General features: G+C 39.9%; 1 protein-coding gene across 1 annotated transcript; it reads left to right on the forward strand.

Annotated features, from left to right (window-relative positions):
- The first annotated feature begins 8658 nt into the window (after positions 1–8658).
- LOC147640831 (uncharacterized) lies at positions 8659–21519 on the forward strand. Its single transcript, XM_086811037.1, has 3 exons — positions 8659–8851; positions 8936–9266; positions 21461–21519. Exons 1-3 carry the CDS (start codon positions 8765–8767, stop codon positions 21517–21519), a joined length of 477 nt encoding a protein of 158 aa, XP_086667163.1. The 5' UTR covers positions 8659–8764.
- The last annotated feature ends 50570 nt before the right edge of the window (positions 21520–72089 follow it).

Consider the following 72089-nt stretch of genomic DNA (forward strand, 5'->3'; position numbering starts at 1 on the left):
GATGTTCTAGTGAATTTAGTTTAAGAGAACCATAAGTACTAATTGTAGAGCCAATAGAACTATTGTGACAACTTGAACTGTGCGCCACAACCATCCGACCAAACCCATCGCTGGCCACATGTGATCTCACAATCTCGTAAAAAATGGTCACAGAGACAAAAAACACCATATTAGTGAATTTGGGAATTTCCCAATTCCCATTTTTGAATACTTAAAAAAGGAGACATGGATAACATGTTTGTAAGTTTCTCAAAACCCTATCATATGACCTATCGTTGGAAAGCGCTTGAAAAATGGAATCTAAAGAGCTATAAAGCGCTCATTTTGGATTAGTGGTGTTCAAGTTATGGTTAATCCAAACTTTTGACCAGGTGTCCCAAACTTGTGGGAAATTCCCATATTCCCCAATATGGTGTTAAAAACAGTGCTGCAAAAAATGTGCATCATGTGAACGATCATCATTGATATAGAAATGATACTGTCGAATAATCACATGGGCATCGCGCGGATACTCGCTATCCCATCTACATGGGCCTCTGCATGTCGATAGTAGCTAATGTGGACCATAATAGCAACCTGGTGAGGTAAGCAAGCCATGGAAAATCCCGCTCTTCCCCATATGATCGTTCTCAAACATGCTCCGATGGGGACAAAACTTTGCAAGCATGTGGAGCTCGGTCTCTCCTACATGCTTGCAAATTTTGGTCACCATCGAAGCATGTTTGGGTATAATGGCATGGGGATTTTCAACAAACAATATGATACCCAAAGTGTTAAAAAATTCAAAAAACCATGAACATCAACTAAAATACAATGATCCTCAATGATGAAAAAACTCATAATGATTAAAAAAGCAACTAAGTACTTCAGAACGTGAGATAACCTAACCACTCTGGGTTTAGCCACACTAACTCAAAAGATCAAGGCATAATGAAAATGAGCTACCCTAGCTATTCTGAGGTTAGCCACTGCCAATAAATCTAAGTACAATGTAAGTGAGCTAACCCAACTAGTCTGTGTTTAGTCACTATCAAGATAGAGATCTAGTCCGCAGCACCCTCTGTACTCAAGGAGTCCTTGAATTACAGCCCAGTAGCATCATAGATTCTAGGGAAAGGCAACTCCGAAATAGAACTCTTGTAGAACATCTAGTACAGTGGAAAGATTACCCTGAAGAGAATGCAACTTGGGAAGATGAAGCTACACTCTTAAAGGATTATCCCGAATTCATGACGAGATGAGGACATCTCGATTTCTTTAAGGGGGGAAGGATGTAACATACCCATCTTCGCTAATAAAGAAATGTCCATGTAATTATGAGTTTTTATGGTATAAAAATCAATGATTTTATTATTTGAGTCATTTCTACTTAGAATCTTCAAATTCTGAGCCCAAATTTGGAATCTGCGTGCGATTTTACCCTAATATAGGATTTTACAGCATCCAAAACGGACACCGGATCAAGCCTATACGCTAATTTCAATCATTTTAGTTAAAAATCGGTGACCTTTCAACCTTAATAAATCCACGACCGGGCCTCCGATTGACGAACGGTCTGAACCCCTACGACCAGGAGAACCTCCCGGACAAAAAAAAATTTCGCCCCCCGGGGCGGTTCGGCACGCAAATCGAGGCGAGCGTCCCAAATTTGGGTACCCCGCCCCAAAATTTGGTCCGTACACACTTACTAGGGTGCTCGTACAATGGCCGCCCAAGAACCAAAGGACGGCCGCCCACTGTATGGTCCACGCATACCCCTATGCTGTCCCAGACCAGATAAGGTACATGTGTACCACTCCTTTCCTAGACAACCGACACCGTACCTTTCCCCTAGGCCCATGCAGGCCACTGATCCATAGCCTTTGAAGGTACACCGTCCTCTCGTCCTTGCTTTGCGCAGCGCCCGTACCCTCACCCCTCAGCTATATAAACCCCCGGGGTGCTCCACAAATGGCACGTATTTTCTGTGTAGCGTATGCCCTGTTGTACCGTCGTCCGTACCGCCGTCCGTCCCTGTGTAGCGTACTTGCTGCAGTACAGCTGCCCTTGCAGCCACCCCTCTCACACCCCCTCATTTGGCTCTTTTCAGATAAGCCAATTTTCCTCCATCCCTCTCTTCCTTAGAGGCAGTGTCCTTAACTCTTCTCCCCCCGTGTGAAGAGACTTCCAACAGCCCCTCCCAGCCCTCTCCACATTTTTTCCCTTAAGGACATCTCACAATCCCTCCCCCCCCCCATTTGCGTAGACTTTAATAAGGGTTTTTTTGCCTCAAGAAAGGGTTCGAGCGCCATATTCTTTTGCTCATACGGTGAGCAAACGACCTCGGAATTCAGATCCGACTGAAGCGTTTCAATCGCAGCAGCGAGCTCTACAAGGCGACACCTAAGATGGCCTCATCTCGGAGACGACAAAATATTGCCTCAAGAGGAGCACGTAACAACGAGATGGGGGAAGTTGCGCCTAATGCGGCTCCAGTCCTCCCTTTTTAAGCCCCTCAAGGAAACGGTAGCCAGGTTAGCTTGGTTAATTTTTAAAAGAAGAGATTTTCCTTAAATTAGTGTTAATGAATGTTGTCTTTTCCTTGTAAAATGACGACATGAAAATTATATGAAGTTACGAATTATGTGATGTTGTATTCGATAAATTGCGTTGAAATTGTTATCTTCATGAATTGTGAATGCTATATTTAGTAAATTGCATTGAAGTTGTTATCTTTAGAATTCAAGATTTTTCTAGCTTCAACGCTAACTCTGTTCCGTGCTTGTGTAGCTGGGCGGCGTCGTTAGCAAAGCCCGGGAATGGCCCAAGGTATCCCTCATACCTTTGGGAGAATAAGGATCACCGATTGAGGCGAGAGATTATGAGGCTGCCTAGTTCTGAGGGCCCAGGCTAGTGCAGTAAATAAGCCCACCCTAGTGTGCAGACATCCCTCTGAGGGACGGGAGGATCGAGCGATGGAGCCTGAGAGGGCGACAGGCCGGCTTGAGTCCTCGCCAGCGGCCGACGATGAGGTGTATGGTCCTGTAGGGTTTTGCCCAGCATGTAGAGGCTGGAAGGTCGAATTTTAGATCATCGGCAGAATAAGAATAAGAGAGCCGGTTTGGCTTGTATGGAATTGGTTCATGTATAAACTTTTTATATAATTACATCTTGTCTTTGGTATGATTGTATTGTGTAAGAAGGCTGTTTTAACGAACCTTGTGAAAAAGGGTCTAAATTAAGGAACATGTTTATTTATGTCAAACAGTGTGATAGGATTAATTAGAAAACAAATTGATGCGTGAGTAGGGTGGAAAGTGGGAGGATGGAATGCCCTGACGGCACCATCCTACGGACGGGTGGACCCGATTAGTCGGGTAGCTTTCCAACAGATTGAGTGAAAGCCCTACGCTAGATAGTTAGGTTCCCGGGCAACTCTATTCTAGAAGACTAGACCAGCGGCTGTGCCTTGCATAAGATGAGGAAAAAAGCGTTGTCCCTAGAAATCAAGTCTAGTAGTTGCCCAATTTATGATCAATTGCCCTAAGGGTGATTTGATGTTTAGAAAATCATGCTCCCCCTGCGGGATAGAGCTAGGTCATACCTATAAATCGTATCCTTGAATCTCTACAGGGTCAAGGTGTCGATGAATAGGAAATTTTTCCCAAGATAAGACTTAGCGGACTATCTTAAGTGTTTCTCCCATTTTAGAAGGAAGGAACCTTACATAGGCCTTACGCATTCAGCTTTATGCATAAGCCTAATAAAGCTTATGCATAAAGGCTTAATGCATAAGCCTTATACATTAAGCTTTATGCATAAAGCCTTTATACATAGAGCTTAATCAATATCAATATCAATGAGGCTTTATCCAATGAAGCATTGTCATGATTGATAGGTGACTCAACATCTTCTTCTGATTGATGTTCCTCATTCTCTTCATCGGCCCCATCCAAAATGTTTTCTTCATCGTCTTCTTCCAATGAGCCGATTTGAGATAGTACTTGCACCTCATCCAGAGATCTGACCTCCACATCTTGATCTTTAAACATATGTTTTGAACAAGGGGAAACTCGTATAACATACCATTACTTTGGATCAATTCGATCGGCATCATGAAACACAACCTAATATCACAAAGCAAAGGGGTTACACTTTTATTATACTACATCAAGATTTATTTTGGGATTGGTTGGGCTACCAACTTGTTGACAATGTTGAGGTAGTACGAAAGTATCTTTCTCATCATTCCAAAACTTGGTGGACTCAATTTGACAGAACCCATTTGGATGTTTCTTCACGATTTCTTGAGCAACTCTATATCACCTTGAACCATTTGACATCAAAGATGAATAGACTAAATGGTCTAAATATAACCTCAAGAATATCCTGAATAGTTCCACAATACTCAAGATTATCCTCTATGACATTGGTATCATCACATGTCTACTGGCTTGACTTTCTTGCTCAAACGTTTCCATCACACCACAATGAAATGTGTTTCTTTTAGAATCCACATGCTCTGCACAAAAGTGCCTTCCCTCTGACCATATTGCATTATATAGTTTGTATTAACATTAAACAAAAGCATGAAATTTATTATAGTGCATTAAACAAGGTATATACGTGAGATAGAGATGAAGAATTTACTTACTTAAGGGTCACATCCTCTTGCATACTCATGCTCTTCTCTTGTGATCAATTCTATATTTTGCGATGCCATCGATATTGCCATACAAAGCCATTCTATATTGATCACATTTGGTAGAGGTTCCAAGCTAGGTGGGAATGGCAAGTGTCTGTTTGCTCTTCTCTCTGAAAGCTCCTCTCTCATCCTTTCTTCTATTGATTGCATCCTTGTATCTCCCAATCCACTTCCCCATGATGCAACTATTTAGAATGCAGAATGTATTCACCTTGTGGCGTAATGCTTCATTGAGTCTTTGTTGCCTTCCTTTTCCCTGAGGCACATTAGTGATTACTCGGTCATCCTTCTCATTGCTCCACAATCGTGGCATGGAAGGATCTATGCGAGATAGATGTTTTGAGATATACACAAGAGACTTGCACCAACCATCCCTCTGCCATGCTTGCTTCTGGCCTTACTCTTTGACTCACAAATTCCTTTAAGGTTCTCATGAACCTTTCAAGAAAAAACATCCACAATACCACACAACGCCACTTCATCAACCAAATGCACCACAAGATGCAATTGGCTAGTGAGAATTGTTCTAGGAAAATTGTCCTCGATCATACACATTGCCTCAATAGCATTGAGACGAGCCATCTCAATGGATGTATGATCTATCTCCTTTAAGGATATCTACCTACATACATAGCAATTATGTGTAGTATTTAGCAATACATAACTTGTGAATGCACTAGAATTCCAAATAAGAAATATAACTTAGTGAATTGAGGAGAAGATTCATACCTCACCAAGTTTTCCATTTTGTAAATATCCTCTCTCATCTTCTTGTCTCCACAACCAACTATAGAAATTGAAATAATAAACTATGCATAGAAAAAAATGGAAGATATTATATAAGCTTGCAAATTATGTACCACAAAGAGAAAATGAATAAGTGAATATTTACATACCTGTAATATCTTGTGCTAATCATGTGACTTGAGGCCATATAATTGGCATCCACAATGTTTTGTAAGTCATCCCTTGCACCCTTTGTATCACTTTTACCAATTAAATGGTCCCAAATATTTGTTATCACATTCTTGAAGATACGCATGGGATCTAAGAGATGATTGATCTACAACCTCCTCTCAGAGGCTATAGAAGTTTGATCCTCACTTACATTTCCTTACTTCATCCATCTTCCTTGTCCAACCTCCTTTTACAGAGTGTAACAGCAGAGCTTAGCTATGGAAGCTTGATCTGCAACCTCCTCTCAGAAGCTAGGGAAGTTTGATCCTCACTTACATCCTTCTACCTTGTCCAACCTCCTTTTACAGAGTGTAACAGTGGAGCCAAGCTATGGAAGCTTGAGTTGCAAATGCTTTGGCTCTCATAATCTTACTCATTGTCTCCTCTCATCCCCTCCAATATCCTCTTTCAAAGTGCAGTAATAGCACAGCCAAGCCCTTGGAACTTGCTCTACAACTCCTTCTCTTTTTTACATCTCCCTAGTCTAAGTTTTTTTCTCACCATTCTATTTTTCTTTGCCATCAAGGTTTATAATCTCTCTAATATATACATCTGATGTCTTCTTCTAGAGCTCGAAGGCCTCCGATCAGTATTCAATCTCTCTCTTGTAGCAGTGGTCAAGATGAGGATGGGCACTGGAACATCAAACAGTACGAGAAGTGGAACTGGATTACGATGCAGCCTAGTACAAGAGGAAGCCACAAGGTGTCAAAGCGATACGTTGATATACAAAGTCACCATTGGAAAGGGCGGATATTGGAGCTCAAACAAAATCGTGATGGAAAAAAGCTAGCTAAGGTCCAACATGTTTACAAGGCAACAGAGCTGAAACTAGCAGACCATGACCAACGTCAACGATTTCCTGCAAATTGTAAGTTATTTCACCACTTTATATTCTTGTTTTTAAATCAATTGTGTGCTAATAATGGTATACTGAGCACTGCGTTGATTGTTCTTGGGTTCCTGTGCGTAGATATTTTTCCCTCAAACTATAGTGAATGGGAGCCTATGGAGGCAATTTCAGGAACCTTTGAAGCATACCATGTGGAGCTTGGTAGTTTAATCTTTGGAGGGTGTCCAGCTGCACAACTTCTTGCATGAAACATCTTCTTCTATGAGGATACATATGTGGTTCCCATGACAGCAAATGGTACTGGAAAATTAGTTCCAAAACCTACGCCAACTCTCACATCTATTGAATGGCCAATTCCAGACAATGCTTCAGTGGCCATGGCTTGTTTGCAGATCGAAAGCAAGGTGCAAAATGCTATGAAGTGCACATATGGATCTCACAAAGCAACCATAACCTGCTTCATACCTCTACACCTCTTTGTGTACCTGTTCCGTACAAGTGACACACATCGTACCCCAACTTTATGGATTGCAAAGGGGGAGAGAGCTCTAACTTGTTTCTTATCACCTGCATGGGATAAAAAAGTTGTTCAACACAATGGAGACACCATCAGATGCGGAGTAATTGTTGAGAAGGTTGTGATGCGCTATCATATTGCCAAGCAACAGTTGTCCGTTGCGTTTCCTTACAGGCGATGGAAGCTTACAAATGGAGAATGGGAGGCGTTAGACTCCGACACAACCTCTACAGAACAGGGTGTGCTACATATATCCATGCAAGGTGGGGATGTAGAAGATGTTACTGTGAATGATGACTGGTCCCTTGCCAACTTACGTGACTACTTAGTTCTTCGATTCTCACTCAGTGGTGATTTTGCTTTGATAATCAATGGTAGAGTAGTGCGCAAAAGGCAGGAACGATCTTTTCTTTGTAGAGAAATTACTTTCCCTGGCTGTGTAGCTATCAGATAACCACTGGATATGTAATCTTGAATTGAAGTAAATACAATTTCAATTTTTTTGCCTCACTGTCTTATTAAGGTTTTTCAATTGTCTTGTGCAGTTTTATTTTTTTGTGATAGTGTAAGGTTGGTCACAGAAGCATCTGTGGCGTGAGTCACTAGTAAATTGGAAATGACCTTGCGATGGAAGGATACGTTCTTGCTTTCGCATACCATTTTTTAAAATTTTTTTGGTACTTACAAATTTTAAAAGTTTTTAAAAATTTTATAACAAGGTCGCCCATATATAAACGATACTTTACTCATTTACATCAATTGACAATTATCGTTCTCTCCTAACACTTGCTCTCAATTTCGCACACCTTTCTGTATCACACACTCTCTATTTCCTCCAATCACTCATAGCATGGCACCTCTACTTGATGCACTTATTGCACAGCTAGGAAAGCTTGAGTTACTTCATAGGGTTGATGAGATCGTCCCTATGTTTGAGGGAGCAATTGATGTACGTGCAACAATGCATCTACACGCGGATGCTTTTACAGATGTCATTCAGTATATGGATGAACACATCAGCATGTACTCCATCATGTTTGAGGGTGATGAGGGCTTATGGGTTCCAGTTGACCTCATCAAGTACATATTCAGGGAAGAGAAGAATTTTAGATTTCGCCTATCCAGGTTTTTAAAATCCCTCACAGAAAAGGACTACAGAAATGAGGAGGAAGACTTACTCCTGGAACTACAAATGGGCAACATCGGCACTTCTTTCCTAAGCTGGGACATGGTTTTGGTCCTTCTGTTACAAGAGGGTGTGGCGAAAGAAAGTGGCAAGGAAAAAGAAAAGGACAAAGTAAAGCTAATGGAGCAGGTCCAAGAGGCCCATGCTGAGGAAGAGAATGTTACAGAACAATGGGAGGCCTCAATGGCATTGGTGGCTCTACAAGATAATGTCCCCGAGGAGGTTCCGGACCTAGTTCTAGAGGGCGATGAAGTACTCGAGGAGGTCCCAGACCTTGTTATCATGTCTTTGCATCCAATCATTATTGATGGGAAAGAGTTTTTGTTTTTGGATGACATTGCCAAGACACTCGGGTTACGTGAGGATGAGGCACTTTCTATTATTGCCGTGAATGCTGGGGGTCAAGACAAAGGAAAAGTGAAAATTTCTTTTGAAGATGACAACCTCACAAAAGCGCTTGCATATGATATTGGTAGCAGTACCTTGGAAGTTGTAGTGGCCAAAGCGCTCGTTGAAATAAAGAATGAAGTGCAATTCTATGAGAGCGTAGCTGCCTTTGAACCACACATGCCCTTGGTTGCTGGCGATGCTCAAGACCAAGGAAGCATAAACCTGACGAATGAGCAACTAGTTGCAAGTGACGATGCAACTGAGGTATGTCCTTACTTCTTAGTTGTAAAGCAAATTATTTTTTGTATCATTTCACGCTTCCTAACTTCTATATTGATATGTTGACAGACTGCTTTTGAAGTGGACAAGTTTGCTATGCGCGTAGGAGGAACGCGGCCAAAGTCAGAGGGTCGAGATGCATCCCTTTGGCACTACATACCTGCCCTCAGGGCCGACATAGTGCGGGTTTTTCATTTAGAATATGCAGAGATCGCCTATGCCGAGCTCCTAAAATGTAAAGCACTTAGTGCAGTCTTGTCGGAGAACCCCCTAGCCTCGAACATAAATAAATGTATTTTGGTAGCTAGGGAAGCTGCCTTGTATTGCTTCACGGGCAACCATCCCGGCTCAGTTTTAGGCCATTGTGCCCTTTCTCAGGCTCAAGGAATCAATGAGTCGAGTGATGTATTCCAAAGCTTAGGCCAGAAACCAGCCTCTAGAACTCTCTCTCCTGAGCTCTTCCAAGAGCTTATTAAAAAGATGTAATGCAAACTTCTCTTCCAAGTTTAATAAAATTTTTTTGTTGTGCATTGTAAGTTGTGATTTTTCCTGGCGTACTTGTGATATACCATTTCAAGCCTCGCAATTTTAAGATTTTGTTCATGTGTTCATAGGAAAAATTGTTTAGGATTTTTTTTAATTGTGATCGTGATTAAAAAAAGTAATCGAGATTGGGTTAGAGCGGTATGAAAAAATATTGTATTTATAGATGTAAACACACTCACATATATGTATATATATATGTACATATATGTATATATATACATATATATATGTGTGTGTATATATGTGTGTGTGTATATGTGTGTGTGTATAAGATTTTAAGGCTATTATCAGATATATATACATATATATAATATTTTATATAAATATATGAGATTTTAGGGCTGTTAGGGCACCTAAAGGGTCTTATGAGCCTCACCACCAGACCATGTGATATCAAAAAAAAATAAAAAAAATACCATGTGCGCTACGGCGCGTAAATCGACATTTTGACCTGGTCAAAGTGCCGATTAACGCGCCGTAGCGCACATGGCAAATTTTTTTTATTTTTTTTATTTTTTTGACCTTGAGGCTCATAAGGCACTCTATAAGGGTCTCTAGGTGCATTTATAATGGTCATATGAGCCTCACCAGACCATAGATATCAAAAAAAATAAAAAAAATGCCATGTGCGCTACGGCACGTAAATCTCCATTTTGACCTGGTCAAACTAGAGATTAACGCGCCGTAGCGCACATGGCATTTTTTTTATTTTTTTTTATTTTTTTTGCCTTGAGGCTCATAAGGCACTCTATAAGTTTCTCTAGTTGACTTTATAGGATCTACATTTTTTGTATATATAAATATTCATATATATGTGTGTGTGTGTGTACATATATATATATATATATGTGCATATGTATATATATTTGTATATGTATATATATGTGTGTATATATGTTTGTGTGTGTATATATATATATGTGTGTGTGTGTGTGTGTGTTTGTGTGTGTTTTTTCCTGTGTGTATAGTGCTTTTATAATTTTTAAATGAAATGTTCATTGGCACTGAGCATACAAAAAAAATGGACTCAACAAAGAATGTAACACAACTCACAAAGTTTTCATTAATGTGTGAAAAAGCTACAAAGGAATCTGGGAACATTACAAAATTTTGTAGGGAGAATTACAAAATGGGTTAGCCTATTGAGGTAGAAGGCTACGCTCTAAATGTAGACGTAGGGCTAGGGACATATCTACAGGCTTCAAAGTAACTCTCTTGGCATGTACCATAGCCAGCACTGAGTCTTCAAAAACAGAAACTACAATATCTTCAGCAGCTTCTTGAAGAGCTTCAAGAGCTGTGCTCTGTATGCGGTCAACCCTGTCAGAATATTTTTCCATTGTTTCTCTCACCAGTCGAGAGAATGGTGCCTTGGGAATGAGAAGATCTGTGCTTTTCTGATATTTCCTAATCTCTCGTAGCGCGACTGTCCCTGGCCTCCATTTTCTCTTCTTCTTTGTAACTGGTGGAGGCGGTGGTGGTCTTTGATTCTCCCACGGTGGTCGTTCAGACCTGAACTTCTTTTTCTTTTGTGCACGCTCTTCCTCTTCTTGTTGGTCCCGAAACTTGCCCTCCATTCTTTTACCACACTTCTTGACTGGCTGCCTGGATGTTGTGGCTGCCTGTGGTGGCTGTGCTTGGCTTGCCCTCCTTGCGTCCTCTTTGGGCTGCTGTCTCTTTTGCATTTCTGTCTCCCAGGCTGCCCTCACAAGAGCAAACTCTTTGTCAATGGTATCTTTCGTGATGCCGTAGGACAAGAGCTCGACCTCCCTGTTCTGTAAGATAACCTCTAGCTGTTCTAGGGTGTCGGCCTTAATAACAATCTCCGGTGGCTGCCCTTGACCTTCCTCGGCTTCTTTTCGACGCCGCTCTTCTTCTGCTTCTCTACTAGGCCCTGCTTCTTCAGCTTCCTTCCTGCGTTGTGCTTCTTCGGCCTCCTTCCTGCGCTCTTCTTCTCTCATCTCCTTTGCCTCTTGCTCTGTTACGATAGGTAGACTTGTCCTTTTTGCTGTAGCAGGTAGTGGGCCGAGTTGATCGAAAAACCGCAAGTCTTGCTCCTGTTCTTCTGGCATGGCCTAGGTATTTACGAGTGCAAGAGATAGTGGGAGGGCAAGAGAGAGTAGAGCACAAAGAAGAAATTGAAATGTGGTTTCTATAAATGAAAAATGACTTAAATATGTCTATAAATATAATTTTTTAAAACTTTTAGAAAATTTAAAAACACAAAAAGATTATAATCAGAGAGTTTAAGCCCATGAGGAACCACACCGACGCTTGCTTGCTACCCACTGCCGTAGTCTCTCCCTAGCATTTGATCTGTTGTATCCTTCAGTTCTTCTTGCATTAACAGTTTTCATTATTTGACGCCTAAGAGACAAATTACCGCGACTTTTCTGCCTTTTTTTGCCAACCAGAACGCGATAGAACCAGTTGAACATTTCATGGAGTGCATTACTCTTGACTTTGCCACCACCATGGCGAGTGCCCTTAAAATACACGGCCTTTGCTTGGTAATGTGATTTCTCCATGCCTTGATTGCTCCAAAGTGCTAAAGAGCCATATCTATCGAGAAAGTATGGCCCATGTGCATACAATATATGCTGCATAGAAAATTACAAAAAGTCAACAAACAGTATGAAGAACATACTACAAGGACACAATAAATACAACATTACCATGTAGTGAGTAATGTGTGTTTCTCCCCATGCCTCGACCATTTCTTCTGTGAATCTACAAGTGGCTTGTTTAAGTGCCTCAATACCATGGTCATCCAGGTGAGGTCGCTCTAGAAGATCGACCATTTTATTACACACCTCCCATACATGTGCACGTTTTAGGCCAAGCCTGGCATCATTTCCTCGATATGTTGTGACATCACATATCTTCTTCCAAATTTCAAAGTCAGTGTGGCTATGAGAACCCAAGTGGTTTGATAGCAAGTGTCTTGCCTTTGATCCACCCATGCAAATTTTATTAGGGTTGTCTTGTGTAGGGTTTGATTTTCTGTCCTTTGTCAAGACCACTGCTCCAGCATGTAATCCCATAGAGGAAAGTACACCCTCTAGTGCACGTATTGACTCTTCTCGTCGATCTTCGGGCTCCATGTTCCAGACATAGTTTATGTGGAGCATCAATAGCTTATCCAAAATCCTCAGTCTTGCATGTAATGTGCACACATGCACTTGACATAGTGGAATTTCCAAGATTGGGTTCCAAGCATTGTCCTCCTGGTCACGACTAGGTGGCTTGCTCTGGTCACAACTTAATATGCCATTATGCCATACCTTTGATCCTTTCCTCTGTTCATCATCAAAAACGATTGCTTTTTTTGCACCCACCTGTTTTTGACTTTTGCCTTTGCTAGGTTGTTTCCCTTTTACTCTTGAGTCTACTGCTGTCTTGGAATGACAACAGTAAACACATGAGAATATAGTATTCGCACCTGTTTTACAACCCAACATACACTTTAAGGTTTTTAGGTCGCCACCCAAGTGCCATTCAACGTTAAAGCAGCCTATTCCGGGAACATCAAGCTTCTGACCATTGACCTGACAAGAGACGACATGTTGAATGCCAGACCGTTCAAAATACCACCTCAAGGTATCATGGTTCTCTTTTGGGAGGACCCATGCTGCTTGCCACCAGATGTTCTTCTCTGATTGAATGCCGTAGTAGTCTTGCTTATGCCCTTGACCCCTATTGTTGCTGTCTTCAGTTGCATCCAACTCTTGGGTCTCTAAAGGCCTTCCTCTAAGTGCTCGGCTCATCAAGGTTAAACTAACACGCTCCAGTCTTTGACCTTTAACCACTTGACATTCATCCAGCTTCAAGACAAACACGGCATTTCCACCTGTCTCTTCAAGTGTGAGGCCATAGTACTGAATCATTGCTTTTTGTAGCACTTCCATGTCAATGTAGACATTGTTATATGCATTGTATTCAAAGGGTTTGATTGTTGGCATTGGCATAATATCCTCCACCCACTTGTACCCACCCTCGAACATGGATGCAATATCACCATTAGCACACTTCTTTGCCATCTGTAAGCTATAAAGTGTTGGAAGCAAGGATCGCGTAACTCCCTTTGCTCGCAACCCTAAAGTGATTGACCTGTACATTGCTCTGTAACCTTTCTGGCTAATACCTGCTGAGTCACATATATCAAGCATCTCTTTGGGGGTGACAATTTCTTTGATTTCCTTCAAGAAATGTTGACGAAGGGTCTCCCGCAGCTTATCATTACCAGAACCTGTTATCATTTCCATAATATCCTTCTCCTGAAGGACATGCTGAAGAAGGGAGGCATTAACATTGTCCTCAGCGTTGTTACATCCTAGTATAGCTGTTGCACAAGCCCTACAATCACAATGGTCAACCATGAGAGATGCTTTATTCATTAATTGCTTCTCAAAGCTGCTATAATTCCTACAAAAATTTTTACCTGGTTGTTTGTTTACGCCTCTTGCATGCGCCTGCTGTCTTTGAAAGCAACCCAATAGCTTTACGTTTTCTTTGCCTTGCGTGATATCCCATGGGAAGATGAGTGAAATGGTGAACACGACGCCGAAGATTACGAGTGGAGTGTTGAAGACGAACATAATTATCGGTAAATTGATTTATTATGCGCACACGATCCGCTAGATTATTCTTCTGCACCTCAAGCTCCTCTGAGAGCTCTTTATTCCTCTGCATCAAACCATTGATCTGCTTAGTCGATGCCGCTTGAAGCTGGTCGAAGACAAATTGTGTTTGCCTCTTTTCAACTGCCTCATCTAGCCACAACATGTGTAATCTCCTACAATAGCCAAGAAGCCCATTGAAACCATCACCAACAAACATAAGAAAACTTGTAATGCTTTTGAATGGTGGAGGGGCACCAGATATTGGATCTGGTGGATAAAGATTTCCATCAATCCAAAGATCAATGGCCTTTGCTCCTTGCATTCGAAGCTGATCGTATGAAATATTGGGTGCAACATGCCTACTGCGTAGGGTTGCGTATTCTGTCTCCAAATCAACCTGAAGGCGGATCTTAGAAGGCTTATTGGTGATGTCTTGTAGTGCCATCTACAAGAAAGTAGGCTTGTAAGCTTGGGTTGAATAGGAGTGGAAGGAGCAGGATATGGTATCAAAAAATAATGGGAAGAATGGAGATGAGGGTTGCTTCTCTAGAGCTGCATTGTGGATAGAGAAAGAAGCCAGAAAGGGAGCCAAAGAAACATAGAGAGGGTTGGCAATGGTGAGACGAAAATGCAAAGGAGACAATGCATCATGGGAAGCTTCTTTAGTGCAAGCTATGGCTGCTAAGCAATATAGAGAGAGAATACTTCATGAAAAGGTTCTTCTGTGCTACTACTGTGGGTTTGGAGAGAGAACCAAGTATTGTAGAAAGAATGCTCCTGGTAAGCTTCTTCCTTGCAAGCCATGGCTACTACTGTGGGTTTGGAGAGAGAAGGCTCATTTAGGAGTACAGACCTGCTAGCTATGGAGAGAGGACCAAGTACTGTAGAGAGAATGCTCATGGTAAGCTTCTTCCCTGCAAGCCATGGCTACTACTGTGGGTTTGGAGAGAGAAGGCTCATTTAGGAGTACAGATCTGTTAGCTATGGCTTTTGGAGTAGAGAAAGACGCTTTTTTCCATGGAGAAGGAGTGCAGGGCGTTTTAGAGAGAAGATTTAGAGAGAGAAAGAGATCTGGTGTACACACAAAAAAGGGGGGAAGAAAGTGACGAATTTTTGGAATGTTTGGAGTTCGAAAAGGTTGCTGCAGGCTATGATTACTGACTGACAGCCCATTACAAAGCTTTAAAGTCACCTAGGTGGCCAGATCTAGGAATATCTCCTTTTTTTTATTTTTTTTTGTTTTTGTGAAAAATCAAATATATGCTTTTAGGACTAGGCTTCTAGGCTTGGTCAAAGATGGATTAGCATTTTAAGCATTTCACTAAATGTCCAAATTAAAGGGCCCAAGAAGACTCCATTGAGTTCCTAATGCTCAAACCAATCTCTACCTCTAGAGTATCACAAGTGATGAGACATCATGCGGCACATACTTGGGAATTGAAGGAGGGAGAAATCGATGATGTGTCATACACCACCTTCTTAAGTGTAGAGGGTCTTTCCGAAACAAGAGATGGTCCGCAAATCGGACATGCATGATGTCCAGAGGAGGTTGCCAAACCTATTTAAAATTTGAGATGATTGAGATAGAGATATAAACTGAAATTTTAAAGGCTAAAGCCTTATGCATACAAGGTTCAAGTAGGTACCTAAGCACTCTGAGAACCCAGAACAGTCATGCATCGTCCAAAGCAAAACTCCTTTCACCTCCACCTCATGCCTATTTATTGGCCCTGAAACGTCATGTACTTTGATACCTCGCCATAGTGTCTCAAGCTCCTCAATTAAAGGCTTGAGAGGTACACATCCATGTACAAGGAGGGCAAGGAGAGCAAGGAGATATGATATGATACAAGGAGAGCAAGGAGAGCAAAGGCTTGAGGTACACATCCTTATACTTGCTCGGTACAAGGAGAGCAAGCATGATATGACCTTTCTTGATTGCCATCCATGGAGGGAGGTTTTAATTCACCAATACAATAGGCCAAGTAGACCATGATGTGGACTTGAAGCCAAATGGGTTAACACTATCCATGACCAAGACAAGATGTAAGTGACGAGGCTCAGCTATAAACTTTGACCATCTATGCTCCACATGTTACCATGCCACGGTGAATCATCTACGATCCTTATGATGTCATCCATCGAGCGATGAGTAGCATGCTACGTCATGAGTTCTGCAATCTCCTTACATTAAACATGTGTTGGATATACAAGGAATGATAGGGAAGTGTCTCAAAACCTTTCGAGGAACTTTATCTCCTTACAAATCATCCCTATAGTGGCTCTCCCCACATTGTAGACATTGTGTTGTATCTTTATTAACCCCTCTAAATAGCATACAATCATTGGGACATGCATGTATTTTTGTGTAATCCATACCTAGAAAAGAGAGCATTTTACGACACCCATCTCATGAGTTCAATAATAGATTTTGAGCGGGAAGAATCTTCTTGAGAAGCTTGGAGAGTATATAGAACATGAAATATTAGCAAGGAGACATATAGAACATGAAATATTTTGTATTTGAGACATATAGAACATGAAATATTTTGTATTTGAGAGAATAGAATGAGGCGGTCTTACCGAAGAAAACTTGTGACACTTGCATCACTCCATTCATAAGTTGTTTGCAAGTTCAATAGCTCCAAGTTTGCTCAGAGTGTGGAGTATAAACATCCCTCATACAGAGGGGTGCTTACCTCTCAAGGTTTCCTCCTCTTGTGACATTGGAGCTTGCTCACTATCATCTATGACCTGTCATCCAAAGAAGTCATTCACCGTGTCATCCATGATGAGATTCTCTTCCTCCTCTCATGTCATCCAAAGAAGTCATTCACTGTGTCATCCATGATGAGATTCTCTTCCTCCTCTCATGTGCCAATGGTGGATGCCCTGTTATCCAAAGAAGTCATTCACCATGTCATCCATGATGAGATTCTCTTCCTCCTCTCATGTGCCAATGGTGGATGCAGCTCATTCATTGTGGTTGGGGAACATGAGTCTCAGCCATGCTTTCCATACGAATCCTTGCATGAGTCTCAGCCATGCTTTCCATATGAATCGTTGCAACCTTCTATACTCTACCCGATGTCACCGAATGATGTGGTAAGTTACCTAGAACTCTCCTATGGTTCTCCTCCATTTCATCATCCGCACTTGGTCGTGCCACTGTCTCATGAAGACTATATTCTCGGACATGCTCAATTGTTATATGACGTTATCGTATGTAATGTCCCTTGCATTGATCACACACATATCAAATTTTTTCTCTCAACCATGCCTTAGATCCAACTTTCGGCCCTTGATGATCCCTATCAGACATCTTTAACCTGGTCAAAACGGATTTAGGCTTCATCCAAAACACACAACATCTAGTATTACAAATAGAAAATTACTGAGGGTTTTGCTCCTAAACAGCAACCACAGACTGAATTTTTGTTGCATAACTAGTAGCAAAATTTCAATGCTTAGCTGCGACCTACGAACTATGACTCCCGCCTGAATCGCCGCCTAAATCGTCGGCCGACGGGTGTCAATATCTACCTACTTCCCCTATCATGCACATGCACAGCCGACACCTACATCGTGAGTATTCCTCCCACCACAATTCATCCCTCAAGGGTTTTGCATCAATTAATTCTCCCTCTCCAAGTTAAGCTCTTTCTTGCTTTCTTCATGGTTTCATGGCTTTGTTCAATGTTTGTCTTCTTCCAAGCTTTCATGAAAAACTTGGACATAGATTTATGTGAGCTTTTCTCCCTTCCCCTCTCTCCTTTTCTCCCTTCCCCTCTCTTTCCTCTCCCTTTACCTAACCCTAGCCTAATGCATAGAGCTCCAATAGAGAGCTTTGATGGAGAGCTCTCCATCAAAGCTTTCTATTAAGCATTCTATGCATAGAGCTAGGGCTTAGGCTTAACATAAACTAGTTTTTCTATTCACTTATGCATTAAGAGTAGGGTTTAGGGTACTCACCTCTTTTTTATCTTGCTCTTCTTGCTTACTAATGTTTTAATTGAGGACTAAATTTTTGTATTTATTATGTTTCTTTTTTGTAGGATTATTCAAGTGAGAAGGGTTTTGGGAATAGCCTCTCATACGGTAAGCCCTCTTTCTTCATTTTAATTTATGCTTCTTGTCTTTGTGTTTTTGCACCCTTAGGGTGTGCCGCGGGGGATTAGGGTTAAGTCAATAGTAGGCAATAGGCTTTATGCATAGCCCTCTTATGTGATAGGGCCTTATGCATAGGCCCTATGCATAGCCCTCTTATGTAATAGGGTTATGCAATAGGCCTTATGCAATAGGGCTTATGCAATAGCCTTATGCATAGGCTTTGCATAGGGTATGCATAAGCCCTATGCATAGCCCTCTTATGTAATAGGTCATATCCATAGGGCTTATACATAGGGCTTATGCGTAGCCCTCCTATGCAATAGGGCTATGCATAAGCCGCATGCATAGGGCTTATGCATAGGCCGTATGCATATGCTTATGCATAAGGCTGTATGCACAGCCTAATGCATTGGGCTTATGCATAGTGTATGTATACGACTTATGCATAGTTCTTATGAACTAATGAACTAATGCTTTGATTTATTATGATAATTTTTTGTAGGTCTATTCAAGCGAAAAATCACCAAGGGCATAGGCCACGCGAGCGGCTCTTCATATGGATTCGGCTAGTAGAGGTAAGCCCTCTTTGTTATGCTTCTTCTCTTTGTGTTTTTGCACCCTTGGGTGTTGGGGATTCGGTTTAGATCAAGAGCCTATAGGCCTTATGCATAGCGTATGCATAGGGCTTATGCATAGGGCTCATGCATAGGCTTATACATAGGCCATAGCATAGGGCTTATGCATAGCGTATGCAAAGGCCTTATGCATAGGGTATGCATATGCTATGCATAGGGTATGCATACGCTATGCATAGGGTATGCATAATCAATGCATAGGCTATTCATAGCCTATGCATACGCTATGTATGGTGTATGGTTTAGACTATGCATATGCTATGGTTTAGGTCAAGAGATATGGAGCATTGTTATATGCTATCTAGAATGCTGCTTATGCCAGGTTAGGAGTGGTTATCCGCGAGTAGGTGGTTATAGTGGAGGGGAAGCCCTCGATCTTGTCACTATACATCTCTTGTAAGAGAGGAGGTGGATTTGGATTCAATAGGTGGGAGTGTGTGGAAATTCCTCATAAGCTATCATTTGAAAGAGGCACTGTCCACCGTGCTTGTCTAAGTAGTATTGTAGGTGGTCGTAATAATGTCCTCATATCACAGGTTGTATTTTTTGTCTATTCTTTTGTTGTTGTTTTCTCTTGGTTGGCTTGACATTGTCGAGGTAAGTGCCTATTATTTATTCACCCTCATGTTTATTGCACCCTTGGGTGCCGGGTTTAGGAAATGGACTTATGCATAGAGATATGGGGCATCGTTATATGCCATCTGGAATACTGCTTATGTCAAGCTAGGAGTTGTTATCCATGAGTAGGTGGTTATAGTGGAGGGGGAGCCCTCAACCTTCACACTATCATTCTCTTGTAAAAGAGGAGTTGCCTTTGGCTTAAATAGTGGGGAACATGTGGAAAGTCCTCAGAAGCTATCATCCGAAAGCGGCACTATCCACCTCGCTTGTCAAAGCAGTATTGTAGGAGGTCTTAATAATGTTCTAATATCATTTTATATTATTTGTCTAAGCTTTAAGTACATTTTAGGTTAGAGAAATTGGGTTTTGTTGCCTATGCATGTATGTAGCAGCAATGTCGATCAACCGGTCACACAAGACCCCGATATGGCCAATTTGCTATCCATTATAAATGAACGATATGGGCAGCAAGCTTGGTCTCTGTTTACACAGACACATGTATGGTTCTATCAAACCTTTTCACATGCACAAAGTTAATCTTTTATGCATTCTATAAGTCCTATATTTTAATCTTATATGCAAGTGGGCTTACAGTCGGGCCAGTCGAAGCCATGGGGGCAGACTACCCCACTTGGCCACTCACGACGTTGTGGGGACAATCTACCCCACTTGCTCAGTTGGGGAAAACCACGCCTTTGATAGGCACGGGGTCGAGTGGCGCACGGCCGAGTGGTGAAGGCCCATCACGATATGGTTGTGATGAGCCTACACCACCTTCCTCTCCCTCCCTCACGTCTGTCTTCACCAAACAACGACGTAGTAGGGAGTCTGGGGGGTAGTAGACGTGCTAGCGGGGGGGGAGTAGGCTGCTTTTACTTTGGCAAAAGCAACACTAGGTCTCCCGATGAGTCTCCCCAACAGGGGGGCTCTTCATCTACACATTATGACCTATCCCCCAAGAGACCCATTCGACTGTTTGATCCATGCCTCTTACCATACAATGTGGATGCGGATGTGTAACGAAGTAGATTTGGTGTCACATACACATGGGGGATGGGGTCTAGGCACTTGGGTTTAAAGTCATTTACATATGCGCCTTTGGGGCCCTTGGGCTATATGATATATTGGGCTCATGGGCATTGTACACACACATTATTGATCATTTGACTATTATTTTTCTTGCAGCTCTCATGCCGAAGCTTTCATGGTGAACTTCTCCCATATGAGATGTGAGGATGGTGACCCACACCCATGTTGTCACTCCATGCCTTGAGTGGCCAACCCTAGTTTCTTGCAATGGTATCAAAGCCTTGTCTTTGATCCAAAATTTTTGAAAATTTTAAAATTTTTGCATTTTCTTAATTTTTATTGGAGTTTCTTGGGAATTTTCTTGATTTTGATTAATTTCTTGATCAAGAAATGGGGCATGAGGAGTGTGGAATGCTGGAATTCTCTTGAATTTTTCAATCGATTAATGTTTTGAGGGGCAATGGGTCATTGTGGACCAAAAATTGGGGCAGTCGCTCTACAATTTGAGGGATAGGACCAGAATTGGGAGAAAATTATGTTAATCACATGATTAACTTTTCCTAATCAAAACGTTTAGGTTTCCCCTCTTCCTCATGTTTGATCTTGGAGAGAACAGGGCTTCAATCCATAGCCGTTTGATAAGTTTAGGGCTTTGATTCGTCTTCTCCTGAGTTTTCTTTCAAGCTCTTCAATGGAGCCTTTTATAGACATTTTCACCATTGTTTTGGCCGTGAATCAAGCATCTATTTGACTCCAAATCGAAGGCTGATTTCATCACATTACATTGCAACTTGAGAAGCTTGTGTAAGCTTAGATTAGTCAGGTTGTGAGGATTCGTGGCTATTTCCATGTGGATTGCAGCGCTCAATCCTGTGTTAATCATTGAGTTGCTGAGCCGTGTTACTGCACATTTCATAGCCATTGATTCAAGCTTAATCTTTCTTAAGCTTGGCTTAAGCATTGCAAAGCCTAAGCGTGGTTATAAGGTTTCAATTACTGCATTTTTTTTTGAGCCTTGGTGTGGGATGCAGCCGTGGAAGGAGATGGGGATGCAGTCATGGAAGGAGATGCCTATCAAGCAAGCCTTTGATAAAGTTTTCAAGGCTTCCACCATTTTAAGCCTTCAAGTCTTCAAGTCTTTAAATCTTCAACAAAGTGAGCAAATCTTGAAGTTTTTCTATCATTGGTGAGTGCTTCTATCAATATTTTGATTGATTTTGATGAATCTTGGATCCAACCTCAAGGGTTAGGGTTTTGCCTCAAGAAACCCTACTTTCTTGAACATTGGCCAACATCAGTGATTATTTCCTACCATTGGCATTAATGATGGGTGGAATATGGTTCACATGTGTTAATCTTGCCACCACATGGGCCTACTGTCAAACCCTAGTGCAAGAATTGGGGGTTTTGACACATTAAGACTAAGTTTTTTGGGAGATTGAAGGGTTTAATAGCTTCACCTTATGCTATTGAACACTTTTGGGCCATGTTTGCATGCTAGTGGTATGCTTTGGATGCCATTCATGCACATGCATTACCATTAGGGGTGTCATATGAAGCATATGGATTTTCTTCATGATTCACATGTCTTTTGGTGATGACTTGATGTGATTGGAGTCACATGGAGGATAAAGGGGCATGAGTACATGCTAAAACAATGTTTGAGTGAGCATGAGTTCATGCTACAACTATTGTAAGTGATTCCATTCCTACATTTTGGATTGTACACCACTCTCACACACATTGTATTCACTTTGATTCAAAGAATCTAGTATGTGTGTGAGGGTACTATTGGCATTGGTGGAGAGGCCAAGGGGGAGAATAGCATGAACTCTCCTTGTGTTGAGTGCTTTTGGTAAAGCAAAAAGGAGGGGGATTAGGTACATTGGTGTGAAGACTTGGCCCCAACCTTTTCCTTGAGGCCCAAACTCGGTAAAGGGGTGGGAAGGCTTGGCCGGGAGATCGGCAAGCAAAAGCGCTTCATCGACACGGTCTACATCAACACTTCTACAGTGAAATCATTGTGTATTACATGCGGGCAATGAGGCCCTTGACATGAGTAATGCGTTGGCAAAGTGGTGTATGCAAATGATTCAGCTCAACATAGGGTAAGAAATCATATGTCAAAATATTAGCAAGGAGAGTATCTAGAACATGAAATATTTTCTATTTGAGAGAATAGAATGAGGTAGTCTTACCGAAGAAGACTTGTGACACTTGCATCACTCCATCTATAAGTTATTTGCAAGCTCAATAGCTCCAATTTTTCTCATAGTGTGGAGTACAAACATCCCTCATACAAAAGGGTGCTTGCCTCTCTATGCAAGGTCTCCTCCCCTTATGACATTGGAGCTTACTCACTATCATCTATGACCTCCTGTCCAAAGAAGTCATTCACCTCTTGTGACATTGGAGCTAATCTTTTACTTAAGGGAATATCCAATAATCTTTTACTTAAGGGAATATCCAATAAACACATTTTTTTTTTGGCCTTTGGATCCAACTTCATATGTAACTCATGTGGCACATGCACACACATAATACATCAAAAACTTTCAAGTGAGACAAATCAAGTTTCTTGCCACCACTGAATTTCTCCTCTAGAGTCACATCATACATGGCTGCAGTATAGGAGTCATGTTCATGATATAAACTATTGTAGAAACATCTTCACCCCAATAGCTATACGGGCATATTCTTCTCTAGCATCAATGCTCATGCTATCTTTGCAATGTTCTTGTCTTTTTGCTCAGTAACTCCATTTTACTACTACGGAGTGTATCTATGTGTAAACTATCTCTGAATGCCATTCTTCCACAAGAAATCAGAGAACTCATTGGAGAAGTATTCTCCCCCTCCATGTGACCTTAGGCACTTCACATGCTTTCCTGTAAGCTTTTCAATCATTACTCTGAAATTTTGAAAATGAGTGAGAACTTCACTCTTCTCCTTCATGAAATACAACCACACGTTCCTTGTGTAGTCATCAATGAATGTTACATAGTACTTGAGCCACCCATAGACGTAGTTTTTGTAGGACCCCATACATATGGATGCACCACATCTAGTACATTCTTTCTTGCATTTTTATCATGTGGAAGCACATGCTTTGTGTGCTTTCTAAATCGACAGGCTTCACAAACTTTCTGCATACCATCAACTTTGAACTTAGGCAGCCTGTCACTCACGATTTCTTTAGTCTGCATAGACTTGATTCTTTACACATTTACATGTCCAATTCTCTTATGCCAATGTCTGTATCTGCAACAACTCATGAACCCTGTGCAAACATTGCAGCTTTCACTTCAGGTATATTTACATCTAGTGTAAACATTATGCCCACTCTATTTCCTTTTGCAACCAACCTACAATTTTCTTTAAAGTCTTCCACATAACAACCATCAAGGTTAAAGTGAACCTACAAACCCTGCTCAATCATTTGGCCAACAGAAATCAGATTCTTTGTAATATTTGGAATGTGAAGTATATTTTCAAGATAGTTCACTTTACCATTTTGTATAGACAATGACACATTTCCAACACGGGCAATTGGATGAGTAGTATCATCCCCCATTTCAACAAAACCTGGTTTTTCATGATTTTTTATATCCTTAAATCACTCGCCATGACCGGTCATGTGGTTGGAAGCACCTAAATCCACATACCATACATCATCATTGCATGTGGATTTCATGTTGATACATAATTTTCCGACACAACATTAAGCACATGTCACATAACAAACAATCTTTCATTGTCCTCATTACTTTGTCTAGAGGTAATATAATTATGTTTTTGCATTTTTCCACTTCTCATGTCATTTTGCTTCTTATAGCAATTTTCCTGCACATGCCTAGATTTGCCACAACAAAAACAAGCTCGTGTATCATTTTGTTGCCTTTGCCAATTTCCATGGCCTATTTAACTCCCCCTACCTCTAAACTTGCCTCTTCCACCGATGGGTTGTTGTTGTGATTCATGGAACTATTGTTGTTGACTATAATTTTGATTACCTGTTTGGCCACCACCTTGTCTAGGGCCTTGGCCTTGGCCTCTACCTCGTCCTCTACCTACACTTGTGTAGAAGGCATGTTGTTTCGAATTGCCTTTGTTTTGAGACTAGTCTTCACCCAAACTCTTTTCTTCAATGATAAACATTGACACCAAATCTATAAAGTTGGGAATGTTCTAGGTTGAAACGCAAGCAAGACTGGGCTATGGTGGATCAAATACAAGAATCAACATGATTAGAAGGTGATTAGAAGATGATTAAGATGAGATTAGTGTACAATTAATCTAATAGCTTAATGTAGGCATGGATACTCAAAAACCAACAATTTCTCATTAGGCCAATGCCTCAATTTATAGATTTTACATCCACAAGATTCCAAGCATCTAATCCCACTGATTTCTCCTTGATTTGTGCCACCTCCCCTACATATGGGAGCACCTTTTCCTATAATCTTTCCACACCACTATATTCACTCATGCTACCGATTCTCTCATCAGTAGATTCTTCTCACCTTTTCACTACTACCCACTCAATTATTGACTCCCTTTTACGATCTCTAGCTAAGGGCTTGCTCCCGCACACACCCATCACTTGAATATTTCAACACCTCTCCTCAAGTGAATAACTCTAGCACACTTGGACCCTATACCAATTTTTCCTCTTACTTGGTAGCCCGCTCAACCAGTGCCTTAAGTCCCTAATTCATAGTCCTTGACACTCTCTCTCTATGTGTCCAAGGCTACTACAAGTGCCCGTGACCTTGACTAAAGTACTCACACATACATCTACCACACGGCCTACATCATCGGTGGCTCAGAGGTGGTTTTACTCTATTGGGACAGGCCACATTGGGTTGTGGGGTTTCTCTCTCTTTCTCTCTTAGAAAAGATATCCTGACTTCTCTACATTAAGAGTCTCCATCATGAAGTTTGCCAATGCCGATCCTTCTTCATTTGGTTTGCTGTAGCCATGTGTCCTGGCTTTCCACAGTTGTGGCAAGTGAAGGTCCTTCCTCCTCCCCTGCCTCTTCCTCGTCCTCGTCCTCGTGCGAGGCCTCCTCGAGTGTAGAATGCTTTCTCATCCTCGTGCGAGGCCTCCTCGGGTGTAGAATGCTTTCTCCTCTCCAGTTGTTGGTTCCAATCCTTTCTTCTCTTTTACCTTGTTCTCTTGCTCTAGTAGAGCTCCTTCTATCTCATGCAGCTTCAAATATGTTACATTCTTTAAGGTTGCCACAATGTTCTCATACTCTCCCTTGTCCATTCTCTTTAAAAGCACTGCTAGTGCCTCATCATCTTCTACTTTCTTTCCAATGGCTGCAAGTTGTTGTTTGATGCTTTTGTATTTGTTCAAGTGTGTGGTTAGAGGTTCACTTCCCTTCATGTCACGTTTGTAGAATTGCATTAGCAGATTTATCTTTGATTTTTTTGCTTGAGTGCTAAATAATTTGTTAAGTTCATCCCATGTATCTTTACCTTGTTGTATCCTTGCAATATGGTGAATGATTTTATTATTTAAGCTAAGTGAAATGAGCCCTAATGCTTTCTCATTTCTATTCTTCCACTCATTCTCCCCACTCTCCACTAGACACTCATCTCTTCCCTTAATTAGCCCCCACAGATTCTTCCTCATGAGCAAATACATGGTCTTTGTTTGCCATGTATGGAACTGCTCCCTGTTGAACTTAGCTATTTCTTGTGCACTGCTCAGTGATGTGAAGGGGGTCTTACCTCTTGATCCAATTCAAGAATCAAGGGTAGTGTCTACCCTTTTAAAACTCCATTTTGGTGTTAAATGATGATTACAATAGATTTACAAGCATGAATATACCAAAAATTATATAATGCCAAGGGTAATTGATTTGTACTGATGGTTGGGATATCAAACCAACTTCAAATTGCAATCTAAAGTGGTAGAGACTTGTATCAGATATCCAATGGTAATTTAAACAATCAATTGCACCAAAATATAGTGATTAGTGCTAATTAATCATTGATTAGTGAAATTAATCTCCTATTTTGTGTGCAAAAAATAGAGTGTACGAGGAGGCCAGATCTGGTGCCTTAGAGTTCAAATGAGCTTAAATCCTTTCAATGGCATCAATAGCAGTTAGTCTAATAGAGTATCAAGGCCAAAAATAAAAGATTTGACCAAACATTGAATGCTTAATCTCTGTTTTACCAAAGTCACTTGCAGATTTGATGCACTTCTTGATGCCACTTATCCTTGAAGAATTTTTGAAATCTGAGATCATAGGCTTGTAGAGAACCCTAGGGCTAAGAGAAATTATCTTGATCAGCTTTTGGGAGTGTAGATCTAGGATTTTCTTAAAAAAAAAGCGTTGACAAAATCATAAAATTTTGCAACTCTTGGTGTCGACAATTCGACGTGATGATGCGATGGGATGAAGCATGGGGGTTGTGGCTAGCTATGGCTAAGAAATATTTGGCTAATGTTGAGGCTAAAGGGAGAGGGAGCTCCTTCACCAGCCGGGGGTGCAGAGGATAGTTGAAAAGAGACTAAAAAAATGTTTAATTCCTAATCATGACTAGCATGATGAATAGCAAGGTAATTATGTTGAAAGATGTAATCGTGGTGTTGTGTGTATGTTGGAAAGCACCCTAGAGGTGCAAGATATTGTGGTGAGATAGGAATGCCACATGTAATATTGAATGGTGTGTGAGTGTTGACCAAAAGAGTGGAAAAGGAGTTGCCACATGGATGATGATGTGTAAAGTGGGATAAGGCTAGAAAGCCTATATCATTGTATGGTTCACTTGAGATATGCAAGAGAATAGAACTAGTGTTGAGTGTGCAATCTCTCTCTCTCTCTCTCTCTCATGGAGTTCTTAGTGTGGTTTAATCCACCTTAATCTATGCTTAATCTATGTCTATCACCATGATCAATCCCATTTTTGGATTGTTAACATGGTATCAGAGCTTGGGTGGGCTCTTGGTCATGGTGATTATTTATGTATAGATTTCTTAGTTATGAGTTGTTTGATTAAGCATTATTTTTAGTTTATTATGAAAAAAATTAGCACTCATTGTCATTAGTATTGCATTTGCAGAGAGATTATGCTCATGGAGATTTGGAGATTATGGTGCTGTCCATGGAAGCTGAAAATGGAGATTTCAGCATTATGAAGGCTATGGAGTCTTCGTCATCGTCAAGGAGAAGTTGCCAAGAAGAGATTTGTGAAGGTATCATTTGATTTTGCCTCATTAATTTTTTTGGTTTGAGCATGGAAGAATGCTCAACGTAAAGAAGGGGTGTTGATTTATGGGATGAGTGAATTCCATGGCTCTTGCAAGTTGGCAAAGAGCATATGAGGAGGTGAAAGGCTTGTCCAAGCAAGGGACTACCATTGTGGGTAAGAAAAGGAGCTCAATGGCCATGTTGATGGTCTTCGTGGAATCCTCATCTTGGAGCTTGGTTGAGAAAGAGTTTGCAGCAGCAAAGAAGAGAGAGCCGACTATGGATCTTGGCAAATAGTTCAAACAAAGGCTTTGGCGCACCTAGAGAAGCTCTAGTTATGGCAGACAAGACAAAAAAAGAGGCCGAGAACCAGCAGGGGGATGAGCAGGTTGATGAGATGCTAAAGCAAGCAAATGGAGGTCATAAGAGATCAATGAGGAGCTAAATGTAATGACAGCTACTATGCACTATGCAGCCCTCTCGTCACACTCACTGAAATGCAGAAGATCAACTACCGTCTTTGCTTTGCATCATGTGTGTTTTTTGCATGAAAGGCTAACACGTAAGCTGTTGCTGCTGCTTGGACTGAGGCAAAGCCTTGTTGCTGTCCCAAATTTCAAGCATAGGGTTAGCAAGGAGTCAATGTGCGTGTATGGCCGGTGCTAGCTGGAGAGAATAGAAGAAGAGTCACCCAAAAGTCTTCTGCTAGCGCAGAACTACAACAACTACAGTGACGGTGGGGTGATGATGGTAGAGGGATAGTAGTACAGTTGTGATAGTGACCTCTACTGCACGATACGAAGGAACAAAGGAAGAAACATGGAAGAGCATGAAATCTAGATGGTTCAGCAGCCAATCCACCTTTGAAAAAGAAGAACCAGCCAGCTCGTAAGAGGGAGATAGAGTGAGGAAGCACAATGAGATTGCCAAAGCACAGTAGTAGCGAGCAAGGGAAGCTTATGGTGGCTATGAGAAACGGTAGTGATGACTGCTGGAATAGAAGCTGCAGATATTCCTTTATTTTTTTTGTGAAGGGTAGAAAGATAAAGTTTCATGTGTGGTGTAAAACATACTTAAACAAGGGTTCATTCACACGTGTTTTTTTTTGAAAGACTTGTCCACATGGTGTAAGGAGTTGTAAATTTGGATTGGTTTTTGTTTTGTGAGATGATGTAACGGCAAAAGTTACTTCAACGTGGGTCTGCTCGACTTTGGCCAAAAGGCTTTGTAATTTTTATTTTCACCCATAATTGATGATGGGAAAATCGTCCCCGAGCCTGCGTGCTCAAAAAGAATTTTTTTGTATTCACCCATGGTATGAGGGTTGCCCTGCTTGAGCTCACCGAGAAGCTCAAAATGGTTGTTGTGATGTGTGCATGAGCGATGCATGTGTGAGGTGCATGCGCATGGGTTGGTTCCCACCCGAACTTCCATGTTCAAATCAGACCTAGTGGTTCCGCTGCGAGCGAGGCTCAAAATGGACTCAGTGTCTGGTAGACATGCGCACACATGATTGGTTGATGGACACTCCAATGTATCATTGAGGGGGAGTGTTGATAGGTAGCGAATGCGTTTGTGCAATGCTACATTGATATGGGTGATGGATGATGGGTGAGTTGTGGAACACCTCGATTAAGAGGGAGTGTTGAAAGATGTAATCATGGTATTGTGTATGTGGGAAAGCATCCTAGAGGTGCAAGATATTGTGGTGAGATAGGAATGCCACATGTAATATTTGAATGGTTTGTGAGTGTTGACCAAAAGAGTGAAAAAGGAGTTGGATGATGATGTGTAAAGTGGGATAAGGCTAGAAAGCCTATATCATTGTATGGTTCACTTGAGATATGCAAGAGAATACAAATAGTGTTGAGTGTGCAATCTCTCTCTCTCTCTCTCTCTCATGGAGTTCTTAGTGTGGTTTAATCCACCTTAATCTATGTCTATCACCATGATCAATCCCATTTTTGGATTGTTAACAAATTAGGCTTAAAAATTAGATGAATCCTAAGCTTGGCTCTAATACCAAGTTGAAATGCAAGCAAGAGTGGGCTATGGTGGATCAAATACAAGAATCAATATGATTAGAAGGTGATTAGAAGATGATTAAGATGAGATTAGTGCACAATTAATCTAATAGATTAATGTAGGCATGGATACTCAAAAACTAGCAATTTCTCATTAGTACAATGTCTCAATTTATAGGTTTTACATCCACAAGATGCCAAGCATCTAATCCCACTGATTTCTCCTTGATTTGTGCGACCTCCCCTACATTTGGGGACACCTTTTCCTAGAATCTTTCAACACCCCTATATTCACTCATGCTACCCTTGATTCTCTCATCTCAGTAGATTCTTCTCACCTTTTCACTGTTACCCACTCAATTACGGACTCCCTTTTACGATCTCTAGCTAAGGGCTTGTTCCTACACACACCCATTTACTTGCATATTTCAACACTTCAAGTCTGAATAGATTTCTTGAATGCCTTGTATTTTGGCCCGAGACCACGTAGACATACTTCCACCTTATCATCATCATCAATAGAAACACCAATAGATCCAAGGGATTCCACAATGCCCATGATCTTCAAGGCATAATCATTCACAGACATGTTTTTCTTCTCCACAGTATGGAACTCATTCTTCAACTTAATCTTTCATGCCTTGGTGTTAGTTTCATATAACTTCACCAAGTGGGTTTGATATAAAAGCGAGCCTTGAGCTTAGAGTTTTCATGTTGTCTCGGCATAAAATTAGAGTTTTTCACAACACAATATATAAATATATCCCAATCCAAAAATAATGCATTCCATAAATTCTTTAGTGTAAATAACTTTATCTCCTTGAGCTATGCAATACATTAATACATCCCAATTCAAAAACAATGCAGCCATAAATTATTTAGTGCAATGAACTTTTATCTCCTTAAGCTATGAATTTTATTTCCCAATGCAATATTTGTGACTCAAATTACACTGCCAATTAACCAACTATAAAGTATAAAAGGCTCTAAACATTGTTGACTCACCAAGACATTGTAGAGAAAAAACTATGCAATCCATACATAGCACATCCCAATCCAAAAAACAACACAATCCATAGATACATTATATGTCGTGTTCATGCTCAAGAAACTTTTAATACTATGAAAACAATTACATACAGAAATGAAGTGTTATGAAGAGTAAACATTACACTTAAAAAGGCCAAATATTTTATCACTTTCAAAACAGGGTATCAAAAGAACCACCTCTATCGAGAAAAATCATCAATACACTGAATATCCACCAAAAGAGTGTCCACCACAATGGTGTACTAGAAGCCTTCAAAAAAGACCATTTGAATACCATGAAATCAAGAACATCTTTGTCCAAATTCATTATCTAGAAAAGATAGCATCCCATACATGTTTGTTGTGTAGGGGGCCGCCTTTTTGAGGGTTCGAGAGTGGAGTCATTCACACATGACAACCCCTTACGAACAATGCAAGACTCAGGCACACTTGACATGCCTCCTAACATTGTACTATCCTCCTCCTCTGCATGTACCTTCTTGCCTTTATCATGTTTCCTTTTTTATGTTTCTTTAGAGGTTGTAGTTTTCACATCTTTCTTGCCCTTCTTTTCATTCTTTGCACCCCCCTCTGCATCCACACATGTCTTCTTTGCAACGGGTTTTCCCCCAAAGGCAAGAAACCCTAGTTCCACATATCATATCATTCTTCATAAATACTAATTGAAAGCATTAAGAACACATAAAGGCTATAGTCCAAAATACTCGAAACATTAGAAGTACTCATTGTCATGCACAACTCATGCTCTTGTTTGGGGATCATGTCAATGGGATAATCTATCAACCAAGGACAATGTTCACATTCCCATTGCATGATTCCTCTCTCCAAAATGGTGGGAGAGAACATGGTAGCCTCATCTGAAGGCTGCATCCACTCTTTAGCGGCAGCAGTCGAGATGGCATGGCTTCAATTTCATTCTTAGCCATGCAATCAAGGATCCATCTACAACATATAGAAATTTCATTCAAGACACACCCTTTATGTCTCTATGACAAGAAATCAATATGAAATGGATTATGATGGGAGCAAAAATATTTTAATACATGTACACTAGTCTTTTGCTTGATGGTTGTAATTCTGGCATAGAGATGGAGTCTCCCGAATTCTTGATTTCAACAAGTAAATGATAGTAGGCTTGTTGGATGTTGTTTCTCCTTTGCAATTTGAAGAAGGCCTCAAAAGTTTTTGGAAATACCATGCCATACATCTCCAATATCCTAACAAGAAGGCAACACTCACCATACATGTGGTCCCAATATGCTTCCTTTCTCATGTAGTCTTTGAATTTCTTATAGTCATCAAAATGTGTTGCTTGGATCCTTTTCCTTTATCAAGCTCAAGACGAGGAGAATTTCCTTTTTCCTATGTATCAAAACTCAAAGAGAGCAAATGCAATTAATCCACTTGAACACGTCACCATAATCAAGCTCAAGATAAAAAGATCACATTGTAAATTGTAGAGCTTCGGGAGTAATTATCTGCATGCTTTAAAAAAATGAGGATAAATGGGTACCACTTGAAGAGTTTAAGAAGACTATAATTTAGTACTAGCTAAGAGGACTTGAAAGAGTAGATACCTCTCTGGTGCTACCTTTGATGTGCATAAGCAATAGAGCTTGTCTTTTGTAATTCCCATCATGCTTTTATCATCCCATTTGAGCTCATATAGCAAGGAAAAGAACTCCATTGGTGGGATTTGCAATGGCAAGGTATTTCCAACCTTTATCATTCAACTTTTCTTGTTCCTTTTTAGATTCCAAATCCATGGCCACACCTCCAAGTCAGCTCCAACTGTTCCCAATAGCTTTAGGCTTTGAAAGAGCGAGACTAAGGTCCTCCTTCATAGTTCACGATATTTAATGAATGTTTACAAAGCCAAAATAACTCGATACTTATCGAAAGAGAATAGAGAGAAGAATTACCTTCCACACCAATTGAGAGATGAGGCCACAAGGTGAATTATACCATGGTGGCACCACACAATTGGCCATTGTCTCAATCTCATACTCAATCTCTGCTCAACTTCATTTCCTGGGTGTCATGTACCTAAGAATGCTCTCTTTGTTAGCTATCCCAAACTTCTAACACATGTATATCTCATGGGCAAGAGTTGGTTTCACATGACTTCTTGTGAATCGTGATGCTAAAACAAAATGAATCACCAAGTCAAATAGCATCATCTACTATACAAGAATAGAAAGAATCAAATAGCATACATACAAGAATAGAAATAAACCCCCATGTTTATAGAATCTAGAGCTAGCAAGAGCACTCCTTGCTTTTTTTTCTCACAATTGAGAAAGATACATCGAACCCACACATGATAATCAATTCGATCAGACCATGCCTAATCAATTCGATCAGACCATGCCTAACACAAAAATAAACACAATTTTTAGGTTCACTTGAAACTACAAACTGAAAAGAGAGGTACACGTTCCAATACTAACCATATTTCACTCTTTTCATCCATGTCTTGTAGCGGTGGTTTCCATCCCAAAAAAGGAACTTCATACCTTTCAAATCTTCCCACTCTTTAGGTAGTACTACTGCAAAAGCATCATTGATTTGTCTCCACACACAGCCCCAACTATCCAAGTCTTGGGGAGTAATTCGCATATGCTCTCCAAATCTTCCGTTGAGCGACACCATAAAGGATCCCATGTTTTCCATGTAGGCGGTAGTGTCAAACATGGAAACAAGCCATGTAACATCACTTGAGGGTTTCCTAATTGCTTCATTTGATACAAGCCAACAAAGAGGCACTAGTGGTGGCTCCACCTTACGCTTATCATAAAAGGATGAAAGCACTTGACTCATCACACCAAGGGAAATTTTCTTACCCAACACCCTTGAATGAGATTCTTGATTTTCTATAGTTGCATTTGCCCCATCCTCACACTCCAGAAGAGAGGCCAATTTTGTCACTAATGGAAGTGTCTCCTCATCACTCACCATATTGGAGCCATTCTCTTGAGCCTCATCATCTACAAAAATGCATCATTTGGAAGATCCTCGCCTCTTGATTGTTGTGGCCACATGTACTCTAGATGAGGCCTCTTGTTCAATAGACCTTCGGCCAGTGGATTCTAATCGTAAGAGCATGCCACCTGTATATAGAAAAGAACCTTGGAATCACCCACATCATACAATGAACCATCCACATTGAACCATCCACATCATTACTATATTACCATCCACATTGAACCATAAAACCATCAATCATAAAATCTCTATCAACACACACTCCGCCATGCTTAGACCTCTTGCCACCTTATTTGCTTGCATTACATTTTGGAGCCATAGTGTAAAGCCTACAAAATCAAAGTGAGCCAACATGAGGCACATAGAATTTAGTATTACATAGTATTTAAATGAAAGACTATACCTTTATATAGAAGGAAACTTACACTCTCATAAAAATGTCTCCCACACATAGACTCTACCTATACACTTACACACCTACTCGAGACATACACAAATACACACATATTCAAACACATGGTGTGCCTGAACCACAAATTCAACTATCCATATCCAAGGATGAGAGCTTTGAAAGATTTGTGTTCCTAGATAGACATTATGAGACACTGAAGATGGCTCCAAGATGGCTCCAAGAGCTAGATAGACATTATGAGACACTGAAGATGGCTCCAAGAGCTTTTAAAGCAAGACTCAATGACTGTCCCCATGCAAGTTTTAGAGAATACATAGCCAAGTCTAGTACAACAACGCTTAGAAAATTCTATGGGAGAAAGCCTAGAGAATCCATAGACAAGGCTATTTTTAGTTTCATATATAAAAAGAAAGGGCGCCGTTTTTTTTGTTTGTTTGTTTGTTTGTTTATGGACAGCATATTTCTAGGGCTCGAAAAAAATACAACATTCATTTTCGGCCTGTAGGGTCGCAGATTAAGGGGAGGGCAAAGGCTAGAGGAGCATGCTGTGAAGAGGAATCACAATGTTGTGCCCATCGCACCCTTGCATGTTTGAATGAAACATAGTTGAGTTTGGTGCACAACAAGTTATTTTTACCAACAGAAGGGCGCACATAGATCACTTCAGCTTCTACAGAATCTATGGTAGCCATTCTCGTCGGTGAGCATCGATTGATTGATAGACTATAATGATGGGGCCAAGGCCTCTTGTCCGTTCTGGAAGCCATATATGGCTTGTGTCTACACATCGTTTATAGTTATCAGGCCTCACGGGTCGCTGCTCCACGGTCCATTTGTAGTTCTAAATCTTTTATACCTGATTGGCCTAATATAAGTGACTCAAAAGGGTGCCACCAAAGGAAATCGGTACGGCTTCTTCTTCTTCTTCGCGGGCTACGGCTTCTTCTTCTTCTTCGCCACAGCAAAACCTAGGCATGCTCACCTTCAACGGGCTGGCCTGCAAGCCTGTCCAACGTGCAGTCCTCCGACTTCGCCGCAGCTACGCCAGGTGGCTAACTTCACAGGTGAGCTGGGTGTGGCTGTCAACCTTGCCAGCACGGCCTCCTTTGGGTCGCTGAACGCCTAGGGCTCTCTATCGTGTGCATCGACTATAATCCCAAGGGCCTTAACCCCCTGCAGGTACACCCGTGTGCCACCGAGGTGCTCTACCTGGCCGAGGGCACGTTGCTTGTAGGCTTCGTCTCCACTGCGCCAAACAACACCCTCTTCTACCTGACCATCTATTCTGGTGACCTCTTCGTCTTCCCTCCTGGCCTCGTACACTTCCAGCTCAACCCGCATAAGTCCAAGACCGCCTTGGCTATCACTGCCTCAATAGCCAGAACCCGAGCGTCTCTCAGCTGGCTGCTGCCCTCTTTGCTTCCAAGCCGCCCCTCCCTGACAAAGTTCCCGAGGCCACCCTTGGCATCGACGACGACGTGAACTGCCTCACCAGCGTTAAGAAGACCCTCACTTAGACGTTGTAATTGGATGTTGAATAACACAATTAATTCTTACATTTTTTACAAAGGAATAATATTTTAACGCCCTTGCAATGATGTTGTGCCCTCGGCCGCGTCTCTTCCAAGGTATCTCTAGGTAGTATATATCACTTCCTCTAATTACCTGTATCACGTGTTTTTGCATCTGCACCCACCACAGAAGCCAATAATACCATTCTCCGCCAATTCACCGATCAAAAGATATCTCTCATGTTTAAGAACTAACTATGTTTCCTATAAGGCCATGTCAGCTATAACTATGCCTTTTTAAACGAAGTATCATACTTGAACTAAATGAAGCACATAGACTAAAGAGTCTTTGATTGTTGCCAGAATTAAGTTTCTTTAATTTTCTCTCCTTTTTTGACTTGGATGTATTCACTCAAATCTTCCTTGACTACTTTTTGACACTACCAATTTTCTCTTCCTTTATATCTTTTTTTATATCAATAATAAGTACATATATTAATTAAAAGCTGAGTACACAAGTGTGCCAATTAAATCCAAAACTACATTAGACTGACCCACTACTTCTCACATTTCACCTCCATCATAGCCTCAGTGTGGTACACCCCCTAGGGGTTTGTTTTTATATCTTCCTCACACTCGTAATCATTTCTTAGGCCTCATTTACTCTCCAAGGTTTTTAGATATAAATAAATTCGATTCTCAAAGTCACTTAAAGGGCATTATGGCCATTTCAAGTATCAAGTGAATCTATGTAGCCTTCTTAAGCAACTGGAACAAGTAGTTTTATAACTTTTGAAAAAAAATAATAGGCTTCTTCTTCTTCTTCGTAGTATAAGTCATTCTAGTGTATTTGATTTGATGCACATATTCATGATAGGTTCAATCCCTCATTTACCATAATATTTTATTATATATTTTTCCAAGAAATATTTTATACTTTAATTGATGGGTATTTTGTAATACTTATTTTGAGTGAATACTATCTGTAAATATATTCAAGTTGGTGATACTATGTTGATGTCTTCTTTGTGTTTAAGCTTAGATAACTCATTGTTAAGGCCTGGATAACTCATTGCTTAGGCTTACAATGGTAGTTGTTCAAGGCAACTGTGTCATTGGCTGGGGGCATAGAGAAATTGACTTACAATCTTCAGCTTAGGGATGGCAAGCTCCTTCTGATCTCGTACTATCTTCAATCATTGTTGCCCCCACGTTTTGTTTTTGTTTCTCTACATGCTATTTTGCATTTTGGTACAAACTTAATTGACTTGGAGACTCCATATCAATGGGATGTAGATGGTAATAAAATGTTCTGCTTGGATTCATCACTTAGTTGCCACTTCTACAGAATTGTTCAGAGCCAAGCTTCTTGTTACATTAGTGACAGTGATGAGAGTCTAGAGTTTGACAGACCAAGTTTTGTTGATCCAGTGTTATCGACAATAGATGTTGAAGACACTCCACTTAAAACAATAGAGGATTGTGAACTGGATGAGGATTATAAACAAGACATAATTGAAGTAGATTTTGAGAGAGAGGAGGAAATCAAGCAGATTGTTCCTTGGATAATGGGGAATGATAAGGCACAACACTTGAAGAAGCTATTGCAGAACTCAAATAGTCCTATGGCTGACTGATGAGCTTCCTTATGAATACAATGAAAATATTGCATTCTTATTGCCTCCACATTTAGGAAAGGGTTCAACTATGGATGGAATGCAACAAAGGTTTGATGGTCATTTGTGGACAAGACCCAAGGTCACCAGCATGGCAATAGACTGCATAATTCGTAAAAGCGAATGCCTTAGTTATTTGAAGTGTCGTCCCAAGACTTAATTGTTTATACTATTTGAACAATAAAAGGTATAATGAAACATACTTTCATGGTTATTTAGATAATCCTGTTTCAAAGGGCATTCTTGGAGTAGTGAACGGGACAAGTATTACTTGCCATTACTGCAAGAAAATGGTTTCCTGTGTTGAGACTTGTTCTTTCATGGTGTATTATGTCTTGCCACCAAGAGGAGATGACATGACAAGATTAATGCTACATGTTGGGGAGAATTTGCAAAATGTGCAACCCATAACATCACTAGCGGCCATTGAGAAGGTTAGGAAGCTATTCAGAACTATACTTAAAATAGACAAAAGAAGTGGTCCAAGACGTATCCAAATGATAGTAACAAAACAATTGATTATTGACTCTCTAAATCTTGAGAACACCAAAAAAAGGTGACAATGAGGTGATGAACTATCTGGAGGAGTTCATGCCCATTGTGAAAAACCAAAGGTGAAACATTAAACTTCTTCTCCTTAGTATGTAAGTTTGTGCAATGCTGACATATTATATTTGTTTGTATGATTAGATTCAAAAGTATTGTTGCAACATAGAGAAAATGAGAAATAGCATTGGTGGGTGATGGGTATGATACCATTTTGCAACTTTAAAAAAAGTGCATCTCTCCATTTTTCGTCTTTAAAATGTCAGCTATAGGGCCCAGTTCAAGAGTTGACCTTGTGAACCGCATGCGACATACGAGAGAAGGTGACCTGCGTAATTCATAAGTGCATTTTGACCACACTCATAGAGTGGATGTATGGGCAACAATGTCATGCTTAGTATAGGCCGTGGGCACGTGTCTAGAATGGGCAACAATGTCATGCTTAGTATAGGCCGTGGGCACGTGTCTAGAATGGCAACAAGGTTTTTTCATTTGTACATCATAGAGCAACATGTCAATTTTTTTCCAGATTGCAAGGATTAATGGTGATAGCAATATGTGAAACCAAAGAAGAAGATGGTAAAAGTCAAATCATATTTTGGGAATCACTTAATAATGTGCTAATTTAGAATTGCTTTCTACCGACAGATTTTGCTAGATTCATGGCAAACAAAGCGGGAGCCAATTGGATTGCAATAAGAACGGTGTACAATGGGAGGCCCATACAATGTTTTGGAAGGGAACGAACACTCCTATCTGTTTCATTGGGAGTGGATCTTGCATAAGCACACGACAAAACTAGTACCAGGAGTGAATAGACAAAAACATCTTAAGATGTGTGAGGAATGGGGCTTGAGTCGGCGGACTTCGACATCTGTTGGAGTGGACTTGTACTAAAGGAGAATATAACTTTAGGATTTGCAAAGGTGGTTCAAATGGTGGGAAGACATGATCTCTCATTGGAGAAATCAACTACATGTAAGAATTATTGAATGTTCTCTCATTGGGGAAATTAAGTAGGTTGTTCTTTTGGGCTATTATACTTGGAAATATATTAACATTCATTTCTTCTCTACATTTGAGTCCTTGGGAAAAAGCCTAGATACCAATCATAAACAGGTTTGATAGTATTCATGCAAGTTGGCTAGCTGGACAAGGAGGCAAAAGAAAGATCTCTTTGTATGATGCATGTAGCACCAGTGATGTAATAAATGCATATATCCAATGCACAAAATAGCTAGGGTTCATGACAGGACGTTATAGAGGCACAGGCCCTAGCATAGAGACATTGCAACACAGAGTTGCGAGTGGAAGCACACCAGGACCCAATTTATTACTCATGTGATGCAGAATGCAGTGTTTGGTACTCCCTTGTATGAGGAGCCAGTTATGTATGGTGATAGGGAAACCGTTCAAAGGAAAAGGAAGTCTATTATGGCAAAAATCTCCCATAAACCAAGATATGTAATGGAGTCAAGACAACGTAAACATCTAGGTCGTCCACATAAAATTAGATTTGAAACTACGCTTCCAACTGCAGCTGCTCATGATGAATTAGACAAGTCACCAAACAGAGCATTGCTAGAGGAAACAAACCATTCCCTTCAAGAAAATGAAGCCATTGACCTAAGAAACTTAGTGCTAATATCTGAAGAAAGCATCCAAAGATCTTTATGGGCAATTAGAAGAATGCATAATTCGGAGACAGCCCGATTATTAGCCAACAATTTTTGCAAGCTTTATGAATCTCTCTCTCTAGAGCTCTTTGTGCATCATAAGTGAACTATTTATCGAGTGCATCACAAGCTCATTGCAGTTAAGTATTTATGGATTGCATTGTTTTTGGATAACATCAATTTTAGTGATCATCAAATAATAAGTAATTGTTTACACAAAATCCAGAAAAAAACTCTAAATTTTTTCATCTAGTCTAAAAAGCTCGAAAATAAAGACTCGCTAAATAATGACACTCCTTCACCAAGCTGTCCCGTGCCTCCTTGGGTGACTTGGCATCCTATATATGCCCAATCATGGTGTCCTATATGCTAATAGAAAGTCAATACATGACTTTCCTTGGTCCTTGATTCCAATCCTTATACTCTTTTACATTTGCAAGTTGGATTAATCTCTGGTATCTGCTCATGTTCACCTTCCCAATAGCCTTTTCCTATGAGAAAATTTGTCAATCTAAACCTCCAAGCATGGAAATTCTTTTTAAGCTTCTTTGAAATAAAAGATAGGTAATCGGCAAACCATTAGTGACTATATATATTACTGCTACTCTGAATGAATGAAAGAGTGAATATATAGTGATGTGCTTTACGCCTTAAGATGCTAACATGTGTGGTACAAAGTGTCACATACATTCAATATGTCGATTAGATTCTCATACTTTTTCGGTGGATAAGTATTGAATGACTAAAGATAAAACTACGGGTTAACACTTAGCATACTCGGTGAGTTGTCCACCCCGTGGGGATAAAAGTCAATCCCACTTGATATGTAAAAGTAAAATGAATTCTATAACTTCTTCAAAGAAATCCTCTTGAAAACCTAATCCGGTTCTATCTGAAGGGTTTCTAAACTTTATATCTATAATATGGGCTGATGGATGTGCTTGTCTATAAGAGTGAAATTGAGATTGTAAATAATTTGAAAAAGAATGTGCTTGCCTATAAGAGTGAAATTGAGATTGTAAATAATTTGAAAAAGAATGTGAAGGATTATCTGGATAATCCAGATTGCTAGCTTCCTGTTTATCTTTTGTCTTCTTCTGTGCTTCCGACTGGTTACTTGACCATATAGTTAGGTAACGACACCTTGGCGTTATGCCCAACCCGCTCCTCTGGAATACTACCCCTCAGCCTTTTATGCAATTTTTTTAATCTTCCGAGTCACTCTAGATTTCTAGTTCAAGGCGGTACATCTCTATTGAAATGTGCAACTATTTTTTGCACTATCTGCCGATTGGAGAAAAGAGACAAATGATTAAAGAAAGGCTTCCCCATTCATGGTAATAATGGCCTATTTTGGTAATGCATGAACCAATGCATAACATCAACGTGGACTATGACACATTGTGAGGAGAATTTTTGTGATGCATGCAGATTGTACTTGAGCAATGTTAAAACCCTAAGATCTCTCTAGATAATTGTTATGGCATAAACATGCATAAATCAGGCATAAACTCATCCACCTGACCACCCTTGAGCCCAAGGGATGCACACATGAATAATAATGAAATATGTCATACCTTTACCTTGATGTCCCATACCATTAAGAGGTATAACTCCAATCCAATTGCATGTAGCTATAGTGTGAAATGGTAGGTGAGTAGTTATGATCCTCTACACAAAGAGAGCATAACATAACCTAGCCTCAAGCTAACATCAAGAGACCATAGCCTAAGCCTCAAGATAACATAGCCTTGGTCTCCAAGCCTTCAAGCCTCCCTTGAGTGTGCCCCATGCCCCTATTATATAGGAGGGCCCTCAAGTGATTCTTGACTCTCCATTTCCCATGTGTGACCCTTGGATGCCTGACCCTAACCTTAACCCTTAAGGTTAGTCCTAACCCATGATCCACTAGAGCTTGTTCCCATGCTCCCATGCTCACAAGCCTCATGTGGGTTAGCCTCCTAGTATATGTACACATAATGTACATATAACATACTTCCCCTCTCTCAAAACATTGCACTCTTGCAATGAAAAGAAGGAGAACTGCACTGAACAATCTCAACCGACTCCCAAGTCGAATCCTCTCTTTCCCTATCTTTCCACCTAATTTTAACCTCAGGGATTAGTCAACTACAAAGTTTCCTTTCCCTAAATTCAAGTACCTTATAAGGTTCATGTGGAACATAGGATAATTCTTCGACTTCAACGAGTTCTGGAGGAGTAACTGTGTTATCCTCACCTCCGAGTTTCCCTTTCAATCTATTGATATAAAAGACTGGATGAACTCTATTATGTGGAGGTAGTTTTTAGTTCATACGCAACCATGCCAATCCGACGTATAAATCGAAATGGACCACAATATCTAGGAGATAAATTCGAGCATTTTTCTTTTGACAAAGTCTGAGAATCTTTAGGAACTTTTAAATAAACCAACGCTCCTGGTTCAAAAAACCAAGTTGATCATCCTCTATCAACATAGAACCGTGCCCAATCTTGAGCTCTCTTGATATAATCGTGAGCTTTGGTCAGCATTTCCTCCATATTACGCAGGATACTCAAAGTAATTTCCTCGTTGTAAACCATTCGAAATAAAGTAGGAAAACATGGCATTATAATAGTAGTAACCAAGGATTCATCGACGCCCCGACGTACCCACATCTGCACATGGAATAATCCACATCCTGAGCTACCCATATCAACATAGAGAGTCATCAGCGTCTCGATGAGTCACATATGTTCATCCGTAAACCATCAAGTTGACTGTATAAATCACCTAAAGTACGGAACTAGAGAAAGAAATGCCAACAAAGGAAAAATCCAAATTTCTTTAATCCAAACACAACAAGATAAACTCATTAAACTCTAAAGAAAGAGATTTCAACAAGTGAAAATGTTGACGAGATTACACTCATCAATACATGTAGGCTATAGATAAAAGAAGTTTATCTAGAGAATGCCCACACTAGATAACTTTAAATGAATTCAGAAAATGAGATTGTCTTTGAATGTTGAGGTCAACATGCTAAGTGATGTTAGCAAAGCAACAATCTTGAGCCCAAATTATCCCATAAGATAATATATGTGAGGGATCGCTAGCGTCCCATACCACCGTGATACCCCCCATGCATACCTTAACAATTTGAAACTCCCTAGTATGTCGTCTAGGAAATATGAATAAAATCATGTACAAAAGGAATAAGATGGCCTTATCCCAGACTTTCACATACTAAAACCTGTCTCTATATTCCTGAGACTACATCAAGGAATAACTCTTTCTGAGTACATCATTAGAAAAGAATTTTGAATTATTGGTGCCTTTCTAATGATAACTACCCAAAAAATACAATAAAGCTGGGGTATAAAAGTAACTCACCGAGATACATAAACAACTAGGTATCCAAGTTGGAATATGTACAAGAGTACAAGAAATATACTCCAAAATTACATGCAAAAAATAAAGGTAAGTGCTACCTTCAAAGAACATAAAATTATCAAAAAGATCAAAAGATCCTTTTAAAACAATGGATAAAAGCATAGAAGCTCCTCGAATCCATGAAAACCATAGTTGATCATAACAATCAATGCATGACATCTAATGGTCATTAATCATGCCAAAAGAAGCATTAAAATTGGTGGCCAACTCATCAATCCGGAGTATATGAATGTGGTGTCATTCAAGCAAAACTCCAAAGTAAGCAAGTGAAACACGTGTGTAGCACTCATTAAAAAACCCCTAAACACAAGTGATCTAGGTAGAACCTTATGAGTCCATATAAAACTTGGAAAATATCCAATAAAATCCACCAAAACAAACCGATCAACTAACCCATGATAGAATTTGTCTTAGGCTTAAGAAACTAAGCACAAACCACACTTAAATAAGTGCAAAATAAATTATCATGAAAAAATATCAAAAGTGACACACATTTTGAACGCAGATTCTAGCCATCAAAAGTATGGAACATGTCCAAAAAGAATGGCTAAAAAATGGCAAAAAATCATGAAAACATCGTTTAGAATTAATCCAAACAAAATTAAATACTAATACGAGGTACAATCATATTAATAATATGCGAATAATCCGCATCTATCTATTGCCAGCATGAGAAGACGTACTTCAACATTAAATAACCCTCGAAAATATTAAATTTACATTCGCAAGACATATTCGACACTCTCCTTCCATTGTTCAATGCACGACACATTGTTGTAAAGCATTTGTTGTGAAACACTTGAAAGTGTTCAACCTGGGGGGTTGGGCTATATGTGAGGATATTTTTTGTGATGCATGAAGATTATACTTGATCAAGCCTAAAGAAGGAGAAGCCATGAGAACTTATGATGGTGTGACTTGGACAAGTCATGGAATTTGTGAGCAGGTCAATCTGGAGCAATCCTTGCATGAGAATGAGTCACGAGTTGATGAAAAACTGTTATAACTTTTGGATGATGCATTGGAAATTATTGTAGCTTTGTTGCTTGATGTGAATGCCCTATATGTGAGGCCATATCATTTGAATATACTCACTCATGGTGAGTTTGTTTGGAAACTCCCTACACCTTTGGTGAGAGTATTCCATGGTTTCATCAAAGTTCTTATTAAAGTGCAAAGGTGGTAAGTGAAGAGAGCTCCATGTCAAAGGTGGCGAGCCCAAATAGCTACATCGTTGGGAGATAGGAATTTGACGCACCGCTTGGAGGAGGGGATAGAAAATATGATGGGGAGCTTGCAACAAAAAGAAAGAAGAGGCCTTAAATTTTGCCCACCTCCTCATCCACAATCAGAAGGGTTGGGAGCATGGTGCCCAATTTCCACCAAGTGAATCAGAAGATTAAGCGCACGGCAAAAAGTAGGAGCTTGCTATGGAAAAAGCAAGAAAAATAGAAGTGAGAAAAGATACTACGGAGGAGGGGTTTTTTGTAGGCTAAAGGTTTTATAGATTAAAAAGGTGATAGAGAGTAGATGAATACAACTTGAATAGATTTGTTTGAGTCTGAGCAGAGGGTGTGCTGAGGACCAAAGAAACAACTAGGATGTGGTTGCCCTAGGATCTCTATGTGGCATCTCTGTTAGAGACTTGGCTCAGTCTAAAACTAGTTTAATTGTAGTTGTTGTCTGTCAGATGAAGGATGGTTTATGTGTGTTTGAGAAAGACATACTATTTGTGACAATGGCTTTACTAAGGTTTGAGGTCGTGAGTGAGGAGATGGTTTAGTGGAGAATTGTTGTTGGATTCTATCTGTAGAGGATCCCAAAGGTGTTTAGTGTTTTCTTCCCGTATGTTTTGGCCCAGGTCCCAGCGATGTTGAGACATTGATGTGATTTTTGTCTATTTGAAGAAGTTAGAGAGTTTGGATTGTATCTACTTTGAATGGATGCAAAGCTTTTGGATTTGATGTTTTAGTTGTTTTGATTGAGTTTATGGAGATAAAACACATGTGTAGATCAATTTGATGTCTGGGGAGCTAATGTTGAGTCAGAGATGACTCAGTCAACATCAGATGCAAGGATACAAAGTTAGATAAGGTCAACTAAGCATTAAATGTAATTAGATAAAGGTGTAGAGGGTTGGGATTGGTTTATCTGAGTTGAAGGGTTGTGGTTTTGAGTTAGGTCTGATAGTCAGGGGACTGTTAGTAGTTAGATAGAATGGTTACTAGGCTGAATGGTCATTCATAGTCAATTGGGAGTCAATTGTAATCAGTTGAGAGTCCATCGTGTTGCTTCCTAGTGAGGTTTGATTGTTTTGAGGGTCTAAAAGTGTCAGGGGATGCAGAGGAGAGGAAGTTTGATTTAGTTGAATTAGCTAGGTTTGTTTCAGTCAGCTAAATTAGTTTTAGTTAAACAGATGTTTGTAGAGGGTCAGTAAAGTGTTCAATTAGATCCTGGGTCTAGAGGTTTTAGGTTAGTTGATGTTGGAGGATAATAAAAGAATCAGGAGGAGGACTTACATCAAATTGAGATCATCATTAGTTTACTGTCAGCTTTTTGTTATTTGGGAAGGATTCAAGTCAGCAGACTATCCGAGGAGGTCAAGTGTGGCATATAGGTTAAAGATCAGAGGTGCTGGAGGTCAGGTTTGACTTGGGAGGACAAATGGAGGAGCCAACTGAGTCAGATTGGGGTATGTGTAGGTGTTCAAAGGTGTTAGAGGATAGGTGTAGAGTTGATTGGTGCCCTTGGAGCTAGAATTTTAGAGTCCTATAATTTTGATCCCTTTACATTTTCTTCTTGTGTGTTTATTAGTGGTGTTATAGAGGCCATCACCCAGCATCCTCACAATGTGGTAGATGCATGTATGACTGAAACGATGTATACTCGGGTAGACATCAGTTCAAGTAACTATCAAAAATAGGACTTTAACCAAAAACCATTTACGGGCTTTGGAAGTTTCACACCATCTAGTGTCATTAATTGAAATGTGCTAGTGATGAGTTTGGAAAATATCTGGTATGGTCCTGTCCACTCGTAACTTTAATTTACCTGAATGTGAATCCATACTAAAATTAAACAATAAAACCAGATAATTAACATCAAAAAATTAAAATTTTATATTTCAATCGAGTTCCTCTGATGCTGGATGACATCAGATGTCCAGACACTCAACAGCTTTTCTTATAGGGCCAATAACTGTTCCAATAAATGTGCTTCACATTCATCAGAAGATAATCACGTAGACACTGCCACTCATAAGCTGCGTAGCACAAATTCCATTGGAACAACTACCTCCAGTCTGTAGATAATGGAAAATTTATCTTGTTTTGCTAACTTGTAAGCTATCCGAAATGCCCAAAGTGCGGAATACATAGGATTTGATTAGAAGATTCAGCCTCACCATTAGCTTATATATATTGTGATTGTTTTATGAATAATCATATGGTGTTGAGTTAATCTTTTAATTACTTCATTTAGAAAGTGTCCACCCTAATCATTGACTAATTCAATAGGGCACCCAAATCTAGTCATAATCATTTCATATAGAAATTTTTCTATAGAACTGGCTTTATGAGCTCTTAATGCTTTGGCTTTCACCCATTTCGTACAATATTCCGTGGCTACCAAAATATATTTATTTTCGATTTACTAAGCGAGCGCTTTAAATTGTCCGACACCCCATTTCTAAAAGGGTTCCTTTGGGGAGGAGAACTGAATTGTGGAGCATCTGGTATAATGCACTTGGCTTACCTTAACACTGACAAACATCACATTCTTGAGCAAATTTCCATGCATCCTTAATCACTGTGGGCCACCATAATCTAGCTTGAAATATTTTTTGGCTTGTTATTTCTCTAGAAAAATGGCCACCACTTACTCCTTGGTGTGCTTCCATCAATACAGCTTATTTCTGATGTCCTTGGACACAATGGGGGGGGGCGGATTATTTGATCAATTTCCATTTGTACAATTGACCCACAATTACCAAAAAGGTTTTATTTTGGAGAGATAAATGCTTCGAAAGATCTTCCATCATATCATCTGGAAAATTTCCTTCTATTAAAAACATAAGCATTTTGTCATACCAATCTAGAGCTATAATAATCTGAAACAAATCTGCTTCCGATAACTAATCTCATACACCTTCTAGAGCTTCTCCAATGTCAATGCAGGACAAAAAATACATGTTAATTGCTCGGGGTATGACAAACAGTAAATTCAAATTCTTGCAATATCAGCATCTACCTTGCTAATTTTCCTGATAAATTGGGCTTATTGAACCAAAAACACCAAATCTTTATGATCCATATGAAAATTAAATTTTTTACCCAAAAGATAATGCCAAAACTTCTTCATTGAATAAATCATTCCAAGTGCTTCTCGGTCCTTGTAGAAGAATTCTTTTCATCTCTCTAGACAACATTCGGCTTGCATAATAAGCTGGTCGGAACTATCAATCCTTAGATTCTACATCAAAGGCATCAACAAAGACATGAAATGGTCTGGACCAATTTCGTGGTTGAAAAATTGGTGCAACCGCCAACATCAGTTTTTGCAAATGCTGAAAAGATTGATGACAGGCCCCGACCATACATATGGGACATCTTTCTTTGTGAAAAGATACATCGGATAAGCCACATCCACCAGATACCGCAAGAATCTATTATGCCATTTAATATGACCCAAAAATCTTTGTAATTCTTTGATATTACGGGGTGCCAAAAAAGTTTTAATTATTTCCACCTTCTTGGAATCTACCGTAATTCCATTTGTTGTTGTGCTAACACTACATGCCCTGACAAAAATCCACTACAAATGCACATTTGGTTGGATTGAGACTCAGACGGGTAGTATGGCACCTTTCTAGGAAGAGTGTCAAAAACAAGAGATGCTCCACCATTTTTCTCAAAACACTAAAATCATCCAAGAATACTTTCCTACATGTGACCAAGCAATCCTAGGAAATTGCTTGAACCATTCTTTGAAATGTTGTTGAACCATCTTCAGACCAAATGTCATCACATTGGAAGAAAATGCTCCCCATTTTGTAATAGAAGCTATCTTTCTCAATCATCTGGAGCCATAAGGACTTTATTATATCCACTGAAACCATCCAAGAAAGAATACATTTCATGGCGTGTGATAACATCTAACACTGAATTTGTGAACGGAAGCGGAAAAGGATTTGTTTGTGTTGTAGCATTAAGCTTCTGGTAATCCACATAGACATGGAGATTTTTATTCTTTTTTGGTACAAATCACTATTGGTGATAGCCAAGTCACCTTATCCACTGGATTTATAAACCCCACTTTCAAGAGTTTATCAATTTCCTCCTTAACCTACTTTGCATAATTTGGGTTCATCCAGTACCGTTGTTGCTTAACATAAACGACATCCTCCTTAAGATTGATATGATGTTGATAAAACAAAGGATCAAATCCCTTCATATCTTTATAACTTCAAGAAAATACATCTACATATGATGTTAATAATTTCTAGAGTTTTTGTTTAAATTCTACATCAAGCTTACTATTGATGCGAACCATCTTTGGATCCTCTGCATAACCTAGATTCATGTCTTCCATCTCATCTGTTGTGACCTTACAGCTATGCTTGATTTATCTCTCATGATTTTCTTCTACCTAAATCATTCCATACACCCGTGCTATCTAAGATAGTGCTCTGAGGGACGTTGAGGACTGGACCATATCTGGAGTTGGATTACAATGGGAAACAAATTCAACCATGTCCACTTCAAATAGTGATACCAAGTCTAGATTCTAGTTAAGGATTTCTTCGTCTTGATCTGTCATCAACTCCTTCTAGAGAGTTCAATTCTTTAACACAAATTGGGCGCATGGATTGTTGTAACATATCATGGGATGCCACTTGTACACAAACTTTCTTCTTTCGATCTTGGATTGTAATTTGATCAATTTTCCAATTGTGTTTAATCTTTGCTTGCCTTAGCCACAGCCTACCCAACAGCATGGGGTAAGATTTAGCAACTCCTTCAGGCTAAGGTCCTTTATACACATTTTAAATTAATTTCAAATGCACATTGGAAAGTTCTTTTTGAATTTCTATTTCAGGGGAAACCATTTTAGACACTAGGAGGATTTTATATCTAAAAATATCTTAATTTTTGATTATCTCTCTCTAGACATTTTCTCTCTCTAGGCCAAAACAAGGTAAAACAAAATCTTTCCTTTATTTCAGAGAGGGGAATAATTACAAGAAGAGAAGGGGAGACTCTTACACCTTTACACCTAAAAAGCTGGAGGGAGGAATCTTACATTTAGATTAACCTTTTGCTAATCTACTATTCGGATGAGAAATGGAGATGGTTCTAATTCTCTCTCTAGGATTGTAAGATTCTTCCCTAGCCTCTCAAGATGTCAAGTATCTTCCCCTGTAATCAAATCCCTCTTCAGATATATAAAAGATCTTGTTTCTGCCTATTTTAGCTTAGAGAGAGAAAATATTCTAGAGAGAGATTATTCAGATTTTAGATATTTTTGGATGGAAAAATATATCTTCTTATTAAAATAAATTCCCCCAAAATAAAAGCTCAAAAAGATTTTTAGAAGGTGCATTAGAAATCAATTATAATCTGTTCAAAAGGCCTTATCCTAAGGGTCGAGATTTTCTAAAAATTTTAAATTAAGGCTTTGAGGGGCCAATCAAATTCATCCAAATGTGTGGAGGAGATAAATAGAAGAAATAAAGAAAATCCCCCCAAAAATGAGTAAATACTCACATAAGATGAAGAGTGGACTAAGGACCAAAGGAAATACTAAAAAAATGAATTTTTGATACCTTAGATGTGGGGATTCCCCCTCATGAAGGAGGCGCCTATTTCACATGTGTGGTGGAGTTTTGAATTCTCAAATATTGAGATATTTCATCTCTCCTCTCTCCTAGTTCAAGTCTAGTTCCAAAAAGTAAGCTAAACTGACCCAAAAATAGTCAAAAATTGACCAAACTGATTTGGAAAATTCTAGAATCAGTTTGCTTTGTTAGAAGCTCACTTTTTCCTATAAATAGAAGCCTCCCCCTTTGTTGAAGCTTAATAGTGTTTTATGCACTGTTACTCTACTCCTCCCCCAGAGCCAAAAACTATGAATTTCTTCATAATTCATTAGTTTTTGACCATTCCCTCTTCTAAAGAATTGGTGGCCACTCTTGTTGCAAACAAGAGTAGATCCCTCAAACCATCAAGCCAAAGGAAAGCTCCCAGAATTTCATGTAAGTTAGAAATCCTACTTTTTCTTATTCTTTTAATGGTTTTCTAATTTTTTGTTATCTTTAAAATGATAATCTGATGCTATGCCTTTGCTGGAAAGGCTTTCCCCCTCTCACATTCTTAAATTTAGCCCTTCTTTATCCTAGTTAAGTAATCAAATTGTTTGAATTAAACCTTTCGTATTGTTTCTCTTTTAAAAGTGGAATTTGATTAGTTTAGAATGCTTTAAAAGTGGAATTTGATTAGTTTAGAATGCTTTAAACAAATTGGGGATATTTTTAAGGTAAATTAGAATAGGAAAAATCAAAAAATGGTTAGCCATACAAAGGAGGTTATGGCAAAATTTTCTTAAATTTTGTGAAATAAGTATTACCTTTTATTATTCAAAAAGAGTAATCCTCATAGTTTGTGTATTCTAAAAGTGTTATTTTCATTCATAGGAAAATGCATAGTAGAAATATTTTTATTACAAAAGTGTTATTTCCATTAAAAAATTAATATCTATGCATAGAAAGATGCATATTGATTATTTTTTAATTATAAAAGAGTGATTTTCATTAGATTTAATATCTATGCCTAGAAAGATGCATATTGATTTTTTTTATTATTATAAAAGAGTGATTTTCTTTAGATTTAAATTCTATGCATAGAAAGATGCATATTGATTAAATTTTTTATTATAAAAGTGTTACTTTCATCAATATTTATTTTTATGGATAAATAGATGCATAAAAGAATTTTTATTTTGATTTTTATGCATAAATAGATGCATAAAAGAATTTTTTTAATTATAAAAGTGTTACTTTCATCAATATTGATTTTTATGCATAAAATGATGCATAAAAGAATTTTTTTAATTATAAAAGTGTTACTTTCATCAAAATTGATTTTTTATGCATAAATAGATGCATAAAAGGATTTTCTTATATATAAAAGTGTTATTTCCATAGAAGTTGGATTTTATGCATAAATAGATGCATACAGAATTTTTGTATCAAAATAAGAGTTCTCTTTAATCCTATGTTTAAATCCCATGAATATTGGAAAATGAAAAAGTAAATACTTAGTGAAGGAAAATTATACCATTTCATATTCTCTAGGATGGTAATGAGAAAATTTAGAAAAACTATCGAAGACGGAACTTTAGATAAATGATTAATTTATTCCTCATAGGAATTCGTGACTAGTTTTGAATTTAGTTAAGCAAAATACTCAATGAATGAAATTCAATAAGTAGTAATTGAAATATTACCCTTCGAGAAAGATAGTTCAGGGAGAATCTTTCCAGACTCGAACCCTGAATTAGACTACGACCAAGACTTGATCTCCTTCGTCAGTCCAAGAAAAGATGATGTGACCAATTCAGTAATCTACACTCAAATCATCCACCGAATCTGAAACTAAGTTGAGACCTTTGATTTTGATCTGAGGATCAAGAATTCAGAACTCGAGGAATTCTGCTTTGGAATCCAGACCTGTGATCTAGAAGTCTTGGGATACGGAATTCAGATATATTCATTGTATTCAAAAGAAAATCAAAACTAAAAACTTTCATAGAAACCATGTTTTCTTAAAGGACTGTCTTACGCCAGAATGCTGGAGGGAGCATTTGGTATATGTGTTTTTCTAAGGGAAGTTCGGTTGCAACAATTGGCGGGGAGTGTTCAAAGGACGGCTCACGCGGCAAAAACCTGCCCAGGTCTTGACCAGCCTGGGTATGGTGTAAAATGGTGTGCTTCCGGTACGATGGGCGAGGGCCGACAAAGCGGTCCCTGAGTGAAGTGACAGAACACCTAAGGAGGATCCTGGAGGGTTCTAACCAGGCGATGCACGAGCTCGCAATGCTTAGGACACCCATGCGTATGTCGTGGAAGATATATATATATATGATGACGATAAAATTATTGTAATCTGTTACTGGATCTCGTTGTTGCTGACCTGATGGTCTCAACAGAGAGTCTAGACTGATACTGTTTTGTGAGAAACAAGGATTGAATGGAAATTTTGAGTTATGACATCTGTAACCAATAATTGTTTGTCAATGGATTGTTTTAGAAATTAAAGTTTAAAGAGGAGTGTGTGCGTATCTGTATTCTAAAGCAAAAGTTAAGAAAGGCATTCATTTATGGGTGGGTGAGTACTTGTCTGGTTCTACCAATTCCAGTGGTTGGGCGGTGGCTAAACCCATGGGCCGCTAGAATTAGTAGAGTTTTAATAATGAAATTGATCAATAGGAATACGCTTAGAACTGGAATAGTTAAATAATAACCTAAAGACTTCTCAAATGAATAGATCAACGACTGTGCCTAATTCAATTAGGAAAAAAGCGTTGATTCCTTCAAGAAAGTCTATAATAGTTTTTCTTCTATCTGGTTTAATCAGATGAAGGTTAGTTTAGTATCTTGACCTTGTTAGAAAAAATCGTTAAGAAATTCAAAATGGTGGAATCGTCCCCATTTTCCAGGCATGGGAAATTTTCCCGGTTTCGGTTTTCGGAATGACCACCAGCTTAGTCTCGTGCCCGAACATTCGAGGGCGAGGCCCCGAGTGGGAAACCCTGCCCCGTGAAAGAGGGAGCTGCTTCCGCCTGCTGCCAGCAAATCGAGAATCCGGTGCACGGAGGGGGCTGAGGGATCCCACAAGGATGCCCAGTTCTTGGTGGGTTTTATCCATAATAATATTTACTCCAGATCTGTCCATCAAGAACCACACCTTTGATGGTCTTCGCCTATATTTGAACTGTCACTTTCGAAACTGCCTCGTCGTCCCAATCCGCAGTTGGCTGAAATCAGACTGATCCTCTTTGTCTTCCGGAGCACGGACCACTGTGTGGTGGGAGCCTCAACAGATAATCTTCTCCCACAAGCTTCCGGATTAACTATGTCTAATAATTAGGTACAAGAGACAACAATTGATCCAGCATCATATCCAGTTTCATACTCTTAATATCTTCCCAGATATCATACTCAAAAGTGGTCATCTTTCAACATCTGGATTGTTTCTTCTTTCCAGAGTGTCGGATAGTATCATGTTGCTTTGACTGACTTATCACCTTTGAGATTTTCTCCCCCACCATTGTGGATGAAATTAAAGCCGGTTTTTTTGAAAAAATCACCTCATTGATGGATTGGGTACATGCCTAAGAGTGTTGGGAACTCATCTATACCTCCAATAGCCACTACAAACCTCTCAATCTCCTCACGAGTAGGCGGTGTAGCCTGTAGGGCCTAAGAGTGTTGGGAACTCATCTATACCTCCAATAGCCACTACAAACCTCTCAACCTCCTCACGAGTAGGCGGTGTAGCCTGTAGGAAAGAAACAGGAGCTAGAGCCGGAACTACCCCGACAACCTACACAACAACAAGTTGTAGCTCATAAGCAATGGTCAGAGAGAGCATACAAAGTTTTGCATTACTTGTCTATATGTATCTCGGATGCTATACTCATACATATACATGATGCTGAGAATCCCAAGGATGCATGGGATACATTGGTAAAGCTGTTTGATACAGATACTAGTGCTCGTAAGTCTCAGTTGAGAAAACAGATTCATAATGTGAAGCGGAAAGGAAGGAGTATCCATGATTATGTTCAAGAGATAAAGAAGTATGCAAATGCATTGGCAACTATCAATGCCCCCATACCTGATGATGATTTGGTAGGCATTACCTTGAGTGGTCTTGGCAAGGAGTATAAGTCTTTTGATACATTTATTTCTGTTCGGAGTACAGGTTTACTAGATTTTGATGAGTTGGTTTCACTCTTGCTTGTTGAGGAAATCAAACTCAATGACTCTTTTCATGATGCATCTACTAGCCATGATGATAATGGCAGAAATCAGGCTTTCTATTCACAAAGGGGATTTAGAGGCAGGGGGGAGATTTACATCACGTGGTCGTGGTAATGGTCATGGATGGCAGGATAGGTCACCACAACAAAATTTTCAGCCTACATATGGTGCTAGAGGTGGTTGTGGATATACACCTCAGAGAGGCAGAGGTAATCCTCATGGTAGAGGACATTGGCAAGGCCAACAAACATCAATGCAAAATGTGGAATGCCATTAGTGTGGGAAATTTGGTCATATCGCACGTGATTGTTTCCGCAAAAAAAATGATTTGAGAGGGGGTAGAGCACAACATGGTGGAAATTACGCACAACATGGTGGACATTACGCACAACATGGTGGAAATTTTGCATCAAGCAGTAATGATGTCAGCACAAATCACTTGTTTGCCATGAAACATGTCGTGGGATCTATGATGACAAATGGTGACAGTGATGACACTTGGTATATGGACTCTGGAGCATCAAACCATATGACTTGGCATGGCGAATGGTTTGAACATATGAAGCCTGTGGATGTGAAAGGCTATGTGGAGACAGGAGATGATACCCAACATGCTACCACACATGTTGGAAGTGTACCATTGGTTATGCACAATGGTGAAACAAAGCCTATAGCGGGCAGATGGCTTGTATGTGCCTTACAGGTTCGTTTCAACGAGCATGGTTGCTTAGTTGAGGATTTCAAAAATGGATGTAGCGTTACAGGTTCGTTTCAACGAGCATGGTTGCTTAGTTGAGGATTTCAAAAATGGATGTAGCGTCATTTTGCCAAAGGCAGGTTATTTAAGTTGGATGCTAGGATTCCTGAGTTGAAATCAGCCATGTTCTCTAATAGCCGAAATGTGGTACAGGACATTGATATGTGGCATAAAAGGATTGGACATGTGAACATACAAAGGTTAAAGAACATGTAGAGAGGCATAGTTAGTGGGCTACCTAGATTCAAGTATGATGGGAATATGCATGTCTATGATGCTTGCCAGTTTGGAAAGCAAGCAAGGTTGCCATTTCCTAAAGAAGGCAACATGAGTAGCAGGCCATTTGTTGAGATGGTTCATATTGATGTATGGGGCTGCACAAAACCCATCCATTAAAGGCAGCTTGTATTATGTGACATTCATTGATGACTTCAGCAGAATGACTTGGATTTACTTTCTCAGAGAGAAAAGTGAAGTGTTGGGAAAGTTTATGGACTTCAAAGCTTTTGCAGAGAAGCAATATGGCTCTTGGATAAAATGTTTGAGGATAGATGGAGGTGGTGATTACACCTCACATGCTTTTGAGAATTTCTTGAGAAAGCTTGGCATAAGAAGGCAGCTAACTTAGAGGTACACACCTCAACAAAAAGGTGTTGCTGAGAGGAAAAATAGAGTCATTTGTGATGTGGCCAGGGCGATGCTCAATAAAAGAAGCATGCCAGACTATTATTGGGTAGAAGCGTGTGCCAGAGCGGTGTATATACTTAATAAGACACCCACAAAACAGCCATACATGATGGAAGTACGCCAAAGATGCGTCTTACAGGTTTTAGGCCATACATTGGATACCTCAAAGTTTTAGGCCATACATTGGATACCTCAAAGTGTTTGGTTGCATAGCTTATGTGCATGTGCGAGATGAGAGAAGGAAGAAGTTGGATCCTAAGGCAGAAAAGTGCATTTTTGTTGGATATGCACAGGATCGCAAGGCATATAAATGTTACAATCCACAAACTAGGCAAGTGGTTATCTCACAAGATGTGGTGTTTGATGAACTTGCTAGTTGGTGAAAAGATGCAGGGGGGAAGAGAGCTTGAGCTCTTGCAAGCACACACACACACTCACAAAACCCTAATAGAGAACACACAAGGTGAGAGGCTGAAAATCTTCTTCTTCTCTACTCAACACTCAACACACCATATACAAGATAAGAGTACTCATAATATGAAAGGTACTCAACCAATACATACACGGGTTCTCTATAGTGTGAACCCGACTAAATGAGCTGGCGCTATAACTATGCCAGTCTCTAGAATGATTGTCACATAGCCTGTCATCCCACTGGCCGCATATCTCCCATGATCTCACCAACCATGCCAGTGGTGTAAGTGTGGGGCCTATCCCCCAGGCGGGTCATCAGTGGCCACCGCCTCACTAGACGAGCTCGATATCTCAACAGTTGGTACAAGGCAAAGGATGAGGGTTTCATTGATTCCATTGATGCTGATGTGCATGTGAACTTGCAAAGCAAGTTCTATTTCTATGTCTGGGCCCAGCAGAGTCTGAGAGTAACACTATACGTCCATGGTCAAGATGCTTGAGACATGAGAGTGTGAGCACTGGGAGTAGTGCTGTGGATAAAAAGAAAAAGAAGGTTGAAGGAATTGGCATTACAAGTTATGAGTCGTCAAGTTCAGAAAGTTTGTATGAGGAACTTGGCATACCAATTTTACGCACACCAGGTGCAAGGCAGGATAGATATGTGCCTCCACATGCTAGAGTGACAGGTGTTCAAAGTGATCCATATGCGTTGCGGAGGTCCCAAAGGGCCAAGTATCCAGTTGACAGGTTGACATATTGTGACTTTGCTATGCATTACGCATATATGACCTCTTTGGTGAAGCATGTGGAACCTACATGCTATATAGAAGCTATTGCCAGGAAGCATGTATGGGAGAAGGCAATGGATGTTGAGATGGATGCATTGGTTCAAAATGAAACTTGGGATTTGGTTGCCTTACCACACAAGGCAAAAATGTCATTGGTTGCAAATGGGTTTATAAGGTGAAATGCAAATCAGATGGTTCCATTGAGCGCCATAAAGCGCGATTGGTAGCTAAGGGTTATGCACAAACCCAAGGCTTGGACTATGATGAAACATTTAGTCCAGTTGCAAAGATGGAAACATTTAGTGCAGTTTGCAAAGTTGGAAACAGTGGGAGTAGTCATTGCTATGGCTGCAGCGAATGGTTGGAAAATGCATCAAATGGATGTGAAAAATGCATTTCTAAATGGTGATTTACAAGAGGAAGTTTATATGGCACAGCCAGAAGGATATGTACACCCAAGGTACCCCACTCATGTATGCAGATTAAAGAAAGCATTATATGGTTTGAAGCAAGCACCTCGTGTGCTTGGAGTGATAAGATAAGCCGATATCTTATCTCCCTTTGATTTTTTAGGTTTCTTCAGAAGATTCTTCACTGTATGTGAAGAAAATTGATCATGGAATTGTCTTACTTGTTATCTATGTGGATGACTTGATTGTCACAGGAGATCATGCTACAGATGTTATGCATGTCAAGAAGGCATTGAGTGGACAGTTTGATATGAAAGACTTGGGTGAATTGAGATATTTTCTTGGGATTGAAGTGATCAAAGACCATGCAGGGACATGGTTAGTGCAAAGCCAATATGCATTGGATATGTTGGCAAAATATGGGATGACAGGGTGTAAGCCATTGAGTACACCTTTGGAGTAGAATGTGAAGCTGCGGGCTGACTTTGGTGAAGAGTTGGATGATCCAATTATGTATAGAAAGATGGTTGGCAGTCTTATTTATATGACTATCACACGACCGGTGGATCTCAGTTATGCTCTGGGCCTAGTAAGCCAATTTATGCAAAGCCCCAAAAAACCTCATTTGGATGCAGTGAGACGCATTATGTGCTATGTAAAGACCATTGCACATTATGGTCTTCTTTATGAGCATGGTAAAGGCTTGGATGTACACGGCTACACAAATGCAAATTGGGCAGGTAGCTCGTATGACAGGAGGTCTACTAGTGGCTATGCCTTTACATTTGGAAGTGCAATGGTGAGTTGGAGCAGCAAGAAACAACCTACTGTTGCTTTATCTAGTTACAGAGGCTGAATACAGGGGTGCAGCCATTGCTACATGTGAAGGAGTATGGTTAAAGAGTGTCTTGGCTGATTTGGGTGAGCCTATTGATGGCAAGGTTGTCATTCATTGTGACAACATGAGCAGCATACAGTTGGCCAAGAATATAGTTTTTCATGCACGGACCAAACATATAGAGGTCCACTATCATTTTGTCAGAGAGAAAGTGTTGGATGGTACAGTGGATTTACAGTATGTGAAGACTGAAGAGCAGGTGGCACACACCTTTACAAAGCCACAAAGCCACTTAGCAGGGAGAAGTTTGAGTACTTCCGTACTATGTTGGGAGTACGTGGGATGAGCTTGAGGGGGAGTGTTGAGAGCTTTGATAGCCCAAGATCATCTACATCATCTATGGCAGTACATCATGAGCTTGAGAGGGGCTATTGAGATTCAAGCTCGATGTCAGCTTGTGCCAGTTGCACTATGTGCTAGCATGTTAGGTAGTAACATGTGTGAGACATAAATGACCGCGTCCAACTGGTCATAGTGCGTGGACATTAGCTAGGGTTAGCAGTGTGTGGACACAACACATGTAGTGTGTTGTAGATTATGGATTATGGTTTTATGCATTGTGTGAGACATAAATGACCGCGTCCAACTGGTCATAGTCTGTGGACATTAGCTAGGGTTAGCAGTGTGTGGACACAACACATGTAGGATTATGGATTATGGTTTTATGCATTGTGTGAGAAGGGAGATGGCTTCCCTCTATGGTAGGGTTTGATAATACATTAGGGTTTGCTCCTGTGTGTGTGTCTCCTCTCCCTCTACCTGTTTTTCATCACGCCCCTTGTGCTTCTTGCACTAACTTGGCAACCTGGTCTTGGACATGATTTTGGTCCAACCAGTCCGTGAGTTTGTTCTTTGCCCTTGGGAAATTATTCTTTTCTTTCATCACTGACTCCTGTGAACGTGTCATCGCTAGTATAGCCATTGGTGGACTATCTTCCACCGGAATAAGCTCAATCTGGACCATATTAATTACTGCAACTTGAGAAGTATACCCCTCTGTCTGATTTTATTGTAGCTCCCCTTGTTGATGGCACTTCCAAACTAGACATTCAAACTTACAGACCTAGGGCTTTACAATAGTAAGTGAGAACTACCTTTCGTTGCTCCTCTAGATCTTTTGTGCCCATAGGAACGATATGAAGGTGAATTAGCACTTACCAAATTAACGGGAGCCACTTGTTGGACCAAAACACTGGATTTACTTGGTCTTGTGGCTTGTGGGTGGACAATAAACATGACTATTGTACTGTCAAGCTTCTGTGCTATGGTGTGTTATTCGCGCACATTACACAAACACTATGGGGTCAGCTTGCGCTCCTCCTTGGTATGACCTTCATTGGAGCACTTGGTACACCAAACTTCAGGGAGAAATCCGAATCCAATCCCAACCACATTTGCTTCGGTGAACTTTACGAATACCGCCATTAATCATTCATCGACTTCCTTATCCGAATTCTAGCTCCGCTGCTTCCAATTCTAGTACTTGGAATATGCATCTGAAATTTGAATCATCTAAGTCTGCATCCGAAGTGTCCTCCGCTTCTTAGTCATCATCTAAGGAATCGAGTTGTGCTTATGTTTTCCCCTTTTAGAAGTGCATCTTGTCAAACTACCCTCATCGTGTCGAAGAGCAGCTTCCACTAATGACCCAACTATAAGATCTACGAAAGCGACAATAGGCTTCATCTTCTTGTGCAATCCACAAAAAAAAAACCATTCCCCCATCAAAGCTTTAGTAGTCCAATCCGCATAATCCACTTGACTCCGGAGAGTACTGAAATGGGCCGCTTAATCCTCCATGCTCAACTGCTTATTTGCAAACCGACGGAGCTTATCCAACACTTGAGAAGAGGTGTTGTCTTTTCGCAAAACGATGAAGGAAATCATCCTAAATATCCTCAAAGGTAAGAAAATTATTGGGATCATATTGAGCATGCAAATCGGTGGCTTTGCCACATCAAAGGACTACTGAAAGCATTCTGCTTGGTAATTGTGGGAACAGTCAGTGGCATACCACTAGCGATCCATATATTTTTAAAATTGGTGACATGGGTATCCAGATCTTCCTTTTTCATGCCACCATTGAGCTCTGTATACTTCAAGGAGGCCTGATGATCCATTCTAAAAAAGTGGCAAAGTGGCAATACCAAAGCCCCAACCAAACCGAAGCACGAGTGGGAGAGGCGACAAGATCCACGAGAGGAGGAGACCAGAGACTAATAAGTTCCATGCATGAACAATACCATCTAATCACTTAGGCTCACTTCCAGATTCTTTGTTAGTGGATCCCATGCATCTTTGGGATCCAAATTATATTGACTCGCATCATCCAGAGAATGTCGTTAGCCACCACTATGAGGCAAAGTCTCTCCTAGCGAGCGGCGTAACATTGCCTCCCGGTGGCCAGTCATGCGAACAATGACAATCAAGAATCATACCCTTGCTTATCCCATAGTTTCCACATCTTCCAATTCCTGTTTGGTATCCGGATCAAAGAGCATAGGCATGCCACACTTAGTAAAGGAATAAATTGATGAATCTCATCAATTTAACCACATGGCACGGGGAATACAATGTAAATATTGCTGGTAATAATAACCCAACCCATTTGAAAAATGAATGGTTTTAAAATTAATGTAATCAACAATACCCCAATGAATAGCTAATTAGATGGTGATGAATTCAATGGGACAGTGATCAATGTATGATAGTGTGTAGGCATTGACAACCATAGTCTGGACAAACAGGCATAGAACCCGACGATGGCACATTGCGATGGATGATTTCAACATTGCCAGTCTCTAAAAGGATAGAAGAAATTGTGCATGCTGGGAGAGGTAGATACATGCATGGAAAATATCATGCTAACAAAAAATCAGAACCAAGAGAATCAAAAGGAAATCAAACACAATAGGATTGCCAAAGTGTTGGCAGAAAGCCAACATACACAAATACTCACACTAACGTACAAGAGATACAGAACATTAAAAGATAACAGTATAAACAAGTAAATAAAAGATAGGTAATTGGAAAACCATCAATGACTACATATATTATCTACTCTGAATGAATACATAAGCGGTGCACTTTGCACCTGAAGATGCTAACATGTGTGGTACAAAGTGTCAAATACATTCAGTATGTCGATTAGATTCTCATAGTTATTTGGCAGGGATAAGTATTGAATGACTAAGGATAAAAATATGGGTCAAAAAGCCTCATGGAGAAATTTTTGACTCTCAAAAAAGAAAGGGTTTTTTCTTTAAAAATGAAGAACCTTCAAAAAAACAAAAATCCAATTCTAGTAAGTTTTTAAAAAAGCAACTTTTTGAGAGAGCGGTTAAAGAAAAACTTTGTTTCTCTTGTCTTGAGCCGGGAAATGATAAAAAGCATTGTCCTAAGTCCTAAGGACAAGAACTTATTGGTAATGGTAATGATAAACCTAAAGGAAAATCTATGCACACTATTCAAGTGTTGACACTTAAGAATTCTCCTAAATATAAATCGGTGAGGTTTGTCATTGTTTGTGATGAAAAGCATTGTTGTATGGTTGAAAAAGCTATGTGGGAATCATTATTTGGACCACATGATTTGGTTTGAGCACATGAAAATATTAAGGATAAAAAAGTTAGAATCCGCATCATAGATGATACAACCACACACAACTTTTTAAATTAAAACTTGCTTAAGAAACTTAAGTTTCCTCAAGTCCCAAGTTTTCATAAGTATATAGTATCATTAGCCAATGGCTATGGTAAATTTGAGTGAGATACTATGGTAGGTAGGATTGGAATAAAGATTTAAGAGTATGAATCACTTTTGGATTTTTAAGTGATGCATCTGTTGACTGCAGATGTAATTCTTGGGAGAGAATTACATCTACATCTTTCGATCGATAGATGTAATTCATGGGAGAGAATAGTTATTTCCATTGGAGGAAACACTTTAAAGAATCTATTTGCATAATACACTTGCATAATACACTAACATTTGAGCATAAAGGAAAATTTATTACATTGCAAGGAGAGCACAATGTACCATCTTCTCCTTTGATATATAATATTGAGCTCCAAAAGCTTCATCTAGATAATGAAATAGAACAATTTGTTTTCTGTTATGCAATGCCTCAATTTAAAAACCATTGTAAAAATCTTGATTCAAGTATTTGTGAGGAAGTAGTTAATTCTTGAATAATTTATTAGGAGAATTTAAAGATTTAAAAAAAATATTTCCAAAAGGTTAAATGATTCAAAGTTAATTCGTAAGCCACCTTATAGAGTAAGTTTCAATGAAAGATAAGAAGTTGAAAAACAACTGGCTAAATATTTAGAACAAGTCTTTATTAGGCCAAGAAAGTCTCCCTTGGGCTTCACCAATATTACTGGTGAAGAAAAAAGATGGATCTTAGGCATAGATTATCGTGGATTGAATGCAAATGCAGTAAAAAATAAATTTCCTATTCCTAGGATAGATGAGTTGATTGATCAAGTCAAAGGTGCTAAATATTTTGGTAAGATAGATTTAAGGTCTAGATATCATCAAGTAAGAATTAGAATTGATGATGTGCCAAAAACAACATTTACGACATCTTTTGGGCACTATTATGAGTTCTTAGTTATGTCTTTTGGTTTAAGCATGATGAACACTACACTTCATCCATGCTTAGGAAAATTAGTGGTGGTTTTTATTGATGATATACTAGTCTTTAGTCAAAATGACCAAGAAAATATCGAGCATCTTAGAAAAGTATTTCAATTATTGAGGAAAAATAAATTATTCAAAATTTTAAATGTGACTTCTTTAAAAAAAGTGCAATACCTCAGACACAGTGTGTCTGAGGAAGGGATTTGTATGGATCATGATAAAGTTGAAGCTATACCATCCAATATAGATGAATTACAAACCTTTTTAGGACTTGATGGGTTTTATCAAAAGTTTATAAGGAATTATGGTAAGATAGTTATTCTAATGATGAACCACCTTAAAGGAAAAGGAAAACAATTTAGTTGGATTTATGATCAATAAGTTAGTTTTGCAAAATTGAAAGTAGTAATAGCTATTTCTCCTATTTTACAAATAGTGGATCCAAATGAACCATTTGTATTGGAAAACAGATGCTAGTAATTTTGCTATAGGAGTAGCATTATTGCATAAGGGAAGGCCAGTTGCATTTTAAAGTGCAAAAGTTGGACAAAGCTTAAAGTAGCAATAACTACTGCTCCTATTTTACAAATAGTGGATCCAAATGTACCATTTGTATTGGAAAATAGATGCTAGTAATTTTGTTGTAGAAGTAGTAAATATTATTGTAGAAGGGAAGGACATTTGCATTTGAAGGTAAAAAGTTTGACAAAGCTCAAAGTAACTATTCAACTTTTGAAAATGAACTATTTGCAATTGTGCATGCTCTTAAAAAATGGCGTCATTACTTTTATGGTGCCAATTTTGAAGTTTTTTCTGACCATGAAAATCTTAAATGGTTAATTCCTCAAAAGGAGTTAAAAGGTAGGAAGGCTAGATGGGATGAGTTCCTATAAGAGTTTGATTTTCAAATCAGATATAGAAAAGAAAATTTTAATATTAGTAGACAGATGCTCTAAGTCAATCACCCATGTTAAATGAGTTGAGTTTTATTCAACTAGAAAGTGAGTTGTTGGATCACTTAGAAGGAAATTTTTCTAATGACCCTAGCTATCACAAGTAGTGTAGAATTTCCTGATTAAAAAAGATACCTCTCAAATAGAGAGTAAGAAAATGCAGCTGCTAGTGATAAAAGGGTGTCACTTAAAAAAGATAGTGGTTCAAAGGAATCACTTAAAGAAGGGTCAATAAGTGAAAAAGATCGTTGGAAAAAATTTCCCATTGATAATGAGTACTTATAATATAAAGGTCGCATTTGTGTACCCAAGGAAGAAAATATTCGCGAGAATATCTTACTAGAATGTCATGACAATCCAAGTGGGAGCACCTAGGAATTTCTAAGACCTATGCACTTGTTAAAAGACAGTTTTATTGGGCATGTTTAAAGGACGTCTAGATTTACCCACGGATGGCATGTTATACATTTGATTTAAGTGCGTTGTATGCAGACACATTAAGGAGGCATGGCTTGAGTTTAAGGAAGAGCCTTGGTACATATGTCTCGATTTGGCAATGGATAGCGTTCACACATTTGGTTTGTGTTCCACAACATGGAGCACCTAGCCGGTGGTAGTCCAAAGCAAAAGGGAAATTCCAGAGAAACAAGGAAGAAGTGACAAAGCTCAAAGTAGAATTAGTTGAGTAATCAGAAGAACTAAGACACTTGACCTACTACTACAACCAAGCCATAACGGATAATCAGGCATTTGCCCAAGATAATATATAGCTAAAAATGGAACTTACAAAGTATAAAAAGGCACTAGCCAAATATCAAGAAGATACGAAGTCAGAGGAGCATTCTTCTTCTGTTGACAATGGAAAACTTGGTTCTTCTTCTAGCTTTAAGAATTCCATAAGGATATTCTGCATTTTTTACAAGAACATTATGGGCACAAGTAGATGAAGCAAGCAAAGTAGTCCTATCCCCATCACCTTGGATTTTATCCCAAGAGAGAGAAAAAAAGAGTAAAGAAGATTAATCCACCTTTTGTACACCAAATGGACGCACACATTATCTTAGGAGCTGTTAATCTCAAGAATTTGTCTTTAACTTTATAGAGATTTTATACCTAATGGATTTTCCTCTTAGTGTATACCACTAGGTCACATAACTCACATTTAGCCTCTTCTCTTTAAAAAACAAATAGGGTTCTTATCCTAAAGCTAGTTTAACCCAAGTTACTAATCTTAATCTGCACTATTAAGTTTACTAATTCCTTCTTCAAATTTTCACTCAAGACATTTCTCTTTTACTTGAGAGGTATTGATCCTAGGAATCTCTCTAGAATCTATCATTCTAATTCTATTTTTGATGGCTCATTTTTTGAGGTCCTTTACTTCATAAATCTACACATTTTAAAGGAGAAAACTCTTCTTAAATAAATTAGGATCCTCCCTTAAGAACAACCCATGTGCACAATTTGATACATAAAAGAGTGTATAATTTGACCTACTTCTCTTAAGGCATCATGTATTAACTCTAGGGTCAATTTCATGGTCATCCTAATTTATAAACTATACACTTTAATTGAGTAATTCCTTGCATAAATTGTTCTAAAACACTACATGTGAAAAGATCATAAACACAACCTATGGTGCACTAGACTGTGGTGCATAAACATCCATAATTCATTTAATCTAATTTTAAATTTATCCTTAGATCCTAGAATTTATCCTTAGATCCTAGAATTTCTAAGCATTTTTTCTTTAGCTAAGTATAAGCAAATATGGTTCAGCAAGGCTAGGTCTTTTAAACTATGGTCATTAGCTTAACGTATGTATATATCATAAGGTTCCTTGCAATATTCTATGGAGAGTACATGTGCTAGGGAATTAAAAAATGTTTTTCCTAGATAATATACTCAATTTTTTACCAGCTCAACTTAAATAGGTAGCCTATTATCTAGGGAAAATTTACCCTTTTCTATATCTAATTTTAAAATTCTATGTTTATTTATAGAGTGGAGTAAAATTATGATTTTCCAAACAATTGAATTCAAAAAACCTCCAAAATATTATTGTACTTCAATATTTAAAAATATTGGAAACAAGGATGATGTATCTACTTTCTTGTAAATGGGTTAAATCTTAATGTGTAGGCTTGTTGTAGATAGTATTGAAGACCTCCAACATGTAAATGGGGTAATTCTTGATGTAGGCTTATTGGAGATGGTGTTTGTCTTGAAGGATTTAAAATTGTTATAAACAAGCATCTACAAGTTTGTACCCTTTAACCTTATTCAGTTCTTGGGCTAGGTTCTCGAGGGTGCACTACTAAGAAACTCTATGTATAACATGCATTCAAGGGGTATTTGGAAAACCCCTTACGTGTGAAATTTTCATGAGTAAAATGATCCCTTTTTCTTTATAGAGACTTATGGGTTTTTTCTAAAAGTAATTAAAGAACATGATTTATAAATATATTTCTATAAATTTACCTTAAAATTTTGAATTAAAAACCTGTTCATTTGGGCTCACGTGGTACACTTATTTATTTCTAGTTGAACTCACGAGGCTATCTTACTCTCTTACATTACCAAGGTATTTATTAGGGCAAAGAATTCCTTAATTTTTGCAGGTAGCAGGTTGGAAATCATTGTTATGGCAAGAAAGGAAGCCATTCAACTAAGGGCGTTCACAATTGCATTTTACTTCCCTGATCTAAACTTAATCTCAAAGTGAAATTCTTGTAATAATTGCATCCATCTGTTAACCCATGTGGTTAACATTACTTTTGCAAGTGTGGCTACGCTTATTGTACTCATCTTTTGTAATCACGCTAAGCGTTTAATGTAAAATATACATGGGATGATCGAGCTTACGGCTTGTGAAATGCCAATCATGAGGGGAATAGTTGTACATAGAGGTAGGAAGCCTAGTTTTGGGGCCCCAATTGAAAATGGGTGGCTGGCCATTGTAACTATGAGCTCTTGTATATAAGACATTTATGAAATATGAAAAGGAAAAATCCCATTAGTCTCATTTGATCTTTTCCTCTTCTCTCTCTCTGATTTGAGCTTGTGGATGTATTCTTGCTTGTGTTTGCTTGCTTGCATGCTTGATTTGTCGGTGTGTTCTTATAGGGATGGTGATGCTCTAACCTCTCTCCTTCTCTTTCCTCTCTTTGATATCTACCAATTCCTTCTTGCATGCATGTAGCATGAGGCGAAGGTTGAGATTTCCATAGCTCCCTCCTTCTTGCTCTCTACCTAGCCATTGAATCTCTTCTTGGGTGAGACAAGAAGAGGTGGAGTGATCTCCTAGCACCTTCACATCAAGAAGTTAACCCTCATCAGGGTTTTCTAAGTGAAACTCTCTAGAATCCATCCTTCAATGTTGTCTCTCTTCTCTTCTATATCCGTCTTGTGTGAAAGGTAGTATGTTAGCTTTAACATCGTTTTGGCGCTGCTACAGGGAATGCATTTAGCTTAATGTCCTCCACTTTGTTCATTTGCTAGTGTCCTTGTTTGGCCCAATTGGAATGCAAATCCACTAGTTGGTTGCTTGGTTTTATGCCTATTTTTATTTTTTTTAATGGTGATTCCATGGAGAATTGAAGGTTGATCGAGCATTGGAGCATTGAGATCTTCAGCGAGACGACGAGCACGCGGGAGAAGTAAGTAAGTGCTCAACGTTTCCCTGGACATTCATGCAACTCTTTCATTTTTTGTTTCTTTTTATCAAGTTTGCACTTTACTTTAATCCATAAAGCAATCTCAATTAGTTAGTTTTCATTAAGCATCATAGACACCAATAGATAGCTTGAGACTAGCTCTAGCTCTCTATTGAATAAAAAACACAAAAAATGGGTGGGAAGATACCTAAATTAGCAAGAATATGAGGGAAACCCAAGCAAAAGTTGGATTATGTTGGCAGTTCAGAGAAGCGTACAATTGTTTTCTTTACACGCCACGATCGTGGCACATTTACCATGCTCGTTCCCTTCTCACTGGCCAAATCTGGCAAGATCTTTAGCCCTGAATATGGCAGATGCATTAAAAATGGAATTTTTACATTAAATTGGGCATAAAGAGCATTCATTTGCATTTAACCAATTTGGTACAACTAAATTCGTCAGGGAATATAGTGGGTGGCTGTCAAACCTACAACCTTAAATTCCCTGAAATCTCCGAAAATATTAAAAATCTTTTAATTCGATAGTGCCACGGCCATTCGAGACTTGTAGCCTTAAATTCCTTGAAATCCCCTCAAAAATATTACAAATCTCTGAATCTGGCAATGCCACAACGGCCGTTCCGAAATTGCCATGGTCGTTTTCCTCCTGAAGGGTATGCCGGTGTGAGGTGAAAAAAAGAAGAAAGAACCTGCCTCTATAGCCCTTCCACCTCGCAAACTTGGAAACACTACCACGAACAGGGCACCACCAGCCACCGGCTGGAACACTTTCACTTTGTTCACCACCCACCCACACCATAAGACAGCTCAGAACCACAATGAACAGATGATTATTCAGCAAAACACACAGCACCATACACACTGTATAAACACAGCAAATACACCAAAGACCAGGACTCTGGCCAGGATTTACTGCCAAGGGAATACACCCTTGCGTCTGACAACCAAGCCTCTGTCTCTCGGTCCCTGTAATCTCCAGAGGGCGCCCACACCAGCAACCCTTCTTCACTTCCTCTGTAGCTCGGCTACTCTCTGTCCAGCTGCTACCTGCCAAGTGTCGTAGGTGAGCCCCACTATCTCCAGCCCACACATCAACACCTCTTCTGCATCCAACACACACAAAAAACCAAGGCTCTCTCTCTGGTCAGCATCCACGCACTATCTGCAATCATCGCCCATACAAGACCAGCTACTCCTCACCAGAAGGCGCCCACACAAGCTAACCTTCACTCAGCAGCTCCCACTCTCTGTATGTCGTGACCAGCAGCTTCACCAACCACCAAAGCCTTGCACAATCCTTAGCACCACGAACCACTGCCCAACGCAGCAGTCTCAGATGTCTAGCCCAAGCCACATCACCTGTACACTGTACCCAGTCGCCATCACGGCTTCCTTCTCATTTGTCTTCACTTTCCCCTGGTCGGTGCCTGCAGAACCAGCCCGGCTACACACTTACCCGCCAGCTCTACCTGTTTGCCTCGAGGCCCCCAGCAGCTCTTCATGCAGAGGCCCCTTGTCAGCTACCTTCCCTGCGCTTGGTGTGCTAAGAGGGTCCCTTTGTTTATCCTCGCCAGCAGCTGCGCTCCATGCCTCTACTCTCCACGCTCACACACGGTTGCGCCTGAGAGCCTCCACATCTGCAACTCCAGTTGCCAGCACCATCAGCCTTTAGCGCTAGCAGCTACGCACTCCAGAGCCCCTCTGTGGACACAAGGCGGCCACCTTTTGAACCGCTCCAGCTGCGCTTCACTTCATTGCTATGACCAAAATGCTTCACTCGTCCAGGAAGCGGCTGCTCCCAGTTGTCCAAGGCCTCCAGTCACCAACTGGGCTTACTCCTTCGAGGCGTAAACGGCGACCCCTCCTCTATAAGGGCGACTCCTTTCTTCTTCTCTACAGCGCCACAGCACGCCGTCCCCTCTCTACTCAGCGACCTTTGCCAAGCAGCTTCACCAGCCCGTCGTTTCCACTGAGCCTCGCTCCCCCCTGTCTGCTCTGCTGCGGGGAATCTCTGTTGCGCCTCTGCCTTCTCTCTATTCCCCCCCGTCGTGTTTCTCTACAGCAAGCCCTTCTTCTCATCGACCCCCGTCACCTTCTCGGCAAAGCGGCCACCTCCCTCGCATCTTCCAGACGTTTAGCTGGTAGCCAACCCAGCCTTCCATGTGGCCATTAAAACCATGGCCATGTGGATTATATATATATATTATTTTTAAAGCTTAATAATGGCCACACCCTCAATGGCTTCTCCTTCTCCTTATACTTTTCCAGAAGATACGGCGCCCATAATCTTTCCTAAACAAGAGCTGCCCGCCGTCTTCATCAGCATCATTATCTCCAAACACGACATTTCTCATTCGGTGCCCTCTTTTTAGTAACCACCCGCACACCACATGTTACAATAAAAACTTCAGATCTCCAGCACTTTCTCTGGAAAAAAACACGTGCAAATACCGGCTCACAACCAAACCACTCGGCCTGTACACTTGCCAAGGCATTCAGGGCAAAATTTATTCACAAACCACGCACTCCATATGTACATTGACCCAAAATACCTCTCAAATTTTAGCCTGACATACTTTGCCCAACCCCTAGCCCCCTGAATCATTTATGATCAGCAGAAAGCATATGACCACGTTTCCCTCCATCAATCCTCTGAGCATCATACAGTGTAACCAACACATCTCTGTTCCAAATGATCCAAGAAACTCTGTCATCCTCCCAAGGCATGTCTTGCCATCCCATTTGCCACCACGGTACATAAAAACTCCTGGAAATAAAGCTCCTGACATACACACCATTCTGTCTCATTTCAAGCCCAAAATCCCTGATATGATTAGCACCAATATCGAAGAACTAGTGCAGCAACTCCTGCTGAGGGTAAAAACCGATGAAAGCTTCATCAAGAAAAACCTGCTGTGCCATCATATTTTCTTGTCCATCCACATAGGAAACATCACCATCAAAACCAGCCACCACAGGCAAAACAAACTCCCCTTCAAAAGGCACCATTGCCAAAGCATCCACCTCAGTTCCTGTATGCTCATCTTCATCAAAGCCACCAAGAAATTCATCTATTACAGCATCCATAGACTCATCCATAACAGCAGCATCATTCAAAGCCTTTTGGTGTTTCTCTTCCTTCATAGCCTCAATTCTGGTCATGGCTTTCTTAACATTAATACACATCTGGTCATCCAGCTCCAACTCAAGCTCATCATCCTGTAGACGGTCTATTTCCCACTCATCCCACACAGGTTCATTATCCAAAGACTTAAAAGCAAGCTCTTTCACATCACATGCATACCTTTGCTCATGATTCACTTGTACCTCCTCGCATTCTTCCTGTATGGTCTCTTCTTGTTCAGCAACCTCATCACCAAGCACTTCCTCATCAATAACCAGGGCATCCATCTCTGCATCCTCCTCACTGGATGAAGTATCCTCTGTTCCCTCACTAGTAGTGGTGCTACTGGTCATATCATCATCACTTGAAACAACTTCACTTTCCTCTTCATCACGAACAGGCTTCTGGTTATCCATATTAAACTGCTTCTTATCCCCTCTCCTGTCATACAGAGTAATGACCCCTTTCCTCCAATCCTGAACAGCCTTCACTGCTCTCAGCCATGGTCTTCCCAAAATGATGGGGAATGCACCCATTCCTGCAGGCATAACATGACAATCCACAAGCACCTTTACATCAAAAGCTTCCAATTCTAACTGCTTGATCATACCTAAGCATCTGACCTTCTGGTGATTGGCCAGCCGAATACGGAATCCAAACGCTTCAGTAAAATCAAGACCAAGCCTCTCCACAGCTGCCAATGTGATCACAGAAATTTGTGCACCACCATCGATGTATGCTTCTCCCAGATTCTTCCCTTTATACCACACATTCACCACAGGACATATATCAGGCAACTCCTGAACAGATAGAACAGTCACTATCCCCTTGGCAGGCTCCTTCTCTCTCGGGTTCACAAGTCTTTTCCACTGACGCTTCAAATTGGGAGCTAACTCTATCAATTGCCCAAAAGTAATGTTAGCTTTCCTTCCAGCCATGTCCTCATGTAAACTGTAGCTTTCCTGCCCACCCCCTAGTGGAAAATCAGTTACCTGAGACTTCCTACGAGACTTTCGGTTCTGCTTGACCTTCACATCCTCTCCTTCCTTCACTTTTCCTTTCTTCTTGCTGGGCCCTGCAGCATCCCTGCTTTCCCTTTCCTGTGGCATCCGTTTCCCCAAAGGCATCACATCAGCTTCTGCTTCCTTCGTCTTCTCAAGGGTGACCACATCTATCACCTTAGTTTTACCCTTCTCCTCAGCTGTCAATCCACTGGGACCTACTTGATCCCTGATATCAATACCATAATCATTTGACCTGTCAGGTAGCTGTGAAGGTAGTGGGTACATATCACCACCCATACGCTGAGGCTTATCACAATCTGTACTCAGATGACCAAGCTCACCACAGTTCCAGCATGTAGGAATGAAATGACGGCCCCTACCGCGACCACGTCCATATCCTGCTTGTCCATCTCCCCCTTCATGATTATTGCCTTGGCCCCTACCACATCCACCACCTGTACTTCCCATTAAATTTAAGCTCAAATTCTTCATAAGATCAACCATCTGTTTCATATCCTGTCGCAATCCCTCATCAGAACGTGCAGGAACCATAGGTACTCCTTGACTAGCTTGTGGCACCATCTGCATAGCTTGGGCTTCAGTGGGCTTCATCCTCTCGATCACTGCATTCATGGGTGTAGCCTCCACTCTACGAATCTCCAGCTGTGCTGCAACTGGAATCATTCCCAGCTGATTCATCCGCTGCAATTTCCAGTCTTTTGATTTAGCAATTTCTACTG

Source organism: Cibotium barometz, chromosome 2 (genome assembly GCF_041138505.1).
Source record: "Cibotium barometz isolate CiBa-2024 chromosome 2, ASM4113850v1, whole genome shotgun sequence".
Taxonomy (NCBI): domain Eukaryota; kingdom Viridiplantae; phylum Streptophyta; class Polypodiopsida; order Cyatheales; family Cibotiaceae; genus Cibotium; species Cibotium barometz.

Bases quoted from the DNA above. Each gene is read 5' to 3' on its own strand.
- LOC147640831 (XM_086811037.1), top strand. From the start codon at position 8,765: ATGCCCTTGGTTGCTGGCGATGCTCAAGACCAAGGAAGCATAAACCTG. The intron at 8,852-8,935 runs GTATGTCCTTAC...ATATGTTGACAG, and splicing joins CAAGTGACGATGCAACTGAG to ACTGCTTTTGAAGTGGACAA. The intron at 9,267-21,460 runs GTGATGTATTCC...TGTGGGATGCAG, and splicing joins TCAAGGAATCAATGAGTCGA to CCGTGGAAGGAGATGGGGAT.